The sequence below is a fragment of the Calonectris borealis genome, chromosome 11 (assembly GCF_964195595.1).
Source record: "Calonectris borealis chromosome 11, bCalBor7.hap1.2, whole genome shotgun sequence".
NCBI lineage: Eukaryota > Metazoa > Chordata > Aves > Procellariiformes > Procellariidae > Calonectris > Calonectris borealis.
Genome location: NC_134322.1, coordinates 22,053,422 through 22,112,187, shown reverse-complemented (window position 1 = coordinate 22,112,187; position 58,766 = coordinate 22,053,422). Strand labels below are relative to the sequence as shown.

Here is a 58,766-nt window from a genome sequence, read left to right as displayed (position 1 = left end):
AGTTGGAGAGGAACTGGTTTCCAGCCCTTTTCACACCAGTGTTTCCGAGGCCCCGGTGTCTGCGTTTGTTTTGGCCAGCGACCCGTCTGAGGGTGCTGGGATGGGGCCCGGCATGCAACTTTCCCCACCTTCCCACCAAACTCACCGCATCCCCGCGCTGTGAGCAGGAAACCTTCACCCCTCCTGCCTGCACCCTGCCCACGCTGCCTGCGGGCCCCTCCATCAGCAGGGGAGACCCGCGTGCGGCTGTGGAACACCCACCCAGGGGTGATGGCTGTGCTGGGGCTGCAGCACAGGTCGGCACGGCCTCCCCATGCTCGCATCCACCCTGGGCTTCCTCGCCGTGCCCCGCGGCCGGGATGCTGTAAAACAGCAAGTTGTGAGCGCTTTGAGCATCCCCGCTGCCTCTGCGGAGGATGGGCGAGCTTCTCGCTGCTGGAGGGGTGCTGAGGAGCCACCCACTGCCCGCGGTGGCCCCAAAGCTGACGTGAAAACGGAGGCAGGGAGAACCTGCTTTTTCCTCCTCTTTCTGCAAGCCAGGCAAGTCCCTGAGCTCACAGCACGGGTCCTGGCTGCTGGACGACCCTGGTGCCCAGCACCAGGGCTGCAAAATTCAGCTGCGTGTCGGTGTCCCTGCTGATCTCACTCCACGCTGTGCAGCAAGAGCCACGTCTGTGTTTTACAGCCCCCCCGCCACCCCGAGGATCCCGGTTATCGGAGAAGAGCGGGCTGGCAGAGCCGCTCGCCTCGCCTGGGCTCCGGTCCCAGCCTATCCGGCCAGCGGGCAGGTGAAGCAGAGCCTTTCCCCCACCTTTCCTCCCCTCCTGCCCACCGCCGGGTTCAGCTTTTCCCAGCTCCAGCTTTTCCCCACGGGAGCTCAGCTGAGACGGCCTCAAGGACTCGCCTGCCCTCGCCGCTCGCCTGAGAAGCCAGATGCCCGAAGCAGGTAAGGTGGGTCCTGGCAATGGCGGGGAGCAAACACCCCCGCGTGCACGGCCGTGGGGTTTATTGGAGGTGGGAAGGTGCCAGCCCTGGTGCCGGGCTGGAGGGGGGGGTCTCCCCCTGGCTCCAGGGGTGCTCAGAGACCTGGTCTGAGGTGAGGGGTGGGCTCTGTGGTGGCCACCCCAACCTCACCACCAAGGTCCGGGACATCCCTGCAGCCCTCCCAGCCTCCAGCCCCGTTACCTGCTCGGTGCAGCAGGTCCCTGTGCAGTATCCTCCAGCCCGGCTGCCCCAGCACCCAAAAGCACCCAAAGGGATCCCATACACCTTCCCCGCTTCCTCCCCAGCCTCCCCAGTGTGGGTCTGTACAGCCGGGGTGGCCACGCTCCAGCCCTCCCCACTCGCCTTCCCAGGGCTGGACGGCCGCGGGCATTGGCAGCCGTTGTTCGGGCTGGAATATAATCCTCCAGGCAAGTTCACATCCCAACCCCCTTCCTTCCATCCCTCCCCTAAATGCCGCCATTCATCGCTCATCCCAGCCGCAACCTGGCTTCCCTAACAAATAACAAAGGGCTCAAGAGAGCCCAGCGCGGATTAAAGCAACTGGGTAGGAGAGCCCAGCCCCACGGTGTGAGACACCGCTTGCTTTTCTCTTTCAAACGTTAAGATCCCTTTATCGAACCCGGCTCAGGCTCCGGCAGAGCTTTGTCCAGACCCAGTTCTCCATAATCCCTCGCTGCAGGGCTGGAGGTGAGGCCAGCTCCGGGCGCGGGGAGGCACTGGCACAGCGACGTTTGCATCGGTGCTTGTTGCCCACCTCTGAGACCCAAGTTTCCTAAGAAACTTCAGCCCCGATGTCCAGGAGTTTGGTTCCCTGGTCCTTAAATGACCAATGTGCAGAGATGTCACCCCGCTCAGCTGCCGGGGAGCCCGAAACCCCACGGCCATCCCCGCTGGGAGGGATAAAGCCCAGCTCATCCCCCGCAGGATGCCGGTCCTCTGGGCACAGCTCAGGGAGGAGGTTCCCCTTCTTTTGGGGCCAGGCTTGGGTATATAACACCTTGGGGACTGCTGCCGCCGCTTTGAATCCAGCTCAGACATCCCCAAATCCCCCCCTTGCAGGTGCCCCCGCTCCCCTCCAGTGGCGCCGGTGCCTCCCTGTGCGTTTCGTGCCCCCGCCAAGCAAGCGGCTATTCATCAGTTGTGCCCAGCCTGCGTCAGCCCGCAGCGGGGCTGGTGTCTGCCGCTTTTTCCACAGCCCTTATCATCCCCAGCGTGAGGCCGGGTTTGTTTTAGCCTCGCCAGAGCCGAACTGATGTCAGGCTGCCCGCACCCACAGATACCGAGCACGGTCCTGGTCCTGCCGGCTCCTCTCCCACATTCTGGCTTTGGGATGCTCCAGTTCAACCCCAGCTTGCAAAGATGGGGAGTGGGTCACAGGGGTGGTGGGCACCCAGGTCTTGCTTTTCTCCGTTGCTTCATCATCCGTGGAGAGCCACGGCGGTGCTGCCCTGGCGAGATCCGCCGTGCTAACGGTGCCCGTTTCTCTCTCCAGTGCATTTGCAGGTCTTCCTTGGCACGGGGCTGGCCCTGCTCTGCCTCAGCACCCTCCTGGGCTGCGCCCTGTGCTGGCGGCACCGCCGGCGCCCGGGCCCCCGCCTCGGCTGGGAGCGGGCAACCGTGGAGCTGGGACCTGCTCTGCCCGCCGGGACGGTGCCGGTGCCCGTCCAGCAGCACTACGAGGAGGTGGCAGGAGAAGTGCCGGGTGCCCAGGCGGAGGAGGGTCCCCCAGCGTCACCGGCATCCCGCGGGGGCTTGCTCCATGGCAGAGCCTCCTTCCCCCCGAAGCTGGCAGCAGCATGGCAGCGCCGCCGCACCATCTCCGGAGCCAACCTCCTCTGCAAAGAGGAGACCCCGCTGGTCCACCCCATCCCAGGACCCCCCACCCCGCTGCCCTCCGGCACCGGCGCCAAGCAGCATCCCCGGCTCCACTGCGACTTGTTCTACTCGCCGGCCGAGGCCACGCTCACTGTGATGGTCCTCGGCGTCTCCCACTTGCCCAAGGGGCTGCGGGGCGGCCGGGGCTCCTACGTCAAGGTGTACCTGCTGCCGCGGCTGCCGGCGTCCTGGCGCAGAGCGTTGCAGCGCGGCAGCCTCCACCCTGCCTGCCGGGAGCCGATCCGGTTCGGCCGGTACAGCCTGGAGGAGCTGAGGAGCTTCACCCTGCGCTTCGCCGTTTACGCCAGGTTTCGCAGCCTCAAGGACTCCTTCGTGGGAGAGGTCCTCTTCCCCTGCGCTCAGGCCACCTGGGACCTCCGGGCGTCTTCTAGCTACAGCTGGGAGCTGTCGAGCACCAAAACCAAGATCCGACAGGTCAGGAAGGCAGCGGTCTCCAGCGGGAGGGGGTGTCCTCATATTTTGGCTGAGGTCCGCTTGGTCTCAGAGTCCTAAAGCCCCACGTTGAGAGCCAGAGCCTCCCTCCAAGCGTCACCCGGTGGGAGGCAGCGGGAGGGACTGAAGGTGCTGAGGCAGAAGCCTCCCGTCCCTGCGGTGTCCTCCCTTCTGGCGCAGGTTCATCAGCTGCCCACCATTAACATCCATGAACTGGCAGCATCTCTGCTTGGGGGCTTCGCTGAAGATGGGGGTGCTGGGGGTGGAAGGGTTAAACACAGAGCTGCCGCCATCCTTACGGTGACGGGAAGCATCAAATTCACCTTCTTGACTCATTTTTGCCCATCCTTGACCCACCCGTCACACAAGGTGGGAGACAAGCAGCCCTGAGCTGGAGGGGCTGGAGGAGGTCGGGGAAGGTTTCACGGCGTCTGCTGCTCTCTCATCTCATCGCAGTGCCTCAGCGCCCAGGACACGAGCCGCAGCGTCCTCTCCTCCCCCTCCGAATCCCTCGGCCAGCTCTTCCTTCTCCTCCAGTACCAAGCTCTGCCCAGCCGCATCAAGGTGCTGGTCCGCAAGGCAGAGCACCTGGGCCGGCTCTCGCGCGTGCCGGGCACGCCAGGTAGGGCACCGGGAATGGACGGGGGGCAAGGAGATGCCCAGGTAGGCACAGGGAATGGCTTCCCCTCCTTTTGCTCAGCAGATAGTCTTATTTCCTCTTGAACTTCTCTTTTCTAAGCAAAACGAGCATGGCTAGGATCTAGATATCTCCAGTATGGCCCCAAAACGCTTAAAATATACATATTTATGGTTAAAAAATAGCATGTGGCTTTCTGTCCTGCTGGCTGTTGTCATCTCTGCCTCCCCCAGCCCACGCAAAGCTTGGGATGCAGGCGGGGATGGGAGCCGAGGACTTTGGAGGTCCTTGCTCCCAACCAGGGAGGGGGAGGTGCAACCAAGAGGGACAGCACATCTCCGTCCTCTCCCCACAGCTCCGCAGAGCCCCGTGGAAGTCTTGTAGACGCCCAGGCACCCCAATTTGGCTGCCCACCCCGTGCAGGAACCTGGGTCACGAACCTCCAGCCTCCCTCCCTGGTGCGTGTCCAGAGCAGGTCCCTCTCACCAAGGCTCTGTCTCCATTTCCAGGCCACTACGTCATCATCCACCTTTACCACAACGGCCACGTCATCGACACCAAGGAGACCAAGTCCATCACTGGCTACAACCCCATCTGGAACATGCCCTTCCTCTTCAACCTCCCCGCTGGGGACATCCAGCAGCAAGAGCTGTCCTTGGAATTCACCGTCATGCAGGTGAGCAGGACGGAGCTGACCATGGCCACCAAGAAGGTGGCTTGGATCACCCATGCTCAGGAGCCTCTCCTGTAACCAGGGGTCTCAGCCCCCACTCGTGGGAGGGGTACAGGCAAGCCCGGAGGAGCTACTTCTTGCTGCCCACAGGAGGTTGCTGGGGTGGGATTGGTCTTATTGGGGCAACGGGTGTTTCTAGCTCTGCTTGAAGGCCATCAACCATGTCCCACACTGCTTCTGCCCCTCTTCTGCCACAGGCTCGCATCTACACCCGCAGCTCCCCGCTGGGCCACGTGCAGGTGGGTCCCCGCGCCCCCGGGGCCGGGCTGCTGCACTGGAGGGAGATGTGCAGCCGGGGCCAGCTGGAGTCGGCGCGGTGGCACCAGATCCAGCCCAACGCACTCGGACCCTGATCTTGCCCGCAGCCCCCGGGCAGGGCTTGCCCGGGACTCAGCTGCCCACAGGAGCGAGCGAAGGGGGATCTCCGAGCCTTGGAGAGGCGAGGTCTCAGCCCGCATGTCGTCGTGAGCTCCATCTCCAGGGCTGGAGATGAGCGGTGGTCAGCAAAACCCCCTTCTGAACGGCTCCGGAAGGGAATGAGCCCATCTGAGATGGCTTCAGCCTTGGGGAGAGGAGAAGAGCAAAGCAGGAGCCTTTCTCTACTACATCCACCAGACGCCCACTCGATGCCCGCACCTGGAGCGAGCCCTGAGCGCCTGAAACCTTGGCCACGCTAGGAGATGGGTGGGAAGATCACCCAACTGGGAGACCAGCCCCACGTCCACCCGCTGATGGCCCCAGTAGTGGTATCTACTGCCCTTCCTAACCCACCATCACCAGCCCGCCTTTCCACCCAGTCCCACAGCAGCCAAGACCTTCACCAGACCCTTCCTCATCTCCACGGGGTGGGACACATCCTGCGCTGCTCCTCGGCGAGAAGAACCGCAAGGACTCGCCGATACCACCCCAACCCTCCCTGCACCAGTGCTAACGGTGTTCATTGGCATTTTTAATTAATTGCTGGCCAAATTAGTGGACAATAAATAAATAAAGGGGTCGAGCATGTTTGCACGCGTGGAGTAATTGAAGCTCTTTCCTATCCCGGTGCTCTTTGCTTGGCTCTGCCACAGGCCAGCAGCATCCGTGGTCTGGCTTCAGGAGCAAGAACTGTCCTCCAGAGCGGTGGCCTGGGTGGGAGGGGATGGTCATCTACTCATGGGGCAGAAGGGAGCAAAGCCCCACTCACGTAACCCCTGCGTGGTGCTAAAACGGGACTGAGGCCCTCTCTCCACGCAGATTAACTGGACAACTGAACCTCTTCCACCAGCTCCTCACCCCTCTGGCCGTCACCCCCCTCTAGCCCCAAAGGCAGGTCCCCGTGGGGACAACGGCGGCTTTCAGCCCCATTCGGTGGAAGGAGAGTGTCTGCAGAGCCCGTGGGGAGAGAAGCTGCACGGGCCACTGTGATGCAGACCATGTTGAGGGTCATCATGGCAAGGATCACCACGGCGAGGAAGGCCATGGCGAGGAAGACCATGGTGAGGATTGTCGTTGTGAGGATCATCCTTGTGAGGATCGTCAAGGCGAGGAAGGCCATGGCGAAGGTGGCTGGGCTGAGGATGGCCATGGTGAGGATAGCTGTGGTGAGGAAGGCCCAATGGTGAGGAAGGCCATGGTGAGGATGGCCATGGCGAGGAAGGCCATAGCGAGGATTGTCGTTGTGAGGATCATTGTTGTGAGGATCGTCATGGCGAGCAAGGCCATGGTGACGAAGGCTGGGGTGGGGATGGCCGTGGTGAGGACAGCTGTGGTGAGGAAGGCCCGATGGTGAGGAAGGCCATGGTGAGGGTGGCCGTGGTGAGGAAGGCCGTGGTGAGGATGGCCATGGTGAGGAAGGCTGTGGTGAGGAAGGCCGTGGTGAGGATGGCCGTGGTGAGGAAGGCCGTGGTGAGGAAGGCCGTGGTGAGGATGGCCGTGGTGAGGAAGGCCCAATGGTGAGGAAGGCCCAATGGTGAGGAAGGCCATGGTGAGGAAGGCCATGGTGAGGATGGCCGTGGTGAGGATGGCCGTGGTGAGGAAGGCCGTGGCGAGGATTGTCATTGTGAGGATCATCCTTGTGAGGATCGTCATGGCGAGCAAGGCCATGGTGAAGAAGGCTGGGGTGGGGATGGCCGTGGTGAGGACAGCTGTGGTGAGGAAGGCCCGATGCTGAGGAAGGTCACGGTGAGGGTGGCCATGGCGAGGATGGCTGTGGTGAGGAAGGCCATGGTGAGGATGGCCATGGCAAGGATGGCCGTGGTGAGGAAGTCCATGGTGAGGATGGCCATGGTGAGGATGGCCGTGGTGAGGATGGCCGTGGTGAGGAAGGCCATGGCGGGGATTGTCATTGTGAGGATCATCCTTGTGAGGATCGTCATGGCAAGCACGGCCATGGTGAAGAAGGCTGGGATGGGGATGGCCATGGTGAGGACAGCTGTGGTGAGGAAGGCCCGATGGTGAGGAAGGTCACGGTGAAGGTGGCCATGGCGAGGATGGCTGTGGTGAGGAAGGCCATGGCGAGGATGGCCATGGTGAGGAAGGCCATGGTGAGGATGGCCATGGCAAGGATGGCCATGGTGAGGAAGGCCATGGCGAAGGCGGCTGGGGTGGGGATGGCCATGGTGAGGGTGGCCATGGCGAGGATGGCCGCGGGGAGGAAGGCCATGCTGAGGATGAGGATGGCCGCGGGGAGGCAGGCCGCGGCACGGAAGGCCGTGCCGAGGCAGACCCCAGCTCCCCGCCGCCCCCGGCCCGGCCCGTTCATAACGGCCGCCCCCGCGGCCCAGCAGGGGTTAGCGGCGGCCTCCGGGGCACCGAGAGGCGGCGGGAGCGCCCCGGGGCGGAGCCGCTCTGGCCGCGCGGGGCGGGGCGGGGCGGGCGGCGCCGGAAGCGGAAGTGGTAGCGGGGAGCGGCGGCGCTGCGGGGCCGGTGGGGCCGGGCCGGTGGGGCCGCAGCCGCCGAGCGCGGCGCGGAGGGGCGCGGAGGGGCGGTGAGCCAGCGGGGCCGGCCCGGGGGGGCGGAGCGGGGCTGGGGGCGCTCGGCGGGCCGGGGCGGGGTGGGTATCGGGCCGGGCCTGGGCCCAGCCGCAGCGCCCCGGTGTCGTACTTGCGTCCCCGGAGGAGATCGGGTCCCGGTGCGGGCGGTGCCTCGGCCCTGAACTCTCCGGTTCCGGTGCCTCGGGCACCCCCTGCCAAACGGTTATGGCGGGCCATGGGCGGTGGAACCCGCGTTGTTGTAGGGGGCAGCGGGGAAGTAGCCGGTAACGTTGTTACAAACCCACCGCTTCCCGGGGGGAGGCCTCCAGCTTAAAATCGTTAGCGTCGCTGGGGCTGCCGAGGTCTCGTCCTCACGGTCGGCGGTGGTTTGCGGCGTGGCCGTGGCCGCGCTTCCCTGCGCCCTTTGGGGTGGTCTCTGTCCGCACCCCTCGGGGTGGGGGGTCTGGTGGGGCGGGGAGGCCCTCGCCCCCGTCAGGGAGCGGGTGAAGTGCCAGGGGTGAGGGTTTGAGAGTCGGGAACCCCTCGTGTCCTCAGATGCATCACTGCAAGAGGTACCGGTCCCCGGAGCAGGAGAGCTACCTGGGTCACAGGTGGAAGAGGAAGAGGTCTCGCAGCAGAGACTACGAGGGGAGACTGCGATACCCACCCCGGAGGGATCTCTCCCGGAGATCGCGATCGAGAAGGTAAGAGCGGGTTTGGGCCGAGGGAGGCACGCTGTGGCGGGGGGGAGCGGGCGGGGATGGTTATCTAATAGACCCTCGTCCTCGATTCTGATCGTGTTTCAGAGCTAGCGCTGAGTGGTGGCAGCTTGCTTTTCCTGGCTGTGGATCAGCTTTAAACCTGCAAATCCCAGGAATGGAAGTAAAGGGCTTAACTGCGGGCGCCTTCCCTTCTATGTTTCTGTATCTAGCCGAAAGTTCTTCCCAAAGCGACGTCTTTAATATTAATGAGGGAGAACAGCCTGCCCTGGAGTCATGTTTCCCAGTTCTAATGCTGTGGAGGCACGAAAGTCTTTCTCTCCCGACAACCCATTTCCTTCTGAAATTATTACAAATCAGATTTAAAGTAACGATACTTTTCCCTCGCTTATGCCGTCAGAAAGGATCTGAGCATCGCTAACTGATCTTTCCTGCTTCGGCTCTGGATTTTACCTTTGATCCTCTCTTTGTTCAGCGTTTCCACAGGGACAATTAGGTACTGGAAGCGGGGTGGATAAGGCCTCTGATAACAGGAGCTGCGGCGAGGCTTCTGGAAGAGAGGCAGGAACGCTGATGGGGAGCCACGTGCTGACACGTCGCGGTGTGCGACCGAAATAGGCTGGTGGTCCTCGCTGCTCGGTGGTACCGGAGCTGGTGCGGTTCCGCTGGTTGAACAGGGCAGGTGCAGCCAGAAGGGAGCTGAGTTCATCTTTAAATTCCTGAAATGTTCTCCACATTAATTTCTCTTCCGAGCCTGGCTTTTGTTTACTTGAAGGAAGCGGATTGTGAAATACAGCTGACGCACACAATAGGCTTTTCCATTCTTTCATCTGATGGGTTATGTAGGACAGATTTGGATGAAAACAGGCTTTTGCTAGGTGAAAACCTTCGTGCCCCTTTAGTCTCAGTCTGTGAGCCTCTCGCAGGTTCGCTGGTCTCCTCTGTATTTTAGGTTGTTATTTCTGAATCCTCTGTATCTTAAAAGTACACATTGAAGTTTCACAAAGGTGTGTTTGGAGTTGACTATCGGTATGGGAATGGAGCCGTTGGGGTTTTTTTGTGTTTGGATAATTCAGCGGTGACCGAGAGCCACTGCTGTCTTGGCAGGCGGTTTGAAATTTTAGTCTTGATCCAAGATGAGATGAACCACCACACGCATACCTGCGTCCCGTTAAGCTGTCGGCGAGAGAGCTAATTGTTTCCAAAGCAGAGAGGCGCAAACAACAAAAGTTCCTGTTTCCGGACTGAAGCAGCCGCATCGAGGTCTTGGTCGGAGAAGCCGTTGCTCTTGCTGTCAGCTAGGTACATCCGACAGCATCGACCTGGCCAGGTGTTTGCCCAAAGTACTACTGTTTATCATTGGAAAGCCAACACGCTGTTCGTATTTCCGAGTTGCCACATCTTCTACCTAAAACGTGGCTTCTCGCTCAATCCCGTGTGAAGCAAGGCTTGTAGCGGAAGCTGGTTTATTAGACCAACCCTAACGGCTGGGGTGGAGAAGACAGTCGTGCTTTTGGGGGTGCAGGCGGGCCACTGCTACGTGATACCATTTTTGCTGGCCGGTTTAAAAGAGGTACCGTAACAGCGCTGCCAGGGAAGCACGTGGGACCCGCAGAGCAAAAGGCAGGAGTTTCGGAATCGCAGCTCTAGCTTGAGGCACTTGCAGCTCGCAGATACTCTTACGGAGCTTGGGGCAGGGAGAGCTGCTCTCATCGTTAGTGTGCACGCACAGTACCTAAAACTGCGTGTGCGACGTCAGCTTGTAAATACTCGCACAGGGGAGCTTTGTCTGAGGACTTCTGGCCCTTCCCGATGTAGAGATGAGCTTGGCCAAAAGCTTCCCCTACATACTTGCAGCCCTCGGCTGTCACTAGAGGTGCAGGAGCTTGACTATACTGCGGAGACCAAATTTTCCTTCTGGCTCTTGCTAACGATCCGTTGAGCTGGTGTGCATGTGTACAGCGAAGGCTTGGTGTTTAGGGGACGCCAGTCCCCACTGGGGTGGTGGCTAGGGCACCACTGCTGCCTTCAGTTCTCGTTTGCTCAAGAACTAATGAGAGTCCTTCCTGGGGGAGGAGAAACGGTGTTAGAAAAACACTTGCGTAGGGTGGCGGAGGTGGCTCAGATGAGGTAGGCAGCTCAGATCGAGCTCCAAGTGGGCGGTTTCCCCCTGGCTCCTTGAAATGTGGGAGCTCCACACCATTTTCTCTTGCAAACTTTCTCCTTTTTCCTATCTGAGAAACTTGGCTGAGAAACGGTCAGCGTTTGAGCCACAGTGGAGGGGTGAAGCTAGGTTACTTGCTGCTGTTTCCCTGCCACTTTGTTTCAGTGGGACTCTGCCTTTCGTGCTTTTCCAGGCTTATAAATGCATTCTTGTTTCTGCTACAGCCATGACAGGATGCCTTATCACAGGAGATACAGACGGGACAGCGACGCCTACAGATTTGAAGACCGAAGCCCTTCTTTTGGAGAGGACTATTACTCGACCCGCTCGCGAAACTGGCGGCGATCCAGAGGCAGAGAGCAGCACCGTCCAAAGAAGCATCAGCATCACTGCCGGAAACGCAGGACCAGGTCTTGTAGCAGTGCCTCCTCGGTGAGTAGCATCCAGAATGAGTTCAGGATTGTTCAGGGTTTTAACCGTTCTTACCTCCTTTCAGCTCTGAACACTCTGGGTGAGTACCTCTAATCCCATTTTTGTGTTTGTTTTCATTACGTGGAATGTATAGTCCAAAATCTGTGTCTTGTTAAGCAGGAAGTGTTTGTAGCTATCGTTTTTTACTAGTCTAGCCTTAATACGTGAGGAAACTAAGCTGTATTCTTGACGGCCGGGGAGGGGATCAGGGAAAGCTTCAAATGGCACACACGTGATAGGCTGACAAGGGCGAGCCTTGGCCGCAGGCCAGCCTGGCTGCTGGGCATCGGTCATTGTTCAGGTTTATCCGTGGCCGGGGCTTTGCTTCTGCATACTGGTGCTGCTGGGGGGGTCTGGTATGCAGCGGTGGTGCGGAGCGCTCCTGCGAAGGCACGTCAGTTTGACTTTGTGCCAGGATCCCGGACCAGATGGGATCAATCAGCCCGGTTCTCCCGAGCTGTTGGCCCCGTGGTTATTAACCCCTGCCCCGCTGTACTTAGAGAAAGGCTTCCACCTTCTGAGGATACGCACGTGTCCTCTTCGCCTAGTTCCACACAAGTGTCCTTGGATTTCAGCTTCTTTGAAAACTGCCCCGTTTTCCACCCTGAAACGTAATATTCCTTTCAAGGATTAACAGGGAATATTTGGAACTGGGTGGGGAGGCTGGTCCTGGGACCGGGAATACCCTGGAAGTGTTGTGAGGTATCAGAACAAATGTCTCTGCTTCACTGCTTCTCTCCTGTAAGGAACGTTTCCATCTTTCACAAGTTTGTTGCTTTAAATGTTATTACGACTAAAAGACCGAGTCCTGATCCCTGCAGTTACAGTGGATATCTGCATGGCTGGGAACTTCTGACGGTCTGTTGCTTTCCTCCTTTTATTTCTTTCCCCTTGACTTTTTAATTTTAGTTTTAGAGCGAGCCAGGGTTATGATGAAAACACTCCAGTGCGGTTTGCGTGTGTGCGTGCGGTGATAACGGTGTGCAGGTTTGGGCTGGCGTGATCTAAGTCCTTTGAAGTCTCACGGCTGTCTCAACTGTCCTCTCTACCTTCTCCTCCGTTTCAGCTGACCTTTGGGGGGTTGATTGTAGCTCACTATTTTGGACTAGCTGGGGGGTGAGGGGCAACAGAAGAGAAGCCTGATAGAAGCTCGGGCGTGGAAATCTAGAGCTTTGTATTAATTTCTTTGGCTGGAGAGACTGTAACTATTTTTAAGGCTAAATAGAAAAAGATCAGGAATTAGGGCAGCTTGCTTTGTGGACCTCGGGTCCTTTCGGGAACGTTCGGCTGGTTTTCCAGTAGAAGCTAGCAGTAGCAGGGGTGAATGTGACCTCATACCTTTAGTTGGATGCCTGAAGCGGAGTGAAATGCTCCCTGGGGATTAATTTAACTGTCCTGTTCCTACAGTTCTCCCAGGCTTAAAATTGCATCCTAAGGCCAATGTGCAACACGGGGTCTGTTTGCAGCCAGTCGGGCGTGTGGATTTAGGATCAGTGTGGTAGCTGGATCTGTCAAGAAGGGAAGGGCTGGTTCGCAGCCGGGGCAGGACACGGCTCTGGGTAGCCGGCGACCTATTAACCGAGGTGCAAAAGAGCAGGCTACACAGAGGGAGAACTGCTACTCTGGCTTCTACTGGACAGCTTGTCCAAACTGACAGCTTGTATACCCTTCGTCACGTTTGCCAGCGGAGAAAATGACGTTCTTCTGGCAAAGCCCTCTTCTTCTTGTGCCTCTGGCAGCATCCTCCGGTGCTGTGGAGGAAGCTGCTCCTCTGTGGGGAACGGTGGTGCCAAGCCAAGCCACCTTAACACTGAAGCTTCCCAGCTGCTGCTTCCCTTCAGAGAAGAGGGGGGCATTTTCCTGCCTAAGAGGCGGCGGCACCAGAGGCCGTAGCTAATGAGAGCGTTTTCTTTACATACCTGTAGCTGTTGATTACTTTTCTGTTTTGAAGTTAGTTTGTGTCTTGACGTGTCCCTTGCAATATCCCTATCGTTATATATGCTGTGTGCCTTATGAAATGCTGGGATCTGGAAAATCCAACCACCGACGCACCGTCATCTCCACCTTTGAATGACAACACAATCCTGCCACTCGGAACTGCCCGCTGTGCGCGCTTGGTCGTATGCCGTTTCGGGGGGCGGTGTGTACAGAGAAGCCAACAGAGCAGTAAGCGCAGCAGGAGCGTGGAAGATGACAAGGAAGGCCACCTGGTGTGCAGGATCGGCGATTGGCTTCAAGAGCGATGTACAGCCACCTTTCGTAAAACTTTACCTCTCTACTTTCTATCCCCATGTTAGACGAGATCTCTCGTATTGTACTGGAGGGGTCTCTAGTGTTTTATTGCTTATAAATGGACTGACCAGTAAATTGCCTGAGGCAGACAATAGACACTTGAGTTTTTAAAGAGCGTAGCAGTGAGAGACATTTTATTGCTGTGAAATTGCAGGACCTCAGCTCTTGCCAAGCCTCTGAAGTTCATGTCCGCTCCTGTTTTCTCTCCTAGATGAAATTGTCGGCAGCCTTGGCGAAGGCACTTTTGGCAAAGTGGTGGAGTGTGTGGACCATGCCAGGTGGGCTTCTTTCCTTTCCAGGCGACTTGTCCGTCCCTTGTGCATCAAGCCCAGATGCTCACAAGCGTGGCAGCATTAACGCTGCCAGTTTTGCATGGGCCTGGACTCTGCTGGACCGAACTGGTGTTGTCACCTGCCACTTGTCACTATGGTGGAAATTATTTCTTATAGCAAGTGGAAAGGGGCCTGGTTCACACCTCAGCCCCCCCAGGTCTGCAGACCAATGTGTTAAGAGAAGCAGGGGAGTTCGTTCAGTGGCTGAGGGCTTCAGCACAGGCTGTTCTACTGCCCTACTGCAAAAGCAGCAAACTCCGCCTGAGGGATGGGCCAGGCAGCTGGGGAAAGTGACTGGGGTACTTCTCTATTTTTTTTTAACCTCTCCTGTGATTACACTTGACCCCTGTCTCTTCCTGACCTTTTGTCTGGCTCTGAGCCGTAGGGTCAGCTTAGCGTAGGAGCCGCTGGGATCTCCTGCCTCCTCAGAAATCTCCCTGGCACGGTTGGAGAGGGGAGGTGGCTGCCGGAGGCGCAGTGACCTTACGGACTGCTGTGTCAGGAAATGGTGTGCTTGCGGAGCTCTCTGCAGCTCTCTTTGGAGTCTTACCCAGCGATAGCCTTGCGCTTCAAATTTCCATGTGGGTACTTAACTTCTGGTCAAGCGGCATAAATCTTTGGCAGACCTCGAGAGCTTTGTTGGGACCCGGCAATGACTAAGCCTCTTACACACGAAAACATGACTGGAGTAACTGGGACGTGCCCTCTCTCTGTGGACTGAGGACGTGTGTACGTAGCCTTTTTCTCTGACTCCATCCTTCTGTCTCTTCCCTTACAGAGGCAAATCTCAGGTGGCGCTGAAAATCATAAAAAATGTTGGAAAGTACCGAGAAGCAGCCAGGCTGGAAATTAACGTCTTGAAAAAAATCAAAGAGAAGGACAAGGAGAACAAATTGTAAGTTCCTACAAGACTCCTGGGTAGTCAGTACCATGTCCTTGCAGACAGGCGGTCTGCTTGGGCAATATCCAAAGAAACACGGGGCTGAGGACCGGAATACCTGCTGTTTGCCTCCTGTGGGGGGGAAAACCTGTCTCGTTCCTCTGCATTTTGGAAGAAGAGAGTCTGTCTCTAGTTCTGCTGAACACTTATTTACCTAAAACTCCTTAACAACTGACGTGCCAGGTCATAGTGAGGAAGAATTAACCAAAACTTTTCTAACAACCACCTGCTGCCTTGTCCCACTTGAACTGGAGATCTCTATCTAAAGGTGGTTGAGCAAAGTGGCGGTGGGGTGTCTCTCTGGTGGACATAGAGGCATTACTGTGCTTCCCAATCAGCTGGTTCAGAGTTTTTGCTCACCAACCGCTTCTGAAGTAGCCAGCAACAGGGAGAATGACTGTTCTGCCGAGTCCCTGAATGATGGTTAATCCTCATGCCTTTCTCTCTGCACAGCTTGTGTGTCCTGATGTCAGACTGGTTCAACTTCCATGGCCACATGTGCATTGCCTTTGAGCTGCTGGGCAAGAACACTTTCGAGTTCCTGAAGGAGAACAACTTCCAGCCATACCCGCTCCCTCAGATCCGGCACATGGCCTACCAGCTCTGCCATGCCTTGAGATGTAAGTCACCCAGGGCCAGCCTTCCGAGGCGACGGTGTCTCACCAGAATGGCTGCTGTCGTATGGGTGCTTCACTCTGTGGTTCTTACGTACATTTTTTTCTCTCTTCTCTTCACCACCTGTGCAGTTTTACATGACAACCAGCTGACTCACACCGACCTCAAACCAGAAAACATCTTGTTTGTCAACTCAGATTTTGACACTCTGTACAACGAGAAAAAGGTGGGTTACATCCAAAAGAGAAGTGAATAGACCAGGAATAGCCTGCATTTCCCTCCCTGCAGAAATTGGATCTTCCCTGTTCCGTACATGCTCCACAGGGCCTTAAAAGTCTGTTTAGTGGCAACAAACTGGAAGTCGGGCCTCTTCTTTCTCCCGTGTCTTCTAAAAGCCTTAAGACTGCTTCAGTGGCTCCAGTTCAGTGGCTTTCCTTAACACTGATCTGAGACGTAAAGAGCTCAGAGCTTCACAGTTATTAATCCTTCTGATTAGTAGCGCAGACCGGGCAGTCCTGGGGTCAGAGGGCTCCTCTCAAAGCCTAGGTTAAACCTGAACCAGCTATTAGAAGCACTGAGGACTTCTCGTTTGCTTGCAGAGCTGTGAGGAGAAATCCATTCGGAACACGAGCATTCGTGTGGCAGACTTTGGAAGTGCCACCTTTGATCACGAGCACCACACCACTATCGTGGCTACCCGGCACTACCGTCCACCAGAAGTGATTCTGGGTGAGTACTGCTGGGGTTTCGGGAGCCTCAGACGGGTGGAGGAGAACGGTTGTCCCAGGGATGCTGTAGGAAGATGCTGTCTAGAGGAAAACCAGCTTGAGAGCACTCCAGTTCTTGGGAACAACCTGTTCCATGCATTGCTGCAACACCACCTCAGTGGTCCCAAGGTCCTGATTGTACGGAGGGTATTCATGGATAGCGCAGGCCCTTGTCATGGAGTGCAGGGAGCTGAGGAAAGCCCCTGAGACTCGGGAAGTGCTCAGATTGGGGAATGCGGCGTCAGCATAAGCTGAAACAGAAGCATATGGGGGAGACTTGACAGTCGTCTTGCCAGTGTGCAGCACCGGAAAGTGCACAGATAACTTCTAGATCTGTCTTCCTGTAATCCCTGCAGTTTCAACAAGGAATTAGTAGAAATCTGGTGGGACTTGTTGGGAACGCAAAGTTAATTTGATTCTCTTTGCAGAGCTGGGCTGGGCGCAGCCGTGCGACGTCTGGAGTACCGGCTGCATTCTGTTTGAGTATTACCGTGGCTTCACGCTCTTCCAGGTATGATTCTTGCAAGAGGCATCGTACCCTAAGAATCCTTAATGTGAAGGGAAGGGAAACGCAGACCAGGCACTAAAAATCAGAAGCTGAGTTTGAAAATAAGCCCAGGAGAACTCACAGTTTGAGGACTCGTGCCTTGCTGGAAGGACAAGGCTCAGATCACTTCTGGTTTCTTCACTGTGCCTGTGAAGAACAGAAAAATCAAGAGAGCACGTAGAGGTGGACAGGAGCTGCATCATTCCTGACGGAGCCTTGTCTCTTCCCCCTGTACTTGTATACGGGACAGACCTTTTGTCATCAGATCTCCAAGTTCTGAATTAATGCACCGTTGCTCTTTTCTTTTGCAGACCCATGAGAATCGTGAGCATCTTGTCATGATGGAAAAAATCCTCGGGCCAATTCCATCTCACATGATCCACAAAACTCGGTAAGAACCTGTTCCTGAACTCAGTCCAGTCAACTCTGCCCGATTACTCAGGATACCAATTCTCTGTCCTCCCACCGGCTCTCACCTATGTGGCTATAAGCATGGGAGATGTGCTGGAAGCGTGTCCCACGGGTAGCCTTACTGAACACCACCTTTCCTTTGCAGGAAGCAAAAATATTTCCACAATGGGAACCTGGTATGGGATGAGAACACGTCCGATGGGAGATACGTCCAAGAGAACTGCAAGCCCCTGCGGGTAGGTGCTGCTCCGCAGCTGGTGGAGGGCTGGCTGCGTTGCGAGGCCGAACTGCTGTGCCGTTCCCTTCCCCAGACCAGCGGCGCGGGGCTGAGGGATGGGAATTCCCCTTAGCAACTGGCTTTTACGGAGCCCCAAACTCTCATCTGCAGAAATGGAAGTGTATTGGTCTGGCTGAAGCAGGACAGGTACTAGGGAATTCAGGCAGTGCAAGGGCCAGAGGAACACTGTACTTCAGGAGGGGAGACAGCCCGTACCCCACTGCACCTCGCAAAACGAGGGCCTAGTCCTACCGGAGTGCTACACCCCTCTCTCTCCCCCCTGCCCTTCTCTTTCAGACGTACATGCTGCACGACTCGCTGGAGCACGCACAGCTCTTTGACTTGATGAGGAGGATGTTAGAATTCGACCCTTCCCGGAGGATCACGTTCTCGGAAGCCCTCCTGCATCCCTTCTTTGCTGGCCTCTCTGCAGAGGAAAGGATGCTGTGCGGTCGAGGCGCCAGCCGGGACCTGAGCAGATGACAGCGGGGCAGGGTGCGACGCCTGCTGGATTTGTACATAGGGATCTGCCTAGCCTCCGCAGTTCAGCCCCGCTCGCTCTCTTCTCTCCGAGTTCCGAGGGGCTGGGGCACTGCGACAAGGACCCTGGGGAGGGGAGGGGAAGAAGAGCTACATTGGAAAGCACAGATTTGTCTATTTATATGTTGTAAAGTTAAAATAAAGTGTTTCTTATTGTTTGATACTTCCCTCGTAGGCAGGTGTAGGGTTCTCTTGCTCCCAGCTTTGCCTTTTCTGCAAAGGACGATGGCGATCTTGAAAAATTAACTGAGCAGCAGGAATCTTTGCTTCACTGGAGGGCAAAACGTGAGTGGCCTGAACTCTCCCTGGTCTCTGCCCTTGCTCCTCTGAACGGTGCAGAGCAGCAGGAAGGCTTGCTCCAGCTCTGGTGTCAGGCTGTAGAATGATAGTGGACAAATAAATAGCTGCACACGAATAGCACAGATGAATAGTTGCACTTTATTTCAGGGCATCCCCCAGTAGCGGCAGGAATTAGTCGTTACAAACATTAGGTCACAAATGGAATATCAAGCAGTGACATAGTGCAGTGATCTTCACATGTTAGTGACCAGAGCAGCACTCGCGGGCAGTTCCTATGACGGTGGTGAAGGTTGTGGGTAGAAACTATCATCTCAAACACAGATTAAAAAAAGTGTTCCGTTCTTTGAATTACCTCTGGCAATGTGGGGGAAGGGGGAGAAGAAGGGACCCAGACCCCTTTCTGGGTCTCTTGAGTGCTCCAGAAGAGCTCACATCTGCACATAAGATGCATTTCATGTGGGTGAGGCCAGCACTTCCTCAGGTAAGCCTTTGTATCCGAGGGAAAGTATAGCCAAATACCCAAATCTACTCTCCTCTCCAGAAAGTGAGCACACTGTAAAGTTTAACTGTGCCAAACACAGCCCAAAGCTGCCTGCTGCGGGCAGGCGCTCTGCACAGGCAGGGATTGGGAACCCCTTTCCTTATGTGAGGGTTTGTACCCTCCTGTTGTGCAACATTGCTCTCTTTTTTTTTTTTAGTTTAAACGTAGGGAACCCTATTGCTGCTCGGCTGGCCGAGCACAGGGCCTTGGTGCTTCCTGGAGCTACGCAGCAGGGAGGACAGACCTGATCCCAGCTGCCATCCCTGCAAAAACATCTTTACCTGGTTCAGTGCCCTTCTGGGCACGTAACTTCAGCCAGTGGCACAGCAGCATAGAGGCAGAAAAGGACCCTGTGATGAAGCCTTGAATATTTCTACTCTCTTACTGCTCGGTGCTATAATCTACAGTTTAACAGCCAAAGTCCAAAGGGGCGAGAAAAGCCTGCAGCCTGGTTCAAGGAAAGCAGAAATTGAAACAGCAAGTTCTCTTATCGAGTGTCTTGAGCAAGGAAAGTGACAATGAGGTGACTAAAGCTAACGCTGTACTACAGCAACGACCAAGGGACAGTCGTCCACCTTTTTAACCCAGCCGCTGTTCCTCTGCCTGGCTAAAGATTGGATGAAGCTGAAACAGCCAAAGAAACAGGAAAGGCAGAGGGAAGCCTCGCATTTGTATTTTAAATAACCAACCACATTGCTATCCCTACCCAGTGCGGCCGAGTCAGAACCACAGCTTGTTAAATGCCGCTACAGTTCTGGCTGAAACGTGGTTCACCTGAGGAAGAGGTGCTTCAGCTTTGCCCTTCCTACGGGAGAGGAGCGGTGGAGGGCAGAGCTGCATCCCGTCACAGCCCTGACAAGCCACCAAGCCTCCCTGTGCGAGCGCTAAGGCCTCTCGGCGTAAGCCAGCGGACGCGGTTCAGTCGGGGAAAGAAGCTCAGGGGAGCCAGGGGTCCAGACACCGAGAGGGGCAGAGCCCTTCGTCCTGCTGAGGTAGATAGGGCAAGGTGCAGGCGGTTTGGCAGGGGAAGAGACCTCAGGCGGCTGCGGGGGCGAGCCCAGCACTCACCAGCCTCCTGTCCTTACGGGCTGGGTCTTCCCCTGTCACTCTGCACTTCCAGGCAGTATTAATTACTCTATTGCTTCTTTTCAACTGGGGAAGTCTCTTCCCTCCTCCTTTGATACACTTGGCCTTTGTTCTAAGCAGATGAAAGACAAGTGCCTGACGTGTAAATCCTCACCGCTCAGAGCACGAGTGGGTCAATAGCTTTGCTACCTGCTTAGCAGAGCACAGCGACAGAGCAGCCACAACAGTAGGTGACCATTTCCACACGTCCCTGCGCTTCAGCCTCAGAAGGGATCCGGCTCCCCCCGGAGAAAAGGCACCGTTTGAAGCTCTGAAGCTCTCCCAGATGCCAAAACAGGGTCCATGCAAGGTTTAGGTACCTGCAGGAGCTCTGGAGACAGGTAAGGTACCAGAAGAGCAGCAGAGCTTCAAGCACTGCCCACGCTCACGGCATCGGGAGCGAGCAGGGAGCCGAGCACCTCTTTGCGAGAGCGGGGCCCCTGCCTTGCCTCTGCCCGATCCCTCCGAAGGACCAGCTCGCCCTGACAGCACCTCCCGCATCACTCCGGGTTCAGCGCTGCCTGCGTCAGCTACCGGGCGCAGAGCCTCCAGAGAGCACGCAGAGAGCCAGCGCGATGGGCTCCCGAAGCCAGCTAGCTGATGGTTTCTCAGCTTGTCCCTGCTCTAGGCACATGCGCCAAGGCTCCATCGGGCCGACAAAATGAACACGGGAAAAGAGAACCCAACGCTTCCTGGCAGCGCGTGGGAAGCAAGTGCGGCACAAGAGCAGTTAGCAGAGCAGCCCGGGGCAGATCCCCTACAGTAATTTAGGTAAGACCTTCCCGCTGCACCCCTCCAGGAGGGCAGCGGCTCTCACCACACCACCTCCTGCAGGCAAACAGGACCGTGTAAGCTGAGGACCCAAGTCCTTCCTCAGGCTGGTTCCCAGCACGCGGGTGCACACACACACAAGCCCACCCTATACACAGGCTTTGAGCCCAACGGGAATGAACGGATCCATGACCTACTTCCCAAACCACACTGAGTGTAGGAGGGATACTGGAAGCACTGGGGGAACTCACCCAAACATCAACTGCACCATACACCACGCAATAAACTCAGAGTGACGCTGCCCTGCTTCACTATCCTTTCCCTGATTCAGCCACTCACTGTGCCAGAAAGGAGAAAAAAAAAAAAAAAAACAAAAACCAAACCCACAACTATCCTGGAAAAGTTCTTTTCCAAAACACGCCTCGCTCCCATAGACCTGGGCTTCACCCACTAAGCGAACAAACAAAAAGCCAACAGAGTATATAAGCAAGTAAGGCCTAGCTGAGGACATCGGTGTTCCCAGAGCATGTGCAACCTGAGAGCTTCTGGCTCTTGACACAAGCTTTCCAAAGAGGGAACGCTCTCCTTGAGGGGCTGGAGGGTCCAGGAGGGAGAGCGAGCTACAGCTGCCTTCAGGAACATAAAACAGGGGAGAGGGGAGTCAAAAAGAACAACGGAACAAAACCAAATCCTCCCTCCCGGTACGACTGCGACAGAAGGTATTTCTACACAACCAAGGGGTGCTGTTCCCACCAGGGCGCCCTTGCTGGGTCTCTCCGCCCAGAAGGACTGAGAAACACATCTCAAATCTCCAAACCACCCGTCACTTGTACCACCTCCACGTACACCCCCTCATTAAACAGCCTCCCGGCCGGGCCTGGGCAGCAGCAGCTGCCTTCGCCGGGGACAGACAGCATCTTCCTGCGTGCTCCTTCATACAATGGCACAAGAGAATGAAAACAGCTTTGCAGGAACATTCGCTTCCTTCTTTTTTTGTTTCGTTTTATGATTATTCTTTTTTTTTTTTTTAAATACACAATGTTTCTTCTGGAAGGAAAATTCTCCAGAACTTCACATCCTTAAGGCGTCACGAGTTTACTAGTCAGGATCCACTGGACAGCTTATTTGACAGAACCTCCTCCTTCTCTCTTCTCTCCCTTCAGAGCCGTGTGGCTGGATGGGCTCTAAGTGGAGTGCAGGGGGATGACGAATTTGCAGCCGAAGGGCGAGTGGTAGTTTATTCCCACTTCTTGAAAGACCTTCTGGGGAATGCCAATGTCACAGAGGTACACGCGCCCTGCCCTCTCGCCCAGGGGCAGGGGCAGGCCCAAGGCCAGCGACCACTTGGCGTCGATGCCCTGCTCCATTTCGTTTATCGGAGGGTCTATGCTGAGGACGGGTGCCCGGTTCTGGTTGGCCCAGTCCACAACTGCTTTGTACCAAGGCTGATCTCTCAAAAAGGCATTTTCATGACAATCCAAGCAGTTGATCACTAGGTCAACAGGGGTATCTGGGAGATCTGAAAGAAACACAAACACCGCTGAGCGCTGAGGACCAACGTGAAACCACGAACTAAGGCTCGGTGCCTTCCCTCCTTGCACTGCCAGCAGATATTTCATTTTTTTCCCCCTCCAGCACCCACAGTCTCACTGCATACAGACTGGCCTTACCTGTTATTGCTGTCCTTCTGCAAAAGACACCGACACCGATATTTAAAAGCGCTTTAGCACTCTGGAGAACGTTCACAGACTCTCCGGTACAAAATCTCATCAAGTGGTCAGCACTTGAGCAGCCCCAGATGCAGCCGCTGAGCTGGCTCACCAGTCCAGGCAGCCCAGGGAAGCAGTGGTGTTCTCTCTCCATTATAAAAGGACCATTTTATATTCCACAAGCTGAAGAAAAGGCCTATGTTTCTCGAACGCCCCGACTACCTCTTCTATGGACAGGCAGCTTGTGTGCTGCACTGCTGCCTGCCCCACTGAGCTGTTGGTCTCACTGCACTCACCCGCTCTGTACCACACCTGCTGCATTCCTCTTCCCTCACGGACCACCAAGTCCTCGGTGCAAGATCTTCTATAATCTTTTTGTACAGGCAAGCAGCTCAGCCAGCACAGCGCAGCCCCCCACCCTGCCACAACGCAAAACATTGCAGTGCCCTAACTACCAGGTTTGTTTCTCCCAAGACGTTTAAATGAAAGAGGTTTGAAAATACCGCTGGTGAAATGACAAGCAGAAGCCAGCTCTCTCACAGAAGATGGAGCACCAGTTTATTCTAGGGCAAACTAAGAGATGTGAATTTTGACAGCTGCTGGGACTAGTTCAGCAAAGCCGCCTGCTGGGTTTGAAGCAGCAGTTGGATGCTCATTTACTTGCAGTTTCGATACGCTGAACAAGGCAAGCCCTTATCCTAAGAGAACGGCTGGTCTGACTCAGATCCATACAGCGGCTCTTCCGTATTTGTTCACACAGGAAACATCTGTACCAGCACAACTGCTCCACTGTTGAACCTCTCGAGTCTCTGCTGTCCCGCCAGCCTCCGACCAGCCACCTGCCTATGGCGGTGCCACTAGATGGTGCCACCGGTCCGGGCAGGCACTGGGCAGCTGAGCGGCACAGGTCTCTGCCAGGCGCCAGGGCGGCGGAGAGCAGATCTGCTCCTCACTCACTTACCTTTGACGCTGGACACCTGCTGGCCTTGCGTCTTGCTGAAAAGGTTCAGCTCGTTGGTGATGGATTCCAGCATCTTGACAAAGTTGGGTAGGAAAAGGATGACGTGGACGTCGTGGTTGGAGAGGTGCCGTCCGCAGCTGATCCCCTGGGCCCCCTTCACGTGGGGGCCGCACAGCAGGGCTACCGTAGGCCGCTGATGCACGTTCTTCGGGTTCAGCCTAAAACGCAGACAAAAGGGGACTTAATAAACCCAAGAATCTCTTACCTTCTTCCTGCAAGGGCGAAGAAAGGAAAAAAAAAAAAAAAAAAAAAAATCAGTAAAATGCAAATTTACAGGTGTTTTGCAAATCTTCCGTTGCCTCCGAGAAGGAACCCACATCCTTTTGTAGCGCTGACACTAGGGAGCTGCTCTGCTTGCAGGTTCCTTTAAGACTTCCTTGCACCCGCGGCAGAGAGCACAAGGTCTCAGTCTATCCTGGTTCACCACAGAGCCAACTTGTACTTTCAAAGCAGGGGCATTTTCACTGCTCATATAGCAAGCCTGAATCCAGTGCAATTTCTCTTTTAGGAGGCTTTTTTTCTCTGCCTCTCTGATTTTAGAAGAATGCTAACTATACAATCTTAGAAATATGAGGTGATTTACTCCATCAGCAGAGCCACAGTTAAAAAAAGAAGAAGAAAAATAATTTCTACTCCCTAAGCCTCATCAACTGCAAAATAAAGTTGACTTATTTAAATGGCCCGCAAGCCATCAAGGGTAGCTTACAGTAGCATTTTCAGCTGATAGGGTCGGTGCTGTCTGGTATGTCATCACTTACTGCTTCAACCAAATCATCAGGTCCTGGTAAGGCACTACCAAATGAACAGATGGTGATGTAAGGCTTACCTTCCATTTCAAGGGCAAATAATTTGGAGCATCTATCAACAACACAAAAATATACGTGTAATTGTCTGCCCTCATCAACAACTATGGTACTTGCAGGCACAGAGCAGACCTCTTCAAAAGAGTCAGCACACATATCCATGCAAAGACCAGTAAGTGCACTCCAAACCTGCCATCAAATTGGGCCCTCCAAAAGAGCAGGATATTCTCAGCTTAAGTGTGGATGCCTGAAAGCTAATTTAGGATTGTGAAAAGCTAAGCAGCGCTTTGTTTTCATGAGCTGACTTGGTTTTATTGATATCATTAAATTGTAACATGTAAAAACAACAAAGGAAAGGTTTACTTATTTGCAAAAAGGAGTAGCTCACCAGAAATTCTGCAACGGTTTAATCTGCCTTGGGTTACACCTGTGCAAAGCTCAATTCCATGAAAAAATTCCCAGTAAGTGGAGAAAAAAATCTCAGCTCTGTCTGTTTTGTCTTTGACTCAAGAGACACTTCTGCTTCTGGGACACAGGAGCCAAAAAGAAGCCCTTAGTAAGTCATTCATCCAAGATGGTATATTCAGCCAGCCCTTTTCTAGAGAGGCTAGAGAGGAGAAAAAAAGCAGCACAAACACGGAAACCTACTGTAAGGCTTCCTCCCACTTCAGGAGCCTGAGCCTCACGCTTGTTTTCGTGATTATTCGGAAACAGGCTGATGCACAAGCTACAACACAGGTCTGCATGGCGTCGGGATGAGTTTTTTCTTTCAGCGGCAAGGAAGGCAGAGAGGTGACAGCTGCCTCCAGCTGCAGGACCACTGAGGGACTACCGCAAGCGGCAGCAGGCATCCACGTTACATTCACTTCAAAAGTAACCTCTCAGCCTCTTTTACCTCAACCCCACTTAGCAGAACAAGATAAGCTGAGCTCTGCTTCGAGGGGACAAACCCACAGCAGAGCGAAAGGGAAGAGCTTTACCTGTTGGGTCCCCCAAGGAGGCTCAGGGCCATCTGACTCGCACACACTCCCGTCATCTCCAGCCTCCGCTCCAGAGTCAGCCCGTGCTTCTCAGCGACCGAGAGCAGCTTTTTGTGAAGCTCGTAAGACACGCTTGGAACGACCAGCCCGGAGTCTGGGGTTCAAAGAGAGCAGAGGGAAGAAGACAGAAATGGGTATAATCAGAGACTTTTTCAGAATGCTGTAATCCAGGTTCCTTCCAAGACCAGCAAATGAATCCAAACTAGTGCATCAGAGTCAGCTTACTCTGTTTGAGTGAAGCACTGACAGCTAAACACAATTGCTGGGCTTGAAGTAATACACGTTTCCACGAAAATTCAGCAGGCAGCTGGCAATTTTAGCAACGCGTGGACTGAGAAGGCCTTTTTGACTTACAGATTGAATATTAAGTTCTTTCTTAATGGTCTCCAGGCCACCAGTGCTTTAACCCACGCCCATGCCCAAACACAAATAAGTGTTCCTAATCACTGTAAAAGTCAGAAGAGAGGCTGTGAACCAGATTTCCCACCAAAAAAACTTGTATGCATTATGCTTCCTGACATCAGTAGTGACCAGCCCCAAACTTCCAGCCCCTAACCCACATACCACAGCAAAACAAGACGTCCCACATTTACTAGGTCGGTGTCCCACCACCTGAGCTGTGCCGTGCCAGAAGGGCTGGCTTCAGACACAAAGGCTGAATCACGATAGATGAGGCAGCAGGGGAACGATGCGGTTGAAAGAATAAAGTCTGTAGAAAAATACTTCTCAGACGTTTTTGACAGCCCGGTCTGTGAGCCAGGAAATGCTCCAGCATGCGGATCAAGGGAAAACAAACAAGAGAGGTTTTGTTAAGCGCTGAGAACAGCGCCTGCAGTAGGAAGCAATACAATCCTTCCCGCTCGCTTCTACAGCAAACTTGCCCGGAATCAGCAGGTAAGAGAAACACAAACCTGAATAACTGTTCTGGTCAATTCTTTATACTTTCCTTCTCCAAGCAGGCCAAGCTGGCACTGACTTCACAGAAATAAACCCTGCAATAACATCTGTAAACTCTCCTGGAAATAAATACAGAGGATTCCTTGCCACCAAAAGGCAGCTCGCTCTGAGGGGAGCCACAGCAATTTTTTGGTGGTGTGTTGAATAATGGAAGACAAGGAAACTGAAAATAATTACTTATGGTATACGGAGAGAGAAGTGCAAAACGTAAGGGACAGATGAGAAAACTGCTGCAGCAGCCAGCCAGATATCCCCGAATATCTTCAGCCACAGAAATCGGCCTCTTTATTCTAACTTCCCTCCAAAACAAATCTGATACCCAAGCCCCTTTGGTCTGTGTTTGAGGATTTGCACCTCAAGGTCTGGATGTCCTTAACTGTCTCCCAGCTAAGGAGCAGCACAGCTTAATTCCCTCCCCACATGGGATGGCCACATAGCTGGAGCACAGCTGCCAGCAAGAAGGGCTCTCAGCTCCTTCTGCTCACATCATTCACGAGCACTGCTCCGAGCTGAACAGGCAATCCCAGCAGAGTCCGGCTGAGCAAGGGCTCTGTGAATTCACTGTTAGTTCCTACTCTGGGACAGGCGGATGAGGTGCACAGGAGTCAGGCACGATGGGTCAAAAAGGTCCAGGATTCAGACCGACACCTGCTACAGCTCAGGCACGACGCCAAACATCAGGCCAAAGCGTGAACTCGGTCCTTCCATCAGCACACTCTGCTTCTGCACTGTTCAGAGGCCAGCAGCCCCGACTCACCTTCGCACTCCCTTCAGCCGCTCCGCCGCTGAACTCGGGGCCACAGCAGCCACTCGGGTGCTCACAGCAGCCCAGCGCCGAGAAGCACGGCAGGGCTCGGACCCCCCGTGCTAACGGGGAAGAGTCGTGGGAACGTGACATGGCCCAGTGAAAACGCTCTGCAGCGACACAAGCCCAAAGGGGAACAGCCACAGCGTACACATCCGCTCAGAGGAGAAACCTAACAGTTACTTGTGGGCTCGGGCTCTTTTGCAGACAAAAAACGTAACAAGAACCAGTTGCAACAAGCAAGTGTCGTATTCAAATGAGAAAAGCAGCGTGTATTTTAATTGTGAGGAATTATTTGTACTGCCATATTTCCCCAGGGTGCCCCAGTCACAAACCACTAACTCAAGCTATGGCGGAAATGGCAGGTTTTGTACATCTTGAGGTTTTCAGAGTCAAATCGGAGGTATTCCTGCAAGGTAACAGTAAAACGTTGCGGAGTAGATCCCGCTGAATCCTTCTAGCCTTCATTTCTGAACTCACCGGCTAGGGTTCTGCAGATACAGAGAGCCCAAACGTGTTCAAACACTTGACCTTGCATGCTAACCGCCGATTAAGCTACCTCCGCTAATAGCCTTTCATTACATGCAGCACACATGCAAGCATGCACATTATCAAAGTCATTTCAGACTCCCGATAGCAGCCGCTGAACATGTGGAGTCATAAGCCACTAATAATCCTAAGCCCGTCACAGTAGTCACGCACCTGCCCTGCGTTCACACACCCTCTTAGCCTCCCCAGTCACGCAAGGCTCGGCTCTGCCTCCTTCCCATTCATATTTTTGCTACTTCATCAGGTCTTGTTTTTCAAGCTTGAGGGAGGACTTGGAATGAGTGACCGGAGGTCGGGATCTCTCCAAACAGTTTGACGGGACACATCCTCTGCTAACCTGAAACAGGGGGGTCCCAAACTGCAGTTTTGCTCCTTCTGAACTGCGGGGCCGTGAATTCTCTGCTTAAATTTTGCACAAACTCCCCAAACTACAAGGGTGAAACAGCCCATCTACACTCTGTGTCCACCCGATTTAGTACGACTGTCACCAATGTCTTCTCTGTAACCACTTACAATCATGTCCCCCAGACCACGAGCTTTAGCAAGCCCGCATTTACCACCAGCTAGATGCAACTCGGAGCCCAGTGGGTTAATGCAAAGGGGGTTACTGGGAGGCAGCGGAGGCATGAGATGAACTTGCATTCAGCATGCAAAACAGCTGGCCCGAGCCAGTGCTACACTTTGTCCTAATTGCTCCCGCTCAAGAGCAGGCTTAAATGCCAAGAGAACTTCCCTTCTTCGCACTCACGCAAGGTCCAACCAGTCAGACTGGCTTATCAAAACCAGGCCGAGGGAGTTAAATAAACTGGCAGAAAGCAATCAAGGAGGCGACGTGTAAACCCACAAACAATAACACTACTGCAACAAAACTGAACTCCTGCCAACTTTAATTATGTTTGGGTTGGACAGAGCATCTTTATTGTTTGGTAATGAAGGTAATAAAATAAATTAGCTCAGGCCTTTTAATATTAAATAAATGTATTTTACAGCTGCCTGGAAAAAAAAAGGCAGATATAGACTAAACAGTTTTGTGACACGCAGAGTATTGCTGAAGCCTGATTAAACATGAATTATTCTCCGTTTATGAGGCACACTCTGTCCTGGGCACTACGACTGCGAACAAGTTATCTCCTCGAGCTTCGCTATGCAATATTACACGCATACTGGTTGGATTAAAACACCCTCAGTCAGCAGAAGGACTGAGCTAACTCTCCAGAAGTTAACGAAATAAGAGGTTTTTCCCAAACAAGCCCAGAGCAACGTTGCTGTCAGAAGTCCAAACGCCTCCCATACTTTCAGCTGCAGGAAAAAAAGAGAGGGTTGCTGCTTGAGTAGCTCAGTGTGTAAGCCCCATCTTTTCTCTTGACTATTTTAAAATAAATACAGGCAAGCTGCAGGAATGGATGAGATGGAACCAGACTTAGGAACTCCTGAAAGCTGTACATAAAGCCATCAACTCTTTCCTTTAGCAATAAATAACTCCAGGTTCCAGAGCCGCACAGCTCATGGTCTAAGATGCAGTTACGTGAAGCGGGTACAACTCGTCCAGTTTAGGCAGATGGGACATTACGTGCTGTCTTTTGCTCGTTGTAAAGCTGGAGCCACCCGCCTGCAGACTCAGAAAAACACAGTTACTCGCCCCACAAACATGACTAATTTTCTCCACAACCTTAAGGGCTAGATTTTTTTTTTACATCATCATTATTTTTAATTAAGACAAATTCTGAGGGGGTTCTGGCTGAAGTTCCAATGTCAGCCTCTCCCAGCATTAGTGCACAATTCACTCCGGCTGAGCAAAAAACCATCTGAGGGACAAAGAGACACTGCCCCATGACCACTTTGTTTTCTCCTGCGGTTGGATAAAGTGAACTTAATTTGCACTCTACTCAAAGATCCCAGAAACACTTCACACATTCAATATACACAATTGCTGTAAGGCAGTCATCCATAGACTGAAGAGCTAAAAGCTAGAGAGTAGAAGAGTCAGTCAAGGACACGGCACACGAAAAAAAGCCATACTGTCGGCATCACCCTCGCAGAACAGACTCAGCCTTAGTTTTGTAGTCCGACCCTGGCACATAGGCTCTGCCTGCTGCATTGATTTACTTCTAAGCGCACTACCTCCTTACCATGGGGAAAAAGGTTTCCCGAAGGAGAGGCCTGAAGTCTGCTTAGGGGGAACACAGAGAAATATCGACACTTAGTCCGATTTTTTGAGCACAGTCCTGCTTTCACTTGACAAATGGCTATCTCAAATTTCTATAGCAGCTGAGTTTGAAAAATCCCATTTATTTTCCAGAAGAGACACTGGGATGGAAACAGCATATTTTCTGCACTAGCAGCATTAACAAGAAGAGAACCTGCTTTGGACAAAGCCTCACTAGTACATCAGGGAAAGAAATACATACCTTACCTACGTGGCATACAGCTCTCCTCTTTAGTCATCTCAGTGTGCTCATAAAGACACTGTCTTGGCAGAAACAAAGTTAAGAGGAAAGAAGAGACGAACTGCAAAAAGAGAACAATTTGGAGAGCCTGGTATGCTTGAGATTACATTACATAGAGTCACTGATGATGAACTGAGATACTCCACCCTACTGCAAACTCCTCTCAGCTCCAACATACCTACAGAACATTGGCTTTGCAGCCACTGCTAAAAGACCTGATCCCAAAACACCGTGCTGTTCAAACACAGATCGTTTCCATGCTGATAGCCAACAGAAGGAACAGACAGATGCTGGTAGCCAACAGAAGGAACAGAGACAGACCTATGCCAACACACATTTAAATTCTCTATCTGGACAGCTCTGGAAGTAGAAAAAGACAGCTCACACCTCATAAAAAGGATCAGCCTTTCCAGGGAGGCAGATTTTTGTTAAACAGTTGCACTTTCCCTTTCAAGCGTCACGTAACGGTAAATAAAGAGACAGATGGATAGCAGCCAGCCCAAAAGAATAAAGACTAATCATTATTTGGGAGCAATTCATATACGGAGCTCCAGGGATGGACTCAGCTCAGTCATGATCAAAGACCTGGTAAGCTCTATTAGCTTCAGGTTTTCTTTTTTGTTTGGAACAGATCCCCATCCTCATTCCCTGCTTACTTCTAAAACACATGCTAGTATACCTACATGACAGCCTGGCTCCATAAAATTAACCCTCAGAAAAGGATTCTGGTGAACTGAAATGTTTATCAAGCTTCACTTGCATCCTACACGGATCGACTTATTTTAGCCAGTAATAAAAACACAGACTGGGGGCCCTGCAGATTAGTCTTCTGGAGAATTGGCATCAGTACTTTGCTGGTTTTACCGCTGCACAATCCTGGTTATTTCCTAGCTCCATGGAAACATAGCATAAAAGAGCATGCAAGGATTCATAGAATTCTTCCTCTCCCACAGTGACAAGAGCTGGGTATTAGCTGTCAATCACCAGCATCACTTTGTTTGTGCTATCATAGCAGACAGAATAATCATTCTATCAGCCACAGCTCTTCTAAGACAATCATCTTCAAGATTGGCCTAGGGAAAAAAATTATGAAGTACTTATTTCTCCTACAACTAGGAAGTGCTTTTTGCAAGTAAAGCTCCCCTAAGGAGTCCGGAGACCACTCTGTAGGGAAAATTCAGCAGCAGAAAGAGAATTCCTGCCACAGATATATCCAAAATCATAGCTTTCGGGGCTATTGGCACTCTCATTTAATTTCAGCAGCTGCTGCTCTTTGAGCCACTAAAGAGACAGGCTGCCTAAGGCTTAGCATTCTCCTTCCAATTGCTAAACAAAAGAAATCAGGATTTTTTTCAAGTGACAGTCCATCATTACTCCAAGCACACTGAATATCCTTCTGTCCCTCGGAGGGCTGACTCGCTACAAAAAACACTAGACTGAATGCCAGAAACAGTAGGCAAGTTACAGCTGTTTACAAGAGCTTTTGCTAGATAGCCATTAGCATTTCCTAAGCAAAAGTAAACTTCCTCAGCGGTCACAAAGGAAGTCGCTCTCTGTGGGAAAAACATCGAGAGACACAGCACTGGGACACTTTTATCATCATTCACGGGACTGTGAATGTCCCCTGCTCAGCACAGGCGACAGGGAACTGTAGCTGTCAATATCCTGCCCGTTGTGTGACACGACAGCTTTTCTTCCAAACGAATCCAGAATTCCATACGGGAGACTAATCACCCAACAGTAGCTAATGAGGCTAGCAAGACCCTGCAACTACAGAGGGGAGTCGTTTGCCACCCTGCCCGTGCAGGCTTGCCAAGAACAAAACAAGAAAACAGCAGTCCTTTCACTGGGCCGCTCCCTTCAGCATGCTGTAAACAGCGAGCCAAGAGTTTCCATAGTAAAGGACGACGGAGTTTAGCAAAACGAGATTTCATTTTCATCCCCTGAATTTACTTACTGATGCTTGCTGCTTACTGCATGTCAGAGTTCTCCTCCCAGGAACTGTGCTGGCAGAATACCGTATTAGCCATACTTCTCAAACTGGCAGCTAACAGTAGGTTAGCTTTTGTTTCAGACCAGACATACCTAGAGGCCCTGTCTCCTCTCACACAAGCCAGCTAGAAGATGAATTGACAAGTAGCAAATTTAAAAAAAAAAAAAATAGTATATCACACACGAAAATGAAGAAGTGCTTATTCACACAGCACACAGGCAATCGGTGGAGCTTCTTGCCACAGGACACTGTAAAGATACTGAAAGCTTGCATAGATTTAAAAACCAATAGGTTAAATTAAGCAGCAGAAAAAAAAACCTCACCAAAAGCTATTAATACTGAACTATCACTTCTGCTTCAGGAAGTCTTAAAATTGTGAAAGACAAAGCACTCAGGGGAAAGTCTCACTGCATGTTTACTCTGTTCTTTCACTTTTCCTTAAGCATCCCTGGAAACACAATACTGAGCTGGACAAGTTCTGATATGACCAGTATGTTTTTATCTCATTCAGAGCAGAGCAGATCAATTGGAAAATGGGTGACACAAAGGGAAAACTACGATATCTCTGTATACCAAAACCATTAAAAAGATTTACTTTTTTTAAAATTGAAAAAACAGCAAATCATTGCAAATGCATCAGCTTCCTTCTGTGAAGTGTTTCACACCCCAGATGGAGTTTCTGGGCAGAGAAAGAATGACAGATCAAGGACCTGATCACATTTCTGCTCGGTGGCCAGACCACCAGGATATTAGCTATTTAGTGTCTCTCTACAAAAAGATCTGAAGTTCGATTTTATTCTGATGTGGAAAAGAAATGTTCCTGCAATGCCGAAGTTCCTTCACTCCTACATTTTGCAAGTGCCACAAAGCACGCAAACCGAAGGCAGGACACTACAACTAGACTAGTTACAGGGAATTTGCACCTAATTGTAGCGTAAAGTACATATGCTATACTTCATAGCATGTGTACGTATAGAAATAGAAACATTCCTTATAGTAAAATCCATTCACATACATAAGCGGCTCCGGGTGAAAACACCATTACCTGGTGCTCGGCCGAAGAAAAAAAATACTACTGAACATGAAATGAAACCAATTCTACCCTTCCCCACAGCCATGGATTAGGAGCTGAATAATCATTCTCTGCATTTTAATTTTAGGAGCGCTGTCTCCCTGCAGCCAGGCAGCTCACTGATCCACCCCGCTACCCTCACCTCCGTCCCAGAGCCTACCTAGCAGCAAGGACCAGAAATCAGACTTGCAGGAGAACACCGGCGCAGCAGCTGGCACCAGCATGCCGAGCTAGTTTTCCCTCATGATACACTTGACAAATACTTCAACTCAAACATCTGCCTAAAAGTTTTTCTTTCCCTTTCTTTCCCTTTATAAGACTAAGGTAAAGCAAAGGAGAGAAAGTCATTCTTTACAGATGTGAATGTGTTTGTCCAGCTTTCTGGGGCTCGATCTTTCACACAGCAGCAGTGGACAGTAAGTAAGTGGGAGGGGGGACCGCACATAAAAAGCCTTTTGTACAATGAATGTTTGGCATTATGGATGGGAAGAGCTAGAACTGTTTCTTTTTACACCAATGACATTTAAAGTTCTGCAAAACCATGCAGAAATGTAAAACTACCACCTAAGGAGCATCAGAAACACATGAAATCTCCTGCCTTTTACCAAGAAAGCACAAATTACAACATCCTACCATGTACTGGAATCCTGAGACCATCCCTCCCTCTCAAGAGTCAGCAATCAAGTCCATGCAGGTTCGTCATGCTACTGAAATCAAACCAAGGATTCAAATGGCTCCTGTCCACTTTCCGTTCTTGTTATCCAGCCATCAGTTTTGTTCCCTACTGCAAAACCACTTACCTTGTTGCCCTATCTGAGTATTTTTTAACTTGGAAATATTGCAAATAAAGGTTGTATGTAGATACAAGGCACAGATCCGATCTTACGTAAACGAACGCCCTTGCTTGTACCACACTAAGCTGACAGACACCCCTTGGGGAAAACAATCCACCACATGCGCCCCAGAAACGCGGCAGAGTTTGCATCCTTATCAGTAAGGGATGTGGCATACCCGTGCAGAATTCTTTGTTAGCGTTCTGGGGTACGACAATCCTTCTGTAGACTATGGGCTCCGATTCCAAGATGTTCTCGTCATGCCGATAGCGAGCTGGTTTCTCATTTGGGGTGCCCCTGGAACGAGTGCCGCTCCTCCTCTCATAAGTTTCAATCTCTTCAAACACGGCTGCCTTGTCAAAAAGGGCCAGGTTCCCTTCAAAATCAAAATCTGTGTCTGGGATTTCGTCAATGTCATCCCCAAAGCACTCATCATCTTTGTTCTTCATTTGCCCGTTTTTCAGGCCACTCTTCTTTGGAGTCACTTGGTTCGGATGACGGCTACTGGATGACCCTAAACAAAAATAAAAGCAAGTTGAAAGTGTGTCATAAATGGAAAAAGCCACGTCTGCTCATAGCAAATTTTGTAAGAGAGGGGAGTTTATGCTTACAGTCCACTGACTCAAGGGATACTCGCTTCCCAAAGAAGCTGTAGTCCTCATCTTTGGCATTACTCATGCTAAGATAAGCTAACAGAAAATAGAACAAGAGCATCAGGAGAGAGACTTTCAGGGACTTTCCACTGGCAAGGTTAGAAAAACAAGCTTGACCACACTACCAAAATAAGTGTTTCTCCACATTTTATTTAATTCAAGATAGTGTCACATTAGTGATAAGATAATAAGCTAGCCGTGGTGTAGAACAGTTGTCCTCCTATACTGAGCTCATGTTCATGCAGGCACGGGGCCCAAGACCTTCTTTGGAATTTCCCTAAATTTCAGAGACTAATGTAGGTGTTTTCTTCCATAACAGGCTGGCCACCTATTAATGATCTTTATGGGAGAACTTAAAACCCTGAATATAAATCACTTCTTCCTTGCACTTGCTATCAATAGGTACACATTTCTGTACTGATACAAAGTCCTTTTCCTTATTCCTATTGCATTATTCTACTTATTCATCATCTTGCATGTTTAAATACACTTCTTTCCAATCACAAGTAATTGTGAAAACCTGATTTCTCTGGAGTGAGAGTGATGAAAGTCTCCTCATTCCCAATTTATGGCTGGAGATCAAGGACTGATACAAAACCATATGCAATTACGAGGTCAACATACCCCTCTACTTGCTTATGTCTTACATTATTATTCAGGTCACCCATACAAACGCAGGTCCAGACAACATTAATCTGTTTGTTATACCCATTATTAAATTTGCAATTACTAGAAAATATTTCAGGCCAATTCTAGCAATTACAGGTATCGCCTACAGTGTCCAACAGATGGAGTAAGAGTTATCACACCAAAAGTGCTTGCTCTACTAAAATATTTCTCACAGTTTATGATAAACACCTTTCCGAGTCATTTATATAAAGGACTTTATTGACAGAATCCATTTGATAACACAGAAACAAATTACCATGATGATGTGTGCTCTTCATATATCTCCTCCATAAATGAAAAAGCAGCATTTTTTTGTCTTTACACATTATTGCCAATCACTGAGAGAAGACAGGAAGAATTTCAAGTCATCTAAGGATACTTGGAAAACATCCCAAAAAGATTTGCAATAGGCACAACCTTCATGGCCTCGCATAAAGTTACTTGTCACCTTCAGAAGTGCAGACAAGTCTAGCTTGGTCTTGGCAAATCCTTCCTTCTCCCTGCCTGGAAAAGCTTATTTGTAACCTCGGGTCAGACTGATGGAGCCGCAAGCTGCCTAACAAACCTGAGCTCTGGTTTCCCACATTTCCAAAGTGTGAAATCCTCCACTCCATTGACAGGAACAGCACTTCCCCTGGAAAGCGAAGGACCCTCCTCCTGTCAGCTGTTTTACAGGAGCGTTCATTCGTTTCAGGATCAGGACAGGAACGGGCACATTCAAGACCAATGTGTAGATCTCGGCCAAGTTAACAAACAGAACTCAGCTCTCTTACAGCAAAGTTATTCAGTAGCCCAATTACACAACTTAACTCCAGAACACCCTTACGATTACCTGAAGCCTTTATAGAAAACACTGTAAGAACAGACCGGAGCAGAGCATGCTTTCATGGAAGATACAGGCAGGCTTGCCTGGAGTTCTCAGAGCTTATCAAGGACTTTGTAAGCTCTGGCAAATTTGTTTTACAGCATGATACTGAGTTCATCTAACACCACATCTAACTGACGCCATGCTGAAAGATTACTTGCTAAGGATATGTACTTGGTTTTATTCTCAATTAGGAATTCATTGTCTCAGCAAGGATTTTCCCCCGTTTATTTTTCCCCATATTTTAGACAGCATGTCACTTTTTTTTTTTCTAGAGAACCGTTGAAGTGACTAACCTGAAAGCTTTCCCAGCCCCCACAGCAAGGAAGCGCTCCGAAATGCTCAGCAGCAACTTCTCTGGTGTCTTAAGTACTTGAACTAAACAAAACAGACCTGAACACCCTAAAGCACCCCCTCTCAAAGCTGCTGCAGCTCCAGTCTCCAATTACGCCGTAATTCACAAGTCCAGCAACAGCAAAAAAGTTCACAAGAAGGCAGAGTCCAGTATTTCCCACCTTGAAAAGCAAGGAGATAAGACCCCAAATCTTCAAGGCTTTGTGGAATCATGAAGCAAACCCCTCCCCCTCCCATGATCATTTTCCTAATGTGAGTAATTTGTTGTTCTGGTGGGGTTTTTTGTTTTAAATGTGAGCTTAAGTGCTCTAGTTATGCCAGTTTAAAAACAGTTTTGCCCAAGCACCCCTAGCAAGCACTGAAGAGACTGAAAGAATCAACTTTCTCCAGCTTTATCACCCGGCCTAATGAAAGATGTTGGCTTTTCCCTTTCTTCTCCAACACCACTATATCATTATAGCTACAGCACTGCTATGTTAAATAAAATATCTTAAAGGGCATCTACAAAGTTAGAAGCTAATAGCGTAAGTCTGTCACAGCAACACAGCTACCCTGCCTACTGGATTTACTCTAACCTCATTGCATCATGAAAATCCCCTGACTGCAACACAAAGCCACTTACCTCTTAAAAACAGCAGTAACAGTACAACAGCCAGCATGGAATATTTATTCTGTGCGTACTGGAGCAACTGAAACTAGCCATACAGAGTTGTGTGGTCAGCGTCACCACACTTTGACAATACTCTCTATTTATAGAGCCTCTATTTTTAATAATTTGAAATTACTACTAACTACAGCAGGTAGTTCATTTTCAGAACAGTGATTTTCAAGCTGCTGGAGGCGTCCAGGAGTTTTTATAAACAACTGGGTGAGAACAGACTATTTTTGCCAAGAAGCACTGAAGGACAGATAGCAGAATTCAAGAATTGCTGGTGACAAAACACGATATAGGAGAGAGAAAGGATAAGACTTTCTGGCAAGGAGAATTCCAGTACACAAGCTATGACCAGTCATTTACACGCATAGTTTTGAGAGAAAGGGAAAGCTTTTTACTAACACGACTTCAAACTTGACATATAAACCACTCCAAAGTTGTACACAACTTGGTATGGAGCTGGCAACTGCCACTACCGACAAGGGAATCGCATCCAACGCTGCTGCTATCAGCTGCACAAGAAATGAAACCCCAGACCAACACAACAGGCCGAGTTCTCCAAATGTTCACAAACTCCAGGTCGAAGCAATAGTCAAGGGACTCTCAGAGTTCAGATGAATAAGCTGGAGCCTACAATGAACACAATGGCAAAACAAGCCTGCTTCTTGTGTCAACGTCAAGTGTTATGACAACTCCGTCCGTTCCTGTTACCCAACAAGAGTTTTTACACTCATTGCCAGATTCTTCTGTAAACGACTCCGCGCTACCCTCAGCTGACCTGAAAAGCAAAATGTGGGGATAGATGCACCGCCGTGCAACAGACCCAGGGGACAGAAGCAGCTGATGTGAGCAGTGTGTAAATGCTGACGGAATAAAAAGCTGCACTAGAAAAGCTGCGAGAACAATGGCTGGAAAGCTCCCTGGGCTCCCCTGCAGACACAATGAACGGGAGCCAAGACTGTACCTCATCAAAACGAGACGTGCCGGCATTGTGGTGGGCAGCTCTCTAATCCATACCAATGGATGCCAACTCTGAAATACTGCTGACCCACACAACCGTCTGTCTTTTCAGACCGCATTACAACCCCGCAACAGAAGTTGCACAGAACATGGCAGAGGCCTCCTACAAACTCCAAGCAAAGTTACATGGTATTCTTCTTCAAGCATCACCATCAACAGCTGACGCTGTTCAGGGAAAAGAGGAGAAACACCTAGAAAAAGGGCAGGGGGAGGGAAAGGAAAACTCAAGACAGAAGAATTTGAGATAAGGCTAACAGGAGGAGTGTTTACTGCCTTCCAGGGCACTAGCGTGAGACACCAGACCAAGCCATTCCCTGAAAGCCACAGTTCACAGCTGTGCTTGCTTCCACGGCCTGATCCAGTCCTCTGCCAAGCAGCTACAGAAATCCAGACTTGTAGTCCAGCTCCTTTTGGATCGCAACTTCCAGTGCCTCTGCCCTGTGTGTGCATGCGTGAAGCTTATTAAGGACAACAGCACATGGCTCCACATCAAGTTGGCAGCTTCATGCCGCACAGAAAAGCACCTCCCTCAAAAGCTAAACAATACTTCCCAGGCTTTTTTTGTTTCTTGGGAAAAAAAACCTTTCATGTACAGCACACAAGCAAACGTAAAGTCTCTAGTGAGCTGGCCGCCTTCCTGCGAGATCCCTGTGGGAGCTTTTGCCGCCAGCCCTGGCACGAAGGAGCCCGGTGCCAGCACGGCACAGAAGCCATTGTTGTGAAACCTGCGCTGATATTTGTTGTTTATTGATTCCTGTCACACAAGTACTCCGAAGGGGGAACTTTGTCCCTGACTTAGCACGCTAAAGGGCATCAAAAGGTCAACTTTCAGCTGTACTAAACCCTGTATGACTTAAGTTCTAGATGACATCTCAGCCCATTCTTCTCCAGATGCCTGTACCCACCATCTCCACAGAGCCAGGACCTCTTCTGTCCCCCTCCTGAGATTCACACATCATTTGCCCTATTCTCCAAACACACACATTTTGGAGGGTAAGAGTTCACTTTTCTACCTCATTTATCCTAAAATGAATCCAACCTAACAATAATCTACATCTAGTACCTTGCTCAACTTGTTTCAAACAAAGTCTGTAAAAGAAAATCTGACCTGCTGTTGTGCTTACATAAAACTGACGCAAGCTATTTGTGGGTTGAAGTGGTTTTGAAGCACTCACTGCTCACCCCAGACCTACCAGACACTGGCAAAACAGCATTACATCAGGTAATCCCCCTACATGCTCCATCCAGCCAGAATAAAGCAAAGCAAGAGTTACTTTAGACATTCAGGTAGCTGACACTGAAGTTGGAAAGTTTTCCTAAAACCAACCAAAGTAACATACTCAAACAACTAACTGGAATTTAGGAAGAGTTAAGGAATTTAAAAAAAAAAAAAAATTAACCTTAAAAGAACCACAGCTCTCTTCCCACAGCAAGCACTACACTACGCAGTGTTTAGGCCTGGGTAGAAGTAAAACGCTCAAAACCAGACAGGCTTGAAGATGGTTAGGTCACCAAGGAGCGCGCGCCTCCCCCTCCACATCATTCTGGCCTTCCTCTTCCCATCAGGCCTATTTGGCAATCCCTTAAATAAAGAAGTGAATATGAAAAGAGTTACAACCCTTTCAGAAAATAATACAGCTGTTGGTGGGGGAGGAAGACTTCCAGAGGTCCAGGAACTTCTCCACATAAATAGAGTCTTTGATCTCCCTGTTTAACTGGCCTTGCCCCCCTTGGTTTTGTTTCTTTTCTAAACACAAAGGCAAGGGAAAAAATGAAGTCATGGAAATACGCTGGATAGACACTGATGCTTCAATAATTAAGTCATGGAAATATGCTGGATATATACTGACGTTTCAGTAATTGCATGATGAAGATCTAGAAAGGAGCATAGCCCAGGGGGCTTTGAGAGAAAAAGAACATACCCAATTTTGGCACAGCATGAGAGCTGGCTGAAGATTCTATGAACAGAAATAAACATAACGGATGCTTGACGCCGAGATGCACTGATTGTATCTTTACATCATTCTCATTAGAGCCCATTAATTTGTATTTTCAACAACACAGCAAATAACATTTGTAATTACTTGTAGGGTGATGTTGTAATAGGTTATGGTTATACAGGCTTTAAATAGAAAAGCTTTATAATACTGCAATTTGTTTCCAGTTCCTTTTAGAGGAAAAACGGAGGCTGGCAATTGGGCAATTTTCAAATAAGAAAGATAGCAGGAATGAGGAAATCATTGTAACTGGCTTTATTCAGCTCTGCATTTTCTAACATTTGATGCTGGTGAAGCAGAATAATACACAGGGTGGAACAGGGAAGATTTCCACTTCACTAATTAAATTTGAATATTCACTTTAACAAATAAATTGTTAAAGAACTATTTGCTTTTTACGTAAATAGGCGTCAACCACACTTCTCTCAGAAATACTGCAGTAAAGAAAACACCAGTATGTCGCTCTTTGCATACTCAAACAGGGCTGTTCTTTGGGAGACTGAAACAGGACTGGGCAAAAAGATGTATACAACAGAAATGTATGGCACAATTGTAGTGTACCTGATAAAAGAACCTCTTTCTATTCATACTCCAGCTCATGTCCCGCCATATCATTTGTCTTCGCAGCCATCTACAGCCCCAGTCCCTCCAGTTCCACCATAGCCAGCGCAACACAGCATCTTCCTAAGAGCTCCCAAATATCATCTGTGCCTCTCCCAAACGCCAGCCCACGTAGCTGGAGGCTGTAAGGAGAGGCAGCTGCTTCCTTCGGTATCTTTGCTGCTCCTCTCCATCCTCTGTTCATACACATCTTTTCCCTGTTACATCCCAAATTACTGTAGTGTCCACCTCTACTATTCTCAACCCAACCTCTAAGCTCATGCCAGCAGTGACAGAAGAAAGGGTAAGAGATCATATCAGAATGTTGGGTCGGGGGAGAACATGAAGAGCGTTTTTCTTCTTAAATGTTGTCTTATGTGTCCTAAACCTAAATGAAGTAACGCACCCTGAAAATAAAGGCTGGTATTTCTCAGCAACAGGAACGTGAATTTGCAGTTTGCACCCCAATCCATTTTGGAAGTACATAACAATGCCCTGCTTCTGTCCTGAACGAGCAATAGAACAGCTTTTGTGACCATTTTTCTTTACGCTAACATCTTCATAAGAGACACACAGAACAGTCTGCAGCATTTTAAATTCAGAAAGATTAATTTCCTTTAATGGGCTTCAAGGAAAAAAAAAACCAAACAACTTCAAGTCAGTTTTGGCATGGGAAGCTTGCCAAATTCCCACAACACAACCAACATCCCATCAAAAATGGTCCTAATAAATAAGGAACCTATTAAATAAGGTTTAATTATTTAACCTAATGAAGAAGACCATCCACATAGCCCCTTCTTACCCACACGATTCTGAAGGTTACTCTGGGCAGGCTGACTTCTGAAACAGCGAGTACGTGGCTGCGAGGCACCTACGTAACACCAGCCTTTACAGGCAAATAACAATATCATAAATTCTGTTACAAGCTTCCCAACCTGTTAACTAGGTTGGCTACAGGACTGCGCTGCGCAAACAACGTGCTCAAGCACTGCCTTGGACCCCCACATGGAATACCCTGCAGAAGCCAGGGCAACAATTGATTTTCAGCTGATAAAGTGCTATGATAAATAGGGATCCGGCCTCCGCTAGAACCAGCTGCTTTCTGCTGTTCCTCCACATCGGTCAGGAGCAAGCCCAAAGAGCACACACAAGTTAAGGTTCTCACCGTAATCTACTCTCCAGTCATTCAGCTTGAACAGCACTTACTTCTCTGCAGTAACTTTTCCTTGTGTCTAGCAAGGAATTCCTTGGGAATCGAAAGGAATGAAAAGCAGAGTGAAAGTTGCCTCCAAAGTACTCTAGTGATAGTTTTAAAGTCTCTCCACAGATGAAAAGGAGCTAGAATTTATGGTCTGCACCAGCATGATGGCAACGGAGACATCAGCGAAGCAACCCCGTGTCCAATATACCCTGAACACATTTCTGTAAGGTAGCCAGAAGCCCAGAGAAACAGAATGTATTCTTCTTTGAAAAACAAAACAAAACAAAACAAACCCAACAAAAAAAAACCCACACCACCCCCCCAAAAAAAAAACCCAACCAAACAAAAAAAAAACAGTACAGAAGTGGCAGACCAGGTCAAACAACCTGCTTCACCCAACTATTCTTAGCCAATAAAACCATTTTTTATCTCTGTATAAGGGCATTTTATGGAAGTGTACACATGTATCTTTATAAGTCCAGTCCTGCAAGCTTTAATGAAACTGCATGAACATTCATACCAAATTATGGATGAGATTAAATCTTTTATGATTAAGTGATGATGCAAAGATAAGTGCCAGACGTTTGGAAGATCTATACTTATAATATTTTGAGGCACAGCTTGCGAAGTTTTTCTCCTCGCCATTTATCTTCCTCTTCTCCAGACCTTCAGGTGGCAATACAAGTATAAAAGCAAACAAAGCACAGTTTCCAGCACCGTTTGAAATGTTCTTGCTGAAGAAGGGAAGATGATGCAGCGGTAACTCGGGTAGGCAAAAGGGAAGTTGCAGGATAACACGTATACTCACAGGAATTGTGTCTACGACGGAAGCCTTTGGATTGAGTCAGTGTTTCCACATGTCGATCCATGTAGCTCTTGGAGCACTGCTGCTGTGGAGAGATGATAATATCCTGATTCTTCATGTCTGTTCTCCTTGGGATATTCTGCGGGGCACTGCTGGAGATGGGCTTCTTTAACACCTTCCCAGTGCCATTCTGACTGGGACCCACTTGGCATCCAACACCAGGGATGCCCATTTCTGTCTGCTGCAGGTCCCCACACTGTCTGCTGTCCCCTGGCCCTGGGATCTCCAGAATTTTCAGCTCAGTAATGTCACCTGCCCTAAAAACAGGAAAAGAAAACCAGACATTGAGGAATTTGGCATCCGAGGTACCTTTACAAAAAACAATCCCTAAAGAAAAACATGCAACATCGTACAGTGGATTTTTTCTGATGCCAGTATCAATAGAAACAAGAAAAAAGATTATTTTAATACACAAACACAGAGGATATTTCCACAGACATCAAAATATTCAACTGAAATGGTATGAATCTTCAAAATAACAACTCAAGTATTTCCACATTGCACCTGGATTGTGTTTGAAAGGTTCTGTTCCTAGCTGAAACAGGAATCAGTCAAGCAGAAAATGGAAGCAAGTGGCACAGACCTTTGCAGAAATCTGCATTAATTTAATGGTTTCTAGATAATATAATTAATCTCAGCCTTGAGGCTACTATTACTTTCAATCCATTTCTAGAGAAAGCTACCCTTAGATTAGTGCAATTCACGCTCAGACAAGGATGGCGCTTCCTGTTTCCTCAGAAAAAAGATAAAGAAAACTAATACAGCACTGGGCATGAGCCAAAACGAAACAAAGAAGTGGTTACAAAGACCTCCATTTGCACTGATTGCAAGAAATAAATCAGAAGTTAGGGTCTTCTATTTTAAACTTAGTCAGTGTTTGCCCAACTGGGATATAAAAGTAGCAAGAGCTTGCCACAGACTTCCACACATCTCCTGGAAGAATATGGTCATCGTCTTTCCCCACTCTCTCTCTTCAAAATCCAAGAAAAAAAAAATTTAGAGTATTGACTTCAGGGAATCAACCTTATTTAAAAATCAGTGACTCAAGAGTCTTAACTATTGTAATATGCCAGATAACAGGAAAACATCCAGTGACGAGTGACTCTCATTTATTCTTTTTAAGCACAGTGTTACCAGAAGCTGGTGGGAACAAAGTCCTAAGAGCTACAATACTGCTGCATCGATTTGGCTTTTGGTTCAAAACTCTCTCCTGTCTACACAGAGGAAAGAACATGGCAAGAGACAGAGGGGATGGAGCTGGATTTAATAACTGCACTTAATTTAGTTTTATTGGGGCAATAATTTTAATTGATCTACCACTCTGCTTTCTCTTCTGTCATACTTCAGTTACATATAGTACACATGCTGAGGGCCAAGCTTTCAGAGAGTATGCCAGCCCCCTCAACTACCTGAAAACCGAACAACAGAATGTATACACACAATACATATATATATACTCACACACATAGCCTCATCCACAAATAACCTCCAAGTGCGAGCTACGCCACTTCTAACACTAGGATCGCAGAGCCAGAAAATAATCTCCTGCACACAAACTACAGAAACACGAGAGGCACTTCTCACCCAAAGACGCTCAGTAGCAGCAGGGAGATTTAAGGCAAAGAGACCATTTCTGGGGAAAAACAAAACAAAACATCCAAACCACCACAGACCTTGCCTGGAAAAACACAGGAGGAAAAAAGACAGACACTAACCTGAAGGTGACTTCTGGCACGAGGCACTTGACCCCATTATGGAAGGGCCGTGTCAGGGAAATGGTCTGGCTGACCTGATCCACAGCAGACACTCGTCCTTGGTAGACTCCCAAGCTTTCTCCACAATTAATTGACACAATGCTCCCGAGCCAGTCCGTAGCCATATTTCCGGCACACAATTGCTGTAAAGAGACACAGGCCTGGCTGTAACAAGATGCAGAAACTGACAACCCAAATCAGCATCAACGGCATCCCCCGGCCCAGAGCCCTGGCTCCCACCCAGGCTCCGGCTTTGTCAGCTTCTCTCTTCTTTGTGGGGTGGAAATAACATCCATACAGACACCGGGGATCACAGCGAGCCTGTAAATCCCTGGACAGGGCTCTGCCTATATGATTGTCTGTAACACAGATCACCGTTTGCATCATTAAGGAAATAATTTTCTAACTGAATTCAAGATTAACAGCTTCCAACAGCAATATTTAGTATTTAGTTCTGTCTGCAGACATTCTCCCTGTAATTTCAAACAGGGAATTTATCTTCACTTCCTTTTTTAAAATTTTGGCATACGAACACTGGGGCAGAACAGTTTTTGTGAAGACTCAGCAGTGAGAAGATTGATCTCTGCACATACAAATGAAAGCCAACACCTTTAAGGGAACAGACAGATACAGAGCGGGGGGGTGGGAAACAACACTGGAGACCAGGAGAAAGGTCTTCATGCTCTCCAGAGCCATTATTTATTATTACTGCCACAATTAGATAAATGAAAAAAGAAAGTTGCGCTCCCTTCCAGCATAGAGTTCTACCAGAATACAGGGGGGGAAAATGCACTTTGTTTAGTTAGATGTTCAGTCCCACGTAATTCCCTCAGTTTTGATGCTTGACTAAACTTGTATCAACACACTTTGAAGCAGCTAAGCACATCTTTTGATCTGAGATTTCTTCCTCCAGACAAAGAACACAGGAAGATGACAGGCTCACTAGCATCTGGGGAGCGTGAAAGAGCTGACAAGCTCATAAATGAAAATTACTACAGTATATATTTGCCTTTCATGCTGTAATCAACAGTAAGAGGGAGAACACGATATTTATTATAAGGAACACAAAGACAAAAAGCACAGGAGATAACCCAGGAAGATTAACATCAACATATAAACCACATTTCTGTGAGAGTCATTTTAATTCTTTTCAACCCCTTCCTGTCCTGAGCTTCTTGGAAAAAGATGCACGGAAAAAAAACCTGGCAATAACTAGGATGCATGCATGCTACCAGAACTAACTCACTTCCCCCAGCTTTCAGGGGACTGAAAACAGGGGATGCTTCAAAGGGAAGGAAACACTAAATTTGGTCACCAAGCTGTAAATTCGTCAGGACCAGCCTCCTCTCTTTCCTGTTCCTGTGTATTTATATTAACCCATGATAACAATGTCTGGGTTCCGAGATGGTGCCGATGAAAACCACTTTCAAAACACAGATAACACAACCCCGAGTACCTGCAGTAAAACTAAAATTTCATTCCCTTTCCTGCTTTTTGTATCTCTTTTTGAAAACAAGGAAGAGTTCAGTACACACCACCATCTTACAAGAATCCTTTTCAAAAATAAGAGCCTCCTTTTACCAAGAAAAAAACCCCATAAAATCTATGTTTGCGTGCAAACATAATCCAAAACAAGGGAAACTCCTCATCTCAAAGGATCTCATTCTACTACTTTGTGTGCAAATCATTCAGAAGAAGGAATGAACTACACATGCAGTGAATGATTTACTACATCACACGTGAGAAACATGAGCACGTTTGTTTGTTTACATACACCTGGAAAGTCAAACCTCCTGTCTAATATTCTGTCTTATATTCCATGTTTTTGTCATACAACTCGCAGATATCTTATATTCCCCCACATCTCTTATTTCAAGTGTATATTACTGATGTTCCTACAAGTTTTAGAAGAAACTCAAGCCACAGAGCTTACTCAAACATGCATGCAGCACTTAATAAACACAGTTTGTAAGCGACAACTTAGCATGTGATGAGTCGATAGCTTTGCATGCCGGGCACTGCTGCTTGAGAAGAAAGATGCCACTATGCATGTTCTCCCTATCTGAAGGATGAGTTAGCACGGAGGTGGTTTCCATCATTTAGGAGGAAAGCAGCCACCGAGCCTCCCCGCCCTGTACCTGAGAGACAAGCTGGCATGGGATATATGCTCCCAGCAGGTCTCGTCTCCCCGGGCTGGATCAGGGTGGGCTGCCTCCAGCCTGATCCCCACAGGAAAACACAGGCCCCACACACAGGTAAACACAGGGCCCCCACCGCCCGCGCCTGCGTGGACCCCAGCAAGAGGCGGCCTGCCGAGGCTTGGAGCCCGGTGAGGGGAGGCGCTCAGCCCTGCCTCCGCAGGCCTTCCCTCCCCAGCCGCTCCCCGGCCCGGCCTCCCCACGACGGCCCCGGGCAGCCGGGGAGGGCCTGGAGCCACGGCCGCACCTCACGGGAGGGCCGGGCGAGGCCCAGCCCCCCACCGAGGGCCCCGGCTCACCCAGGCCCGCTCCCGCCGGCCCCCCCGGGGCGAGGGGACGGGGAGGGGGCTCCCCCGCCTCACCTGCACCCGCCGCTCGCTCCCCGCCTCACCCGCGGCCCCTCCGCCTCAGCGACGCTCGGCGTCTCCGTCACTTCCTGCCTCGCCTGGGAGCGGCGCTCAAGCCACCGGCGGGCGACCATAGAGAGGCGCGGAGGAGCTGACGCTTAGCGCATGCGCAGTAACGCGGCGGCGAGGCGCCGGCTGCGCTCTACGCATGCGCGGCGGGCACCCACCGCCCCGTCTGCAGCGCCGAGCACCGCCGGGCGCATGCGCGGTACGGGCCCGCCGCGGGCCCCGCCGTGATGCCACCCCCCTGCACCCCCGTCAGCGCAGCCTCCCGCCCTCCCGCGCCTCCGGCACCCCGTCTTGAGTGCTCCGGTCTGCCACACCTCCGTCACCGCCATCACATGTCTGCCATCTCCATCCCACCTCCACGGCCGCTGTTACATGTCCGCCACAACGCCATCGTCTCCATCTCCCCTCTGTCACCGCTGTCACATGTCCTCCCTCACCTCCATGGCATCCGTCATGTCTCCACCGCCTCCATCACAGCTCCACTGCCTCTGTGACCTCTGTCACCCCTCCATCACCGCTGTCACATGTCCTCCATCATGAATCCCTCACCTCCATCACACCTCCATCATCACCTTTGTCATACCTTCATCACCTCCATCACACCTCCATCACCTCCATCACCTTCGTCATACCTTCATCACCTCCATCACACCTCCATCACCTCCATCACCTTCGTCATACCTTCATCACCTCCATCACACCTCCATCACCTCCAGCACCTTCGTCATACCTTCACCACCTCCATCACACCTCCATCACCTCCATCACCTTCGTCATACCTTCACCACCTCCATCACACCTCCATCACCTCCATCACCTTCGTCATACCTTCATTACCTCCATCACACTTCCATCACCTCCATCACCTCCATCACCTCCATCACCTCTGTCACACCTGCAGCCCCTCTGTGACCTCCATCATCCCTCCATCACCTCCATCACCTCCATCACCCCTCCATCATCTCCATCACTTCCATCACCCCTCCATCACCTCCATCACCTCTGTCACACCTGCATCCCCTCTGTGACCTCCATCACATCTCCATCACCTTCATCACACCTCCATCACCTCCATCATCTCCATCACCTCCATCACACCTCCATCACCTTCGTCATACCTTCATCCCCTCCATCACACCTCCACCACCTCCATCACACCTCCAACACCTCCATCACCTCCATCACCTCTGTCACACCTGCAGCCCCTCTGTGACCTCCATCATCCCTCCATCACCTCCATCACCTCCATCACCCCTCCATCATCTCCATCACTTCCATCACCCCTCCATCACCTCCATCACCTCTGTCACACCTGCATCCCCTCTGTGACCTCCATCACATCTCCATCACCTTCATCACACCTCCATCACCTCCATCATCTCCATCACCCCTCCATCATCTCCATCACCTCCATCACACCTCCATCACCTTCGTCATACCTTCATCCCCTCCATCACACCTTCATCCCCTCCATCACACCTCCACCACCTCCATCACACCTCCGACACCTCCATCACACCTCCACCACCTCCATCACTTCCCTCTGACTCACCGGAGGAGGCACAGACACATCCATCTCCTGCTTTCTCCTTGGATCCATTAAAATCCAAAGCCGGAGGCTGTTTTGCTCGTTACTTGGAGGAAGGAGCGGGTGGGGTGCTGGATCCGTGCGCCGGCTGACCTTCCCGAGCTAAATGGCAGGCTGTGCCAGGGACGCTAATTAAAAACAAAATCATTACGATAGCAGTCGGTAACAATAACGCGAAGGCGAGCGAGGTCACGGTGGGAGGAAGGCTCCTCTTCTCGAGAGCAGCCTTTCCACGGCACAGCCACAAAATTAAAAATAACTCCGTGGTACAATGGGTGGCACCATTAAAAAAAGCCACTGAATTATTCGGCTGTCCTTTATGTCCCAGTGATGGACGGAGTCAAATATTAACCTTTCTGCACTTATTTTGATTTTATCCCTGTGTGGGGCGAGAGTAGCTCACCCCACAGCGCATCCCAGGGCTCCATCCCAGGGGAGGAGCACACTTTTCAGCAGAAGACTGAATTTTGCCCAGATTGCCGATATTATACCCCCGTTCGAGTGCTCGGCTAAACATTTGTGCCTCATGAAAATGTGCCTGTGGGACAAGAGCGCTTTCCTACCCCACCGAGCTGGAAACCCCAGAGGGCTGGTCGCTGCAGGGATGCCACTTCAGGTATGCACAGACCCCAATTTTCCATACACTCCCTTATTATTTGCATGGCAATTTAATGTTTCTTGCCTTTTTGCTTTTTTAAGGGAAGTTATACAAAGCCTCGGAAACAATCGTGCTGTGAGAGGGGGAAGCACGGAGCAGGCGATGGCCCGAGGCATCCCTCCGTGGATCGCCTCCCTGAGGGTTGTGAAAGGCTGTTTTCAAGCTCTTGGTTCATTTTTTTCAGGGATAGAAGGGCTAGTCCTGATTTTTAGTGAAATCCTGAACTGAGCTGGAGCTCGGCATCCCCTCCCCACAAACCCCAGCTGAGGCTTTAGCTTCTCTATATACCCAGGGGGAGGACCAGAGCCAGCACCCATGAGGACTAAAAACTCCCCCTAATGCCACTGGTGTCCAACCCGGACAGTAAAGGAACAGCCGGCTCATGTCCTCATAGGGAAAACCCTGATCCAACATGTCCAAGTCAGATTTTTAAGGGTGATAGAGAGGTGGGGGGGGGTTCCCCCCCCAAAAAAAATCTTTTCCCAGTGGAATAAGACCAGCAAGAAACTTAAGAAACTTTCATATAAGTATTTATTGGGTTAGAAATACTGTGCAGTTTATATCCCAGCATATGGACGCGTTCCACACAGGTAGAAACAAGCAGGAATCGCGGCTCCGTTTGCCACGAGAACTCACCTTCACGCTGGCTAAAGCAGATTGCAACATAAGGCAGCGCATCGCCTGCAGTCCTCAAACCCTTGCTCCTTTTATTAGTCTGAATATAGAATCTAATGCTTGCTAAAAAAAAAAAAATACTGGTTTAAAAAAAAGCAGCAAATACATAGTCTGAAAGCCAGAAGTGTTCTACTGTGCCTCTTACTGCTTCTTGTCCCTTATTCCCAGTCCTTTGATATTTTCCAGGAGGCTTCTTGTTAGCAGTTTAGCTAATATCTCCGTTTGTGAACAGCACTACTTATGTATATATATATTTTATTTCTTTTCTAGTAGGGTGTCACCAAGGATCGGTAAAACCACTCAGGGATTCATTTCGTGAATTTACATTCAGGGAATTTATCTGTGCGAGGGTGCACCCGAAACGGGTCCACTCGAGATGGGTGCTGGCGCGGGCATAGGTCTGGCATCTGCATCGCCCCGAGAGCCCCTCAGCAGGCGGCCGGAGCCGCGGGGAGAGCCCCTTCCCCTTGGCACACGGAGCTGAAGGCTTTGCAAACAGCTCTGCCAAACGAGCTTGAAAGACTTCCACCCCGTGGGAGAAGGCCGCCCAGGTTTCTCAGGGAGGAACCTGCAGGTTTATTCCTATTTGGTGGATGAAGGGAGTCGCCCACGGTGGCTCCAGCTCTGCCTGCGGCACCGGGCAGGGTGAGGACACCCCTACTGACATCCCACAGCTCTTCTCCCAGCCCAAAGCATCCTCCTCCCCGCCGCAGGGCTGCGGTCCCCCTGGACCTCCCCATGATGAGCGGACTGGAGCTCTGGTGAGCTTTTCTGCAGGCAAGGGCGATGGAGCTGGCTAGGGGGGCTGCGAGGAGCCCCACAAAGCCGGCTTTATCCCTCCCTGCTCGCATTTACGTGAGATGAACAAGCCTCCAGTGAAGCAACACAGTGAGGGGCTGTGTTGGCTTCTAGAGAGCATTAGCAAAAGCAGGCTGAGTGTCCCACTCCAAGGGCTGGCTTTCTTCTGCAAAGGGATGCTTCCTCCCGCGGCTTACGGAGAGCTCTTCATGGGAAAACGCTTCTTAATCTGGAAGCACTCACACTTCTTGTATTTCATTGTCAATCCGTACTGAGGAGTGATGTCCACCTCCTCCCCGGGGCGGAGACTGAACTCCAGCTGCTGCAGCATGGTGGTCAAGAAGAGGAAGATCTCCCACCGGCCGATGGACTCCCCGATGCATCGCCTCTTCCCCAAACCGAAAACCATCATTTTGTCGCTCTCTGTCCTGCTTATTTCGGTCCCCGTGGAGTTGAGGAACCGCTCGGGGTTGAAGGTTGAGGGGTCCTTCCAAAGCTTCCTGGAGCGGAAAGGAGACACACCTGAGGAAGCCGTTTTCACCCATCGTGATGGGGACAGCAGTCAAAAAACCCCTCGCAGAGAGCAGCATTGCAATACTTTCTCATTTCACCATCCAAAAACTTTGGCAACCTCTATCCCTGATCTAAAACGCCAACTGTGTGTCAGACCCCATCAGCTCAGTCTATTGAAACCTCTATTTCAAACTCCGATTGTGTTTGCCTGTGCAGATACCGGGGATGGATTTAATTCAGCCTGTAATAACTAGAGGTCCTGCAGTGTCAGCTGAAAGGAGGAAAAGAAAATCTGTGCACAGAAATCAGTCAGCACCTCTTAAAAAGGAAGGATGGAGACCTGAGGGTTTTCCCACCTTGAATCCTCCCAGCAAAACTTCCCAGCGTGGCTGCTGGGAAGTGCCACGTGGGATTTTCCAGTGCCTTAGCTGAGAATTTCTGCTTGGGTATGGGGAATCCTCTCCGGCCCTAAAGACAGGATTCCCATTGCAATGCTCACCAGCGTATGTAGGAGCAGGAGGAATATTGCAATATTTCTGCGTCGTTGGGCTATTTGGATGCAAAGGTCTCGAGCTTCTGATCCAAAATACCTGATCTGGGAACCACCTTCTGGGTCAATCTTTAGTCAACTTACCCCCCCCCAGGAGGGTCTCTACTGGGGAGCAGCGGAGGGGTAAGATGGGGCTTTGGCTTCCAGATCCCCTTTCATTCACCAAAGCTGATTATCAGGCAATAATGACCCCAGCCTATTGAGTTTAATGAGAGCCACGTCAGGACATTTTTCTCCCTGAAAGAGGGAACCAGGCAGTTCCCGTTGAGCACATCCAGAGCCGTCAACCCGGATCACAAGGGCTGCTTGGCAGGAGGACGTACCGATTCCTGATTATTCAGCAGCCCAAGCTGCCAACCCTCGCACGCGCATGGAAAGTCCAGTGCGTTGAGGACATCACCACATTACTGCACATAAATTGGGTAAACCCTGGTGTTGGGGAGTTGCTGAACCAGTGACCAAGTCAACCCAGAGCAGCTCCATGCCCAGGAGAGTCAAGACTGGGCTCAGCATCAAACCCACACAATTTTTGGTTCAATCTGCTTTTTCCTGCCTTCACGGCCCATTTGGCTTTTGAGATGTTGCTCTAAAGGATCAGAGCGATCTTAATGCCGAGCAAAGCCATCACAGCCTGGGTAAGCACGGGGGATTTGGTATACTCACTCATCGTGATTCACTTGCCACTGGTTGATAAACACGCAGGTATCCTTGGGGATGTAATAACCATTCAGCACCGTCGCTTTGGTCGTACTGAAAGAAACACGACGGAGGGGAAGAGGAGTTAAGAGGAGACCCGCAGCTTCGTGTCCTAGAGGTGTTTCATTTTCAATGCCCTATTTGTACTCTTAGGACTGGGTAGGAAATACCCCAATTTGGGAGACTAAATAGTCTGGGTTAAAACTTTTCCTCAAATAGAAAGATTCCGGTTTCAGGAAGCTGGATGAGTTGTGATGTGGTTTTCTCCCAAGGCAAGGGGAAATATAAACGCAGGGGTGTAAGCCATGACCCACCATCCCTCCCGTACCAAAGGGTCTGGGGTGAAACTGCCCTCAAAGCCATTTCCCCATAGCAGGGATCGATTCCCAGGCAATTATCTGCCTAAATGGCACCTCCCAGAAAACCACCCCAAAAAAACCCCAAATAACGTGTCAGCTGCTCCAGCCTTACCTGTGCGGGATGGTGAAGGGCAGGAAGGAGGAGTGCCTGAACATCTCCAGGATAAAGGCTTCTGTGTAGGGCAGCGTGCCTCGGTCCGACAGCCTCGGTCTCCTCTCCCGGCCGATGGTTTGGTCTGCGGGAGGTCGAGAGGAGGGAGCGGGTTGGGGTCAGCCCTCGCCAGAGAGGTTTTGGCCCCGGCGGCAGTGGGCTCATGGACTCACCTAGTTCTTCCTGGATCTTCTTCTGGATGTCGGGGTACAAGGCGACGTACATGAGGCTCCAGGATAAGGCAGTTGCCACGGTGTCGAAGCCTGGATGGACATGAAAAAGGCATTTAGTTACCAAAAGAAGACAGGCGAGCAGGTATTTACAGACCCTATCACTCTAGATGTTTGCCACGGAGCAGTTCCCCACCAGCTATCACTGAAAAGCCATCTGCTCTGGTCACCACTCAGGAAAGCGCCCCTGAGCCCAGCAGCAACTCCAAACACCCAAGCATGGCCAAGGTCTCACCCCGACGGCCCCGGTTCCCCCACCCAGCCTCCCAGCAGAGAGACTTTACCCTCAGAAATGTTCTCACCTGCCCCAAAGAGGTCGTTGACGATGCTGATGATCTTCTCATTGGAGAGCGGGACACGGGCATCCTCCCCTGCGCTCTTCTCCTTGCAGTGCTCAATCAGCGAGTCCGTGATGTCCCGGATGTGCTCCTGGGGAAGAGCCAGTGGGTCAGGGACATCATGGACACCCAAGGCTGGGGAAACCTCCCCCACCCAGTGCCAGCTCCTGGGAGGATTAACTACAGACTGGAGAGCTCCAAGGAGCTTTCCTGGGCAGAGGTGGGGGAACAGGAGAATATCCGCTTCTCCCCATGGCAGCCAATTGTAGGCATCTCCACCCTCATCCAAGAGCATCCAAGCTCTTACCTTATCAAAGCTGGTGTAATGCTCCTGGACAATTTTTTGCACAAAGAAGTTGAAACGCCTGTTGATGTCCTTGAAGAGCTCCATGGTGCGGCTGGGAAGATACTGGAGCACGGGGATGAAGTCAGCAGGGTTGCCAGCACCAGCCACGTCACCAAATTCATTGTTGAGGTTCACGAAGCTGAGCAGCTCTTGGTCGTTGTGATCATAACGCTTGCCAAAGCACATGGCGCAGATGACGTTGGCCACAGAGACCACCAGGTACTGGTTAAGGTCAAAGCTCTTCTCCTCATCCATCAGCTGCAGGAACTTGGTGACCAGGTAGTCGGCCTCCTTGGAGACGTGCTCCTCCAAGAGGCAGGTGGAAGAGGAGGTGGGGCTGGGGGCGATGGAGAAGGTCTTCAGGGCATTCTGGGCCAGCTTTCTGCGGGCTTTCCACACCTCCCCTGAGTCGGGGCTGAAGGCCAGGCTCTGGCCATTCGAAATGTATTGGAAGCTGTGGAGGTCAGGGCGCCCCATGAAGTCTTCTCCTTGCTTCACCAACGCTTGCCTGATGGTGTCCAGCCCGCTCAGCACCAGGACGGGCCGGGTGCCGATCCTGACCTCCATCACGTCCCCATACTTCTGGCTCAGCCTGGTCAGGGCCAGGTGCGTGTCCTTCCTCAGCTCCAGCACGTTGCCGAGGATGGGGTAGCCTCTGGGTCCTGGGGGGCTCTTCAGCCCCTTGGGCACATGCTGCCGGAGGGACTGGATGAGCAGGAAGACCAGGCAGAAGACGGCAGCCACGAGGAGGACCTCGGTGGCCGACACTTGGCTTCCCACCAGCGACATCGCAGCCTTCATCACTGCTGGCACGTAGGAACCTTAGTAAGAAACCAAAGAGACATTATGAAGGAGGGAAGGTCCATGGAACACCTGTAGTTTGAGACACTCTTAGGAGCAACTGCGGGCAGGAAGGCTGGGTTGAACTTCTGATCCAGAGCTGCATCATTTTCTGCACTTTAGGAAACTCTTTGCACTTAAAAGCAGTTTTTTGCTAGCCAGGAGTGAGAGGAACAGGTTGCATGGCTTTTTCTCTGTGTGCCCAGGGGTAGGAAACACGCTCTCTTCCCTACAGGACCTCTCTTTTATACTGCAAAGTCTTTTCCAGAGCGCTTGACTCTGGAAGAGCTGAATCCTGTTTTGAGTCATCTGATTGCTCGTGCTGAGCCACTGCTTGCCAGCAAACTAAATACAGCATTGCCACAAATCTTCCTAAAGATCGATGGCCACGAAAGCTCACCGTGGCTGTAGCGTGGGGCTGGCAGGCTGTGGGCACCCTGCTCCCAACTCTGTCAGAAATCCCTTAGAAAATCCCGAGCCAGGAGTAGAAAGAGGCTGGGACCAAAATCCCACCTGCCCTTGGGTTTGGCAAGGTGCTACACCCCATTGTGGGACACCCAGGTCCCATGGGGGGCTGCTGGGACCCCTGCACCCCAGTGGGTGCAGCCTGGCTGGGACCCTCTCCCAGCCCACAGCTGTAGATCGGGGCCACCCCAGTGCAAGAGGGGCTGTGGGACAAGGGTTACCCCAAGGACCCCCCAGAAATCACCTTCCGACAGCTCTGGGAAGGATGCTGTGGGACATCTGGGGAGCCAGAGAGGGGGGACACCCTGCAGCAGGGCACCCACCGGTTTTCCATCCCTCGGGGGTCCCCTGGGGGAGCTGGAAGTGCCCCCCACACCTCTCCATCCTCCGGGCAGGGAGCCGTACCTCGCAGCGAGCAGCCCCGACGGTACTCACCTCCGGAGTGGAGCGGCTGGGGGCCCGATCCTCCCGGCAGGTACCCCGCTCGCCCTTCGCTCCTGCTTTATATGCATCGCTGCTCGCTCTGATTGGCCCGGGAACCTCCCGTCACGTGACCGAAGCCTAATCAAAGCTGACGTGCGTCCAAACTCCTGAATAGCTAACCCGGACCCCCCCACACCTCACTCCCCGCGGTGGCAGGAGAGGGGCCGCGCAGCCCCCCACCACGCGTGGGGTGTGGGAGCCCCGTTCCCCTGCGTGTCCCTGGTGGAGAGGCTGCAAGGCGGCGGGCGAAGAGGGGGGGTTCCGACGGGTCGGGCGGGGGGTGCGGTGCCACCCGTGGGTTACAGACCGGGGGGGGGCATCGCGTGCGAAGCGGGCGGGATGTTTGGGCAACCCGCACCGCCCCGGTCACTCCAGTCACGCTACCGGCAGGATCTTAAAGGCGCCGGTCCCGCGCCCCGGCTCCCCCCCGGGCCCCCCCCGGCCAGCGCCCCGGCTCCGCTCCTTCCCCCCTCCCCCGCGCCCCGCAGCCCTCGCTGCGGGGACCCGGCCCCATCCAGCCCCGGGATGTCCCCGGTGCCCGGAGCCGCGGGGCGAGCGGGAGCGTGGGAAAATAGCCCCGATGTGCGCGGTGCCGGGCAGGAGGGGGGGATTCACATACCCCCCCCCACGAACACGCAGGGATGAGCGTGGACCACTCTCCCCACCGAGATTGCCCCCTCCGCGTCCCCCTGGCCGGCGGGGGCTTTGCCGGTCCCTCCGCCGGTGCTCCCCGGTAAAGCAGAGGGAGGAGAGCCGGGGGGAGGTCACCGTATCCGTCCCCCCTCCACGCTGCGGGGCCGCTCTGCCGGATCCCCGTGGGGAAGGGGGCGGCGGGGCAGCCCCGGGGGTCACGGCCCTCGCTGCCCCGGCCCGGTTAAAGATTGTCCAGGTTCGCGTGAGAAGCGGCCGTGCCCTCTGTCACCTCCTGTCCCCTGGGGACAGAGCAGCCGGCGGGGCGAAGTGGCGCGGGGATGGGGCGGGGGGGGGGGCACGTCGAGGGGGGCGATGCTCGGGCCACCACCCACCCAAGGAGGGTCTCAGGCAGAATTTGCAGCTCCAGCCCCCCCCATCCCCGGTCCCCCTGAGGTGACAGGCCAGGACCTGCCCTTCAGGGAGACCAAGGGGGACCAGCCCGCACCCCAAATCTCACCCCCTCCACCCGTACCCCTGTCCCCAGCCTGTCCCTAGCGGGATGGGAGAGGGACGGGGGGGTCCCCACCCCGCCGGGGGGTCCCAGAGGTGGCATTGGGGACATCGCGTGCGAAGGGGCGCTGGGCAGACCCGGGAGGGCCGCCCCGGTCACTCGCAGTCACGCTATGGGTGGGTGGGGGGGAAATGCCTTTTAAAGGACCAGGGCGGTGGCCCCACGTCCAGGAGCCTGGGCGGGGGTCAAGGCAGCGCCGGAGCAGCTCAGGATCAGCACCCCCGGCTGGCTGGGGACGGGGGGGCTCCCCAGCACCGGGTACACTGTCGGCTTGGTCCCCTCTGCCACGGGATGCTGCCATCACCTGCAAGGGGACAGCAGCCCCCCCCGCCACGCGTGTCCCCCTTGGCAGGATCCAGGCGTCCCAGCCCTCTCCCACCACGGGGAAGGGGGAAAAGTGTGGTTTCCCACGGTGCAAAAGGGGGGGTCTCAGTCGTGCCACCGCGAACGTCCCCTTTGGGGTCCAGGGCACACTGAATGGTGCCCCTGGCTGCTCCGACTGTCCCAGGCAGGGCTGTCCGTCCCCAGGGGACGGGACGTGCAAATGCCCCCCGCGCTGCCTTTCCCCGCGGCTCGGGAGGAGCACTGCTTGGGACACACGGACCACGCAGGACATGTTGACTTGTCCATAAACCCCAGTGGAGATGTCTCCCCGCACGCTCACACACACCGTGGCACCTCGTAAAACACGTGCAGGCACCCACGCCCACAGCTCCCGGTAAACCCACGTCCCTTCTGTCGCGTGTGAGGCTGGTGTACGTGCATTTGCCCCATCTATATGTACACCTATACAGGTGTGTTGCTGCATATACAGACTACACACACAGGTTGCACATACAGAGCTGATGCCATCCCTGCTCTCCTGCGGTGCACGCGTGCACATTTTAACACAGCCTGGTCCGACGCACACAAACACACTCTATGTTTCTTATATATGCAAAAATAGCTCGCTTGCTTACAAATGCAGAGCGCATTTATGCTCGTGTATTTGCACGGGTTCAGGTACGCACATGCTCTGTCACACGTGCACACGCCTGCTGGCACCGTCGTCCTCTTGCTCGCGTATATCCTTGCACGCACACGCTGGCACAACCATATACACTAACAAACCCACGGGCACGCAGCCGGGATCCTCCCCGGAGCGGTGACCCACGGAGGGAAGCAAGGTGCATCCGCGTGCGCTCCGGGTGCGAGCCCTGCCAAGGGCAGGGGACCGGCAGCGGCCCTCCGGTTGCCCCCCCCTCCGGCCAGCTCCGGGGAGCTGAGGGCTTAGCGAGGGGCGGTGGCCGGGGTGGGAGCCCGGCGCTGGGTGAGGATGTGTTTGGGGTGTGAGGCTGCCTGGCACGCAAGGCAGCAGCTCTTAACGCTGTTCTCATCAGGAGGCACCCAGCCCTCGCAGGGCTTGGCAGCGAGCACGGAGGAGGTTGGGGGGGGGGAGAGCACAGGGAAGGGCACGGGGGAGGGTTGAAGAGGTGCAGGTGGGTCCTGGGGAACCCCCCTGGGGTTCCTGATGTGGCCCCAGGATCCTCCCCAGCTTCTCCAGCGCTTTGGGATATGATGGATCAGGAGGGACTGGTGCAGGTTCTCCATCAGCGCAAGGCCACCCAGGTCTGAAATACTGTCTGGGGGGCGTCAGCCTGCCCACCCCCATACGGTGGAGCCGGGTAGATCCACAGGGATGGGAGGTGACGGCCGGATCCAGCCCGCGAGACAAGCCCTGCATTGCCCTGCTCCTCGGAAACCCCAGCCTGCCTCCCTAAAAGCGCTCCCAGTGTCTTCCTCGCTGGGAGGCATCGCCTGGCGAAGCTGGGGCTGGTGGGTCTGCGAGGTGCCTGGCAATTATCAGAACGAATATTAGCAGCCGGGGTTTTGTAACTGTTCTTGCCAAGCGTTAATGAACGGCGTCATTGCTATTGATAAGCCCGAT

General features: G+C 51.9%; 3 protein-coding genes across 6 annotated transcripts; 1 reads left to right on the top strand and 2 right to left on the bottom strand.

Annotated features, from left to right (window-relative positions):
- The first annotated feature begins 7,572 nt into the window (after positions 1-7,572).
- Positions 7,573-17,895, top strand: CLK3 (CDC like kinase 3). 3 transcript variants are annotated; one of them, XM_075160519.1, is made up of 13 exons: positions 7,573-7,671; positions 8,213-8,361; positions 10,789-10,972; positions 13,162-13,255; positions 13,515-13,581; positions 14,414-14,530; positions 15,029-15,195; positions 15,322-15,416; positions 15,790-15,919; positions 16,386-16,468; positions 16,816-16,895; positions 17,061-17,151; positions 17,490-17,895. In XM_075160519.1, exons 2-13 carry the CDS (start codon positions 8,213-8,215, stop codon positions 17,673-17,675), a joined length of 1,443 nt encoding a protein of 480 aa, XP_075016620.1. In that variant the 5' UTR covers positions 7,573-7,671; the 3' UTR covers positions 17,676-17,895. The 3 variants fall into 3 exon arrangements, with proteins under 3 accessions (XP_075016620.1, XP_075016619.1, XP_075016621.1); XM_075160518.1 differs by having other exon boundaries at positions 7,574-7,671; positions 10,765-10,972; XM_075160520.1 differs by lacking the exons at positions 7,573-7,671; positions 8,213-8,361; positions 13,162-13,255 and having other exon boundaries at positions 10,839-10,972.
- Positions 17,896-18,149: 254 nt separating this feature from the next.
- On the bottom strand, positions 18,150-46,993 carry EDC3 (enhancer of mRNA decapping 3). Of its 2 annotated transcripts, none has more exons than XM_075160517.1 (7): positions 46,921-46,993; positions 44,293-44,474; positions 42,521-42,834; positions 33,877-34,212; positions 24,983-25,136; positions 23,140-23,357; positions 18,150-21,988 (listed from the first exon to the last, which is right to left on the bottom strand). In XM_075160517.1, the coding sequence occupies exons 2-7, from the start codon at positions 44,454-44,456 to the stop codon at positions 21,654-21,656; spliced, it is 1,521 nt and encodes a 506-aa protein (XP_075016618.1). In that variant the 5' UTR covers positions 44,457-44,474; positions 46,921-46,993; the 3' UTR covers positions 18,150-21,653. The 2 variants fall into 2 exon arrangements, with proteins under 2 accessions (XP_075016618.1, XP_075016617.1); XM_075160516.1 differs by having other exon boundaries at positions 46,892-46,987.
- Positions 46,994-49,705: 2,712 nt separating this feature from the next.
- Positions 49,706-54,658, bottom strand: LOC142086864 (cytochrome P450 1A4-like). The gene is made up of 6 exons (XM_075160513.1): positions 53,809-54,658; positions 53,466-53,592; positions 53,107-53,196; positions 52,895-53,018; positions 52,391-52,477; positions 49,706-51,164 (listed from the first exon to the last, which is right to left on the bottom strand). The coding sequence occupies exons 1-6, from the start codon at positions 54,646-54,648 to the stop codon at positions 50,858-50,860; spliced, it is 1,575 nt and encodes a 524-aa protein (XP_075016614.1). The 5' UTR covers positions 54,649-54,658; the 3' UTR covers positions 49,706-50,857.
- Between the last annotated feature and the right edge of the window lie 4,108 nt (positions 54,659-58,766).

Excerpts from the sequence above, each read along its gene's own strand:
- CLK3 (XM_075160518.1), top strand. The coding sequence starts at position 8,213 with ATGCATCACTGCAAGAGGTACCGGTCCCCGGAGCAGGAGAGCTACCTG. Across the intron at positions 13,256-13,514 it reads CGATTGGCTTCAAGAGCGAT|ATGAAATTGTCGGCAGCCTT; the intron begins GTACAGCCACCT and ends TTTCTCTCCTAG. Across the intron at positions 13,582-14,413 it reads GAGTGTGTGGACCATGCCAG|AGGCAAATCTCAGGTGGCGC; the intron begins GTGGGCTTCTTT and ends CTTCCCTTACAG.
- EDC3 (XM_075160517.1), bottom strand. The coding sequence starts at position 44,456 with ATGGCTACGGACTGGCTCGGGAGCATTGTGTCAATTAATTGTGGAGAA. Across the intron at positions 23,358-24,982 it reads CTCCTTGGGGGACCCAACAG|GCTGAACCCGAAGAACGTGC; the intron begins GTAAAGCTCTTC and ends TCTGCGTTTTAG. Across the intron at positions 21,989-23,139 it reads GCAGGTGTCCAGCGTCAAAG|ATCTCCCAGATACCCCTGTT; the intron begins GTAAGTGAGTGA and ends TGTTTCTTTCAG.
- LOC142086864 (XM_075160513.1), bottom strand. The coding sequence starts at position 54,648 with ATGAAGGCTGCGATGTCGCTGGTGGGAAGCCAAGTGTCGGCCACCGAG. Across the intron at positions 53,593-53,808 it reads ATTACACCAGCTTTGATAAG|GAGCACATCCGGGACATCAC; the intron begins GTAAGAGCTTGG and ends GCTCTTCCCCAG. Across the intron at positions 52,478-52,894 it reads CCCTTCACCATCCCGCACAG|TACGACCAAAGCGACGGTGC; the intron begins GTAAGGCTGGAG and ends TGTTTCTTTCAG.